At 40.0% G+C, this 71,246-nt stretch overlaps 6 protein-coding genes across 10 annotated transcripts in view; 2 read left to right on the forward strand and 4 right to left on the reverse strand.

Annotated features, from left to right (window-relative positions):
- Positions 1 to 7,362: 7,362 nt before the first annotated feature.
- On the forward strand, positions 7,363 to 12,489 carry LOC115750341 (auxin-induced protein 22D-like). Its single transcript, XM_030687629.2, has 4 exons — positions 7,363 to 7,367; positions 11,146 to 11,534; positions 11,640 to 11,848; positions 11,971 to 12,489. The coding sequence occupies exons 2-4, from the start codon at positions 11,308 to 11,310 to the stop codon at positions 12,144 to 12,146; spliced, it is 612 nt and encodes a 203-aa protein (XP_030543489.1). The 5' UTR covers positions 7,363 to 7,367; positions 11,146 to 11,307; the 3' UTR covers positions 12,147 to 12,489.
- Positions 12,490 to 22,544: 10,055 nt separating this feature from the next.
- Positions 22,545 to 28,421, reverse strand: LOC115750339 (rRNA-processing protein EFG1). Of its 3 annotated transcripts, XR_007199733.1 has the most exons (9): positions 28,200 to 28,420; positions 26,535 to 26,664; positions 26,301 to 26,428; positions 25,961 to 26,099; positions 25,384 to 25,498; positions 24,930 to 24,993; positions 24,559 to 24,843; positions 23,349 to 23,415; positions 22,545 to 23,186 (listed from the first exon to the last, which is right to left on the reverse strand). XR_007199733.1 is itself a non-coding variant. In XM_030687625.2 (8 exons), the coding sequence occupies exons 1-8, from the start codon at positions 28,335 to 28,337 to the stop codon at positions 23,410 to 23,412; spliced, it is 999 nt and encodes a 332-aa protein (XP_030543485.1). In that variant the 5' UTR covers positions 28,338 to 28,421; the 3' UTR covers positions 23,021 to 23,409. The 3 variants fall into 3 exon arrangements, 2 of the variants coding, with proteins under 2 accessions (XP_030543485.1, XP_030543484.1); XM_030687625.2 differs by having other exon boundaries at positions 23,021 to 23,415; positions 24,559 to 24,837; positions 28,200 to 28,421; XM_030687624.2 differs by having other exon boundaries at positions 23,021 to 23,415.
- A 2,269-nt stretch (positions 28,422 to 30,690) lies between these two features.
- On the reverse strand, positions 30,691 to 35,489 carry LOC115750337 (serine/threonine receptor-like kinase NFP). Its single transcript, XM_030687621.2, has 2 exons — positions 34,304 to 35,489; positions 30,691 to 31,617 (listed from the first exon to the last, which is right to left on the reverse strand). Exons 1-2 carry the CDS (start codon positions 35,435 to 35,437, stop codon positions 30,865 to 30,867), a joined length of 1,887 nt encoding a protein of 628 aa, XP_030543481.1. The 5' UTR covers positions 35,438 to 35,489; the 3' UTR covers positions 30,691 to 30,864.
- Positions 35,490 to 42,628: 7,139 nt separating this feature from the next.
- Positions 42,629 to 57,754, reverse strand: LOC115750338 (CBL-interacting serine/threonine-protein kinase 4-like). The gene is given in 5 exon segments (XM_030687623.2): positions 42,629 to 43,089; positions 54,851 to 55,548; positions 56,272 to 56,803; positions 56,805 to 56,905; positions 57,626 to 57,754. Coding segments are annotated over 5 exon segments (1,479 nt in total). The 3' UTR covers positions 42,629 to 43,070.
- Positions 57,755 to 66,080: 8,326 nt separating this feature from the next.
- LOC115750343 lies at positions 66,081 to 68,376 on the reverse strand. The gene is made up of 2 exons (XM_030687630.2): positions 68,173 to 68,376; positions 66,081 to 66,316 (listed from the first exon to the last, which is right to left on the reverse strand). The coding sequence occupies exons 1-2, from the start codon at positions 68,299 to 68,301 to the stop codon at positions 66,215 to 66,217; spliced, it is 231 nt and encodes a 76-aa protein (XP_030543490.1). The 5' UTR covers positions 68,302 to 68,376; the 3' UTR covers positions 66,081 to 66,214.
- A 2,119-nt stretch (positions 68,377 to 70,495) lies between these two features.
- Positions 70,496 to 71,246, forward strand: part of LOC115750336 (U-box domain-containing protein 43-like) — a 5,951-nt gene continuing 5,200 nt past the window's right edge. For 2 of the 3 annotated variants that reach the window (XR_007196714.1, XM_030687618.2), the window contains exon 1: positions 70,496 to 70,895. The gene's annotated coding sequence lies outside the window, so the exon portion shown is untranslated. The remainder of the gene's footprint in view (positions 70,896 to 71,246) is intronic. The other variant, XM_030687619.2, reaches the window with a different exon arrangement.

Genomic DNA, 71,246 nt, shown 5'->3' on the forward strand with positions numbered 1-71,246 from the left:
TGTCCAATGTATATTTTCGTTGAGAAAGGTCGATACCTGCTTTGGCACGAGCCACTTCGATGCCAAGGAAGTATTTTAAGCATCCCAAATCCTTCATCTGAAATTGTGAGTTAAGGTACCGCTTCAAAAGATGTATAGCAGTTGGGTTATCTCCAGTGATGACAATGTCGTCGACATAAACAAGTACGGTCGTGAAAGATGAGGGCCAACGAGATATAAATAAGGAGTAATCAGCTTTAGGCTGAGAGAAACCAGCAGCTATGAGAGAAGTGGATAGCTTAGAAAACCAATTTCGTGAAGCCTATTTCAACCCATAAAGTGATTTGCGAAGACTACAAACCCGATGCTCCCCTTGTTTAGCAAATCCAGGTGGAATTTTCATTTAAACCTCTTCGGCCAATTCCCTATGAAGAAAAGCATTGTTAACATCCATTTAATGTAAGGGCCACCCATATACAGCAACAATAGCAAGAAGGCATCGTACGGTTACCGGTTTGGCCACAGGAGCAAATGTTTCATTGCAATCAATGCCTTCGGTTTGGGTGTAACCTTTGGCGACGAGGTGAGCTTTGTACCGATCAATTGGACCATCGGACCTGCGCTTGATCTTATAAACCCATTTGCAGCCAATGGTTACCTTCCCTGGAGGAAGATCAGTAATGGAGTAGGTTTTATTGAATTCTAAAGCCTTTATCCGAGCAGCCATTGCTTCTTTCCATTTTGGATCCTTGTTTGCTATTGTGAAAGTGGTGGGCTCCTGATCATGGGTTAGAGTAGATAAAAAAATACGATGGGCGGGGTTAAAACAAGAATATGAAATAGAAGAGCTTAAGAGATAAGGCGAACACGGAGAAACACGCATACGCGGCTCGGGAGTTGGACGGAAGACATGCCCACAATAGTAATCTTGCAATTTAAGTGGTGGACGCCGATCCCTAGTGCGATGTCGTGGCTGGTTGGATGTGTCACCAATGTTGGTTGGGGTTGGAGAAGGGATATGTGAAGCCGTAGTTGTAGGAATGGATGGATCCGAGATGGATGGAGTGGCAGAAGAAATTGACAGTTCCATATTTGGTGAAGGTGAAGTCCCAATGGACGGTGAAGTAGGATCTTCATTGATTGTGTGATCCGGAATGGGAATAAGGAGAACCACATTTGAAGGGTCAAGAGAAATGGAGGAAGGGGTGGTGGCATACGGAATACGGTTTCATGAAAAACGACATCACGACTCGTAAAATATTTACGATTGTCGAGATAAAAAAGGCGATAACCCTTTTGTCCTCTTGGATAGCCAAGAAAAATACAACGGATGGCACGAGCACCAAACTTGTCATGATGTAAATGACCACAAGAAGCATAACAAAGACAACCAAAAACTTTAATATTATCATATGTTGGTGCGGTGTTCAATAGCCTTTGAAAAGGGGTGGTACCGTCTAATAAAGCGGTGAGTAATTTGTTAATTAAATAAGTGGCTGTGAGAATACAATCACCTCAAAAATGAAGAGGAAGGGAAGCTTGAAAACGCAAAGCACGAACCACGGTAAGAAGATGGCCATGTTTGTGTTCAACGACGCCATTTTGTTGGGGGGGTGGCAACCATGCTATGATGGTGGACAACACCATTAGCGGCCAAAACAAATTGCATGGGTCATGAAAAAAAATTCGGAACCATTATCGGTGCGTAAAATTTTAATAGAACGAGTGTATTGAGTAGCAACATACGCCCATAAAAAACAAAGAATGTTATATGTCTCACTTTTAAATTTCATAAGAAATGTCCAGGTACAATGAGAAAAATCGTCAATAATTGTGAGAAAATAACGAACACTAGATAAGGTTGGAGAATAAGTCCCCAAATATCGCAATGAATTAATTCAAAAGGTTCAATGCTAGTAATAGAACTACGAGGAAAAGACAACCGATGATGTTTAGCACGTGAGCAAATCTCACAAAGCGGGGCGGGGGTATGGGACGAGAAAGACAACGTATCCCGTAATGCCGCGATAGTGGTAGAGGATGGGTGGCCAAGCCGTTTGTGCCATAACTCACAAGTGGGGACGACGATGCAAAAGATTGTGGATGGGATGTTGTTTGTAGATAGTAAAGACCACCACTAGCATGGCCCCGTCCAATCTCCGTCCCCGTCGAGCGGTCCTAGAGGATACAATAAGAAGAATAAAATGTTACAGTCACATTTAGTTCACGGGTAAGTTGTTGAACCAAAAGTAAATTATGCTTAAAAGATGGGGCACATAACACATTAGCGAGGGTAAGACAAGGATAAAGAAGGACAGAACTCGCCATGGTAATGGGAACCGTGCGACCATTTGGGACGCTAATGGATGTAGAAGGTGGGGCATGAACATGGGTAAGCAAATGAGGGAGATAAGTGACATGATCGGTCGCTCTCGTGTCAAGGATCTAAATAGAGGAATCGAGTGCTGCAAAGGAAAGGCAGAGAGAAATACTTGTGAGGTTAGTTGTTGTTTGTACAGTTACCTCATTGATCAAGCGAAGAAGTTGCTGATATTATTCGACAGTGAATGAGTTCACCGCAGGAGTGGCCGAAGACGTGGTGGATATAGGCGCGGCCACAATGTCCCGACGTGGTTGAGAACGTTGAGCAGCTCAATAATGAGGAGGATATCCATTGAGTTGATAATACGCATCCCGAGTGTAACCAACAATATACTTTAGAACGTTGACACTGCTCGGCAGACCGTGGTTTGGTGATTGCATTAATAGATCTAGCAGAAGTATCACATAAGGTAGGCATGGTGAGTAAAACAGATCCTTCAACCATGGCATTGGATGATTGAAGAAGACGTTGTGATTCATCTTAAAGGATGAGGGAATAGGCATGACCTAAAGAGGGAAGAGGATCCTGGCGCAGAATCTAACTTCGTATTGATGCATAGACATCATTCAAACCCATTAAGAATTGCATCGGTTGGCGATTTTGGTAATGAGTGGAAAAAAGTGTTATAAGCGCCACAAGTACAAGAGGGTATGGGTACCAAGGTACCTAGTTCATCCCAATAAGCATTCAAGGTATTAAAATATTTGGCGACTGAATTGTTGTTTTGTTCCAAAGTGGCCATGGCACGCTCAAGTGCAAAAATGCGTGGGCCGTTTGAAGGAGAGAAATGGTCATAAAGGTCCTTCCAAACAGCAGCAACATAATCAGCATAGAGAACAGAAGCGGTGAGATCACGATGGATGGAGTTGAGGAGCCAAGATAGGACCATGTTGTTAACACGGTTCCAAGCTTCGTAACTCAAATCAATGGTGGCCGGTCTGGAAATGGTGCCATCGACAAATCCCATTTTGTTCTTGGCAGAGAGAGCCATGATCATGGTGCGACGCCAAGTGGTGTAATTGTCACCGATAAGGGGATGGCTAGCAAGATTCGTCTCTGGATTATCCGAGGGATGTAGGCAAAAAAGGGTTGGCAAGGTTGTCGGTAGAGACGACAGAGCTTGAAGAATCGGACGTAAGAATAGAAGAGCTAGAACTCATGTTGAACAAATTAATGGAGATGAGAAAAAAAATGCAGATTTAAAATTTATGCTCTGATACCATGTGAAGAAGTGTAATCGGAAAATTATTATTAAACTTCGGAATGGGTATATATATACAAGAGCTATAGAGATTTTCTTCTAATTGATGGAGAGATTTTCCCCAGTGATACATCTAATCAATCTACTAAGGCTAATTGATATCCTAATTGATGGAGAGATTTTCTCCACTAATCGATCTATTCCTATAATAAAAGATATACAAAGATGTGAAACAATCAATAATCTAGGTCTCCAGCTCGACGCGGCGCTGGAGATAGAGCCCGTCGAGCTTGACGGCCATGCTGGACGGATAGAAAGGGGGCTCGCAGGGGTTGGGTGGGTGAGCCTGGTGACGTTTACTCTGCTCTTTATTCGACGACCGTCAAGCAATTAGGGAGAGAGATTAATTTTCGTGAAAAGCCCACGTTACATTAGCTCCGATCCGGCCCAATTCAAGCCCATTATAGGAACCCATCACCACCAAGTCAAGCCATCATGAACGGCGAGAGATGAGGGGACGTGGCTCGATCGCACCGGTCGAGAGTCCCGGTCCGAGGTTTGGTGGTAAAATAATGAATCTCCGCAGTGCAATTTTGCAATGGAAAGCCTGGCCGACAACCAGGCGAAGGGGATTGATGAGTTTCTATGTCCCCCAGGGTTCGGTTCGGGGGCCCACCCGTGTCCTGTCCACATCATCACACTGATCATACGTGTTCACTGCCTTGTCGGACCCACGAGATTGATTGTCATCAGCTCGCTGGCACAGAATTTGACGAGGGTTTCTTTCGGTGGGCCCCAGCCCCAGAGGGAAACGTTTTTTATTTTTATTTTTATTTTTTTTTTATATTTCCCCCCCTGAAATTGGAAATGATCCCTGTTACGAAAATGAAAAGGTTGTTACTAAGTTAAAACGACGTGGACGGTAATCGTATTATGTGCACGACCAAATGCAACGGGTGCCCGTGCTTGTCATGCTTCGGATTTGCGGTGAAATTCACAACTTAGGCATTACATGTTGTGATTCACCGGTGTGTTCGATTATCTCGTAGCAAACCAAAGTAGATTATGCGTCTTTGTTAAAAGGTCAAATTTAAAAGCTTAAATCGTTAAGTGAAGATATCGATGTGAGATATTTTAACACCCGCTCTCACCTGCGAATCGGATGAGGAGTTACACTTGAAATTTTTACTAATGGGATGGACATGCAGGCGAAAGAAACGACACCCGATTCTAATATCATTTTTTAAAGTCTCATCTAATCACATAGAGGATTACCTTGATATTGTGAGTATTAACTCATTATAACATGTTGGTCATGCAAAACAATGGATAAAAATCTCTTTTATTTTCTTTTTTGCACATATATGACACTTTTTTTTTTTTTTGAGGTGTTGTTGGAACCAGTTATAATGTAAGGCCGGATGTGTGTTCCAATAATGCTCCACTACGTCTCTCTATCGTCCTTTCGTTCGTATGATACATACTCATTCTTTGCTTGTTTTCGACAACTTTAAAGGATCAAATTGCATAATTGAACAACCTTACACATATCAAAAACCAATATAAATTAATTTAATTTACAAAATTACAAATAGAAAATCATAAATCTTATTGTTCGGTAGCCAATTCAACCATTTTGCCAATGCAGTTCTTCCGATCAATTTCGACCGAAAATCGCCGACGTTGATGCCAGTCATTCCTCTAAATAGTCCACGTCGGCGCACGGCAGTACCACATAAGACAATCGACGTTGATCGAACCGCCATGTCAGCAATTTTTCGGCCAATTACGTCCGCAATTTTCGATCAAAATTATTTGGAAGAACTATATTAACAAATCGTCAAAAGATTCAAGGCTAAACTGGTAATATCGAAAGGTTCAAGACTAACTTGGCTGCCGTATAATAAGATTTATAACTACTTATTTTTTTGGGGGAGGGCGGGTGATTTTCCCCCGAATACGACTCGGGGACTGAAATTCTAGTACTAATGAATTCCCAAAATCACTTGGCGGATCAAACTTTGCACATTAACATCAGTATCCGGGACATGACTCGTGTGGGTCGGACTTTAATTAGAAACGCATGAGTCGGTCCAATATCTTTTATAGGGGTGGACCCTCGAATGTCGTAGTGGTCCGAACAATGATAACAGTCGTTCGGATCAGTGAATTACAAATTAGAGAAATACCCACGGATTTTAATGCCGGAAATCAAGATATATATGTTTTTTTGTCCACAAGTCCTTTTTCTGATTTTTCCTTGTGCCTCTTCGATTTCTCCTTGCGTGAACATGTCTTGGGTTTCATGGGGACCACTCGCAATCCCCTTATTAAACTCTGTGTTCCCTTGTATTTTTTTTCAATCTTGTGCATGGTGCGTGGGGCCAAACCCTAGCTACCGGCTGAGAATGATGTCGTGTGTATAGGGCCAGTCTTTGTATTTTTCTTTCCCGAGGTGGATATGTGTTCTTCACAAATTTTGGAAATTATCTGTTTAAGTTGATTAATTAGGAGAGCTCCGACCCCTTAATTATCGCCCGTCAAATCTTACAGCTATTCCGTTGTTGCCTTGTCTAGTCTTTGAAACTACCACTTTGCGTTCTATGACAAAACTACGTCGACGGACAAACCCTAACTCTATCCGATCAACATTGAAGCTAGAAATCACTTCGATGTCGCGGACGACGGCCTCGGTGAGTTCATTCAGAAATGGAGAGAGAGAGAGATCAACGATAAAAGGGTGGCCCGACCGAGGTTGCAGCGGTTACAACTTACTAAAGAATTAGCTCGTTTCGGATGCAAATTGGTGTCTATGTCTACATGGAAAACTTACGTGCATAACTCGTCATTCTAAATAGTGGCAAAGGAGGCAGAGCGGAAATTGAAGTGACGAGCGAAATGTGAAAAGGGTTCTTGGTACTTTCTCCATTTAACACGTTCAAGGGAGACAAGTCAGAAGTAGGGTTCAATCACGATCATTTGGGGCTGATTTTAGTTTTTTTTTTTTTTACCTAACTCTGATGCGTGGATGTGCTTTCACCACGCGTACAATTGGATGAATCGATGGGAATAATTAGCCGATAAAAGATAGCGACAAACAATTTGTGCTAAAATTTTCGTGAATAATAAAAATATTTTTTATTAATTTATTTTTAATTTATAATATAAGTGATCATTTTAAAAAAATATTTTTAAAATTAATATTTCATCCGTAACAAATGTATTCGAAATTTCTTTAAAAGAAAAGAACTAGTGTGACTGTTTCATTTCTAAAAAAAAAAAAAAATCATTTCGAAATGAGCAGATAATTCGTCGCGGATCCTTGCACCTGCACGTGTGTTCTAGCTAACTCGACTTTTTTTTGTCCTTTTGATTGAATTAGGTAGGCCGAAGAATATACATGTGTGGATGTAATCATTCCATTAAGCCCATAGTGATAATACCGTGTGGACTACAGTAGTTTATGAATGCAATTAAGTCCTAAATTTTATTAAAAAATGTAATTAAGTCTTAAAATTTTCAAAAAATGTAATTAAGTACTAAAATTTATCGAATCGGTGAAATCAAAATCTTTCCATTGATTGCATGTTTTGAAATTGCGCTTTCGTGACAAATAGTAGTACTTTCGATGTACTGCTGTCAAATATCTTTGACTAGTCTTCCAATACCCGACTCTTTGATCCTTGCAAGGCTCAGTAGTCAAGTCAAAGCGCCAGATTTGCCGACTTGAACGTTCCCAGCAACATGTGCATGTGCATCATCAAACCCTAAAGTCACGTCGCTATTCAAGCATGCAGAGTTCCAGTGCATCAAATAGCTTCGAAACAGATTGCACATTCACAGACCTAATCGGAGACATTCAGATCAGATGCATCGCTACCTTCTTGAGCTGTTTCTGTGGCCCGAGCCGATGCCGAACCCCGATGATATTAAACTCACCGATCGCGCCCCCACAAGATGAAGCACATGACCTCGAAGAAAAATCGACCCGAGAAATCGCGTGCGCCACACAGGCTTAAGTGGGAGATCGCGTGCATAATTGCTGGTTTTGATTTCGTGTCATCGATGTTGCTTTCACGACATTCATTGGGTGCTTGCTCATCCTTTCATACAGCTAGCTAGCGAAAACATCCGCACCAAGAAGTGGTTGCACGCCTTAAAGTTCGACTTAGCCATTTACATGAGCTTCTCTGGCCACAGCAAGGGCAGGTGTGGGCCTCGATGCCGTCATTGTGTTCCACGAGAAACCAATAACAAAAATTAAAAAATAGTCCAAGTCAGCACCGATTGCGCCACTAAGGACGGTCAGCGTTGATTGAACCTTCAATAAAGGATTTCTAGTCAAAATTAGTCGGAAGGACTACATTGACCACTTATTAAAAATTTAGGACTCAATTGGCAAATGGTCGGAAGGTTTATAGCTATATTGACACAATTAAAATGTTTTAAAACAGCATTGACCGCCGTAGAACAGGAGTTATGCAGGCAAGTTAACTACAAATGCACATTTACCCCGATATAACACCGATACTCGCTCCGATAATTATCGTGTTATTCTTTACACTGGCGATCGATCCACCTAATAATACTTCTTTTAGGAATAAAAGAACCCTGTGAAAGAAAATCAATTCAAAGGACAGGTAATCAATGGCCCAACTTTCCGATGCACACGGGCGTCTGGATGAGATGGAGCCCAAGAACCATCAATGGAACCGTGGGGGGTCGTTGCTGGGAATGGTGCTGGGATGGAGACGGCTCAGACCAGCGGGACAGGGGAGTGAACCCCGTATGGACAACCTTTGCTTTTGTCTTTGATTCTCCGCCATGGGAATTTGCCCACCGTTCATCGGCTATCCATCTTTTTCTTTCTCTTCTCCCTTGACTTGGTTTCTCCCCATTGCGGATTCAAGGAATACCTAATATTTAGCTAAAATCGATTTCTCGTTTTCATCAGGCTCGACACTCACATGCTTTCCAAGAGAAAAACTTCCATCTTTTTGTGAATCTAATGATGTTGTGTAAGCATATCTAGCGGATGCATCACTGTTGGCAGAAGTAATGATCGGGAAGAATGGAATCGGACTTTCGGACGTCAATTAACTGTCTTTAAGGAATTATTTGCCTCGCAATGTTGCTAATGGTTACTAGCGAAAATCCTCGAGGACACAACACAGTCTCAAACGAGACTACAGGATATCAATTCTGGTACTTCTTCGAGAACTCTCAAAAGGGAACGATTGAAAGCAGTGGCTGTATTTTTTAGAGAAAGGAAAGTCGAGAGCAAAAAAGGAAAAAAAATAGTATTGGAAGGGAAACGATGAATTTATAACAGTACTTTTTGAATGGATACAATACAACCTTTCCTCGGAAAACGTTGCATGTGCAATAGCACTGTTTCAAAAGATAATGCACTTCTTATTTGCGTTACAAATAAACTATCAACAGATATTTCAATTTAGGTCAAGGTATGTAACCGACAAAAGTTGGTTGCACCGAGCATCTAGTGACCAGTTCATTACAAGAACCGCATTTTCTTGAGGTATATCAAGCCAAGAGACTAGATTTGGGCATAAGTACAAATAAGACTATGCTTAGGCCATGCCCTACCGGCTCAAGTGTCTATAAATTAGAGAGGCATGTGATATGCCAAGGCCTATCCTATAATTTAGTTTGGGTTTCCATACCCTAAATTACGAATTAATTTTCTAATTCAGGACGTTAAGTTTGCATGTAGTTGACGTCCATAAATTACACCTTACCAATCACAAGTATGGTCGAAGGAAATTATCCCCGACAAGGGATGCCGGAAAATAGAATCCATAAGTCAAATAGAGAACATGCCCTTAAGAAGTCTTGTATTAGGTAATCGGGTTAACATATATTCAGTGAGTTGGTCATGTGACTTTTTATGAGCGAGTCTCGATAATAGAAGTTGCTTATGTTAGATTAAATTGAGATTGCCTTGCTTGTAACCCTAGTATAAATAGGGCTTCAAAGCTCTTTGTCATTACATTGTGATCTTCTACCTTTTTATTATTTCGTAGTTTTAGCTATACACACACATAATGTAATATCTATCACAAGTTGCAAATGTGATTGAGAAGAAAGTTTTTTAAGCTCTTACGCTTCTATTTAGGAGAACTTACACAAATGGTCCATAAATTTTGGCTCAATATGCAATATGATTCCCGAACTTTTAATTTGATCAATATAGTGCCCGAACTTTAGCCACTATGCAAGGTGGTCCCTAAACTTTCAATTTGTTCAATGTAGCCCCCAAACTTTTGAAACATATTAAATTTAGTCCCCGATCTATAAGAAAATATTCAATAGTGTCCCTGAAGTTGAATTAATGGAAGGACTACATTGAACATCTTCCTATGGTTCAAGAACTAAGTTGAACATGTCTTAAAAGTTCATGGACCATATTGATCATGAAAATTCAGGAGCTGCGTTACATATTGAGCTAAAATTCAAAGATCAAATTGATCAAATTAAAAATTCAAAGATTGCATTGCACATTTGGTCAAAGTTTAAGGACCATTTGTGTCATTATCCCTTTCACTTATTTATAGAAGATGAAAATGTAGCTCACATGGAGGTATCTTATTAGTAGTCCTTGATATCTACAAATTCTCAAGAAGCAGTGAGTTATAAGTTTCTAATAATCCATATTCTTGACGAAATGCAATAATTAGATTCCTTATTATCGAGGTAATTCATAATTCTCAACAATTTCTTCAATTACACCTCATAAATTAATCATTAGCACAATGAAAAATGTGCTCATACTATTAGGGATTGGAGGGTAAGTTTTGAAATTGCACCAAACCTAACCAAAAGCACTCCAGCTAATTTAACCCCACCTGCCCAAATAATAATGGTATTCACAATAATCAATTTCCAATTAACACCACTTATATTAAACTTGAAGGAAAGTCCTTTTTTTTGTTTTTTACCAAATATCAAATGAATCATAAGTGCCCCACCCGCTCATGCACCACCCGGGTACCGAACACCCATGTGGACCCGATTCACATGGGTGATCATCTTTGATTCCTTCTTCCCTCCTTTATGATTAGTTTCTTTTTTTTTTTTTTTTTTTTTTTTTGGTGATGGAAACAAGAGGGAAACAGGGAAATGAATGGACGGTCCTGATCTGACCTACCGCACGCGCCAAGGAAGGATCTGGGCCGTCGGATGGAGTCCGCAAAAGTAATCCATATGGGCGGCTGAAGATTGTCCCACCCTTGTCCCCTATATGACAGCACTTGCCCCGATGTTGCTCCCACTGCTACCGACACCCCCTCCCTTTCCTTTGTCCCTAATTCATGCATTCCATTCCATGGCTAGAGAGAGAGAGAGAGAGAGAGAGAGAGAGAGGATAATAGAACACTTAGGAATTGTTAAGAAACAAAGAAAGATATTCATCTCTCTGTCTTTCTCTGCTCTCCCTCTCTGACCCCTTGTTTGTCATCTTCTCTCCTATAAAAGACACAAACTTGCCAACATCCACCTCCCCTCTCAACTCGACATCTTTCTGCCTTCAAAAAAAGACTCATCTTTTCTGGTGTTGCAAGAGACTTCAGCCAAGGGATTCCCAGAAAACCAAAGAGGAAGACAAAAAGAATTCTGGGATTTGTTGTGTGAACTCAGAACTGTGAAGGCGATCCAATTTGGGGGAAGACATTTCGAGGAAAGCTTTGATCTTGAAGGGGGTTGAGGTCGTAAGACAGAGCGTAAGATGGGAAGTGGTGGTGGTGGTTATGAGAAGGATCTGAACTTGGAGGCCACTGAGCTCAGATTGGGCTTGCCAGGCACAACTTCATCGACAGCAGCAACAGATCAAGAGCCCGAGGCGAGGCACGCGAGGAACAACAAGAGGTCTTTGGTCGACAGGTGCGAGGAGGAGGCCTCGAAGGATGCTTCTCGGGCTCTTCAAAAGGACCATGACTCTGCTCCTTCTTCGAAGTACGAGTTTTTCTCACCCTTTTGTCCGTGATTCATGTTACTACCGCTTTTTGTTTTGAGTGTGAGCTAATTTTCTTGAGTCTTTATGCACGTGAATGTTTGCAGAGCACAAATAGTTGGGTGGCCACCAATCAGATCTTACAGGAAGAACAGCCTCCAGGCGACGAAGACAGAGACTGAAACATCATTAACTGGGATTTATGTGAAGGTGAGCATGGATGGAGCACCATACCTCAGGAAGATTGACCTCAATGTCTACAAGGGTTACTCAGATCTCCTCAAGGCCTTGGAGAACATGTTCAAGTTTACCATTGGTAAATTCTTTTTGAACCCTTCCTCTATTTTCATTGGATGTGGGTCGCTTGTTATGTTGAGATCATTGATGCTACAGAATCATGAAATGTTAATGTTGCGTTCTTGTGATCTTGCGTTTCAGGGGACTATTCAGAGAGAGAAGGCTACAAAGGGTCAGAGTTTGCACCCACTTATGAGGACAAGGATGGTGACTGGATGCTTGTGGGAGATGTTCCATGGGAGATGTTCATGACATCTTGCAAGAGGCTGAGAATCATGAGAGGATCTGAGGCTAGAGGACTGGGATGTGCTGTATGAGGTTAAGCCCATAAAAGCCAGAGCTAGAGATTTTCAGCTTGGGTTGTTCATGCAGGGTTTTGTGATCTTTAGACATTGGTGATCTCCCTGTGGGTGGAAACTTGGAGTGATGGGTCTTCAAGAGATATAAGATTTAACCAAGAAAAGAGAAAGAGAGAGAGAGAAGCATAGTGAGTTAGCTGTTCATTTCTGTGAAATTTGAAGCAGTATTGTATGGTGGCTTGAGCATATGTTATGCCAAATATACCATTTTCTAGCTATCCATGTCGGAGATGAGAAAAAAAAAAGTGCATACAGAGATATTTTTTGCTTGATTTGTCTGTATAGAGAGGAAGTTCTCAGATTTTGTGAGTTCATGTACTTTTCAGTACGGTTCAGAGTAGAAGCATAAATTTTGTTTTGGCGTTTCTCATTTTCCAATTTCAACATGAGATATAGGTGATCTGATTCAATCCATGTCAATTTCCATCGTCTCTATTCTTACACATTGAACTCAAAGCTTCAGCAGCTCCAGATCTAACAGTGATGGGCCTAGATCTGCAGCAGGATTGTGAAAATTTGACCCTTTGGCTTAAAGCTTTCTAATTTACCTGGATCTGAGTTTCAAGAGGGGCTTGAGCAGATCTGCCATGAAACGGATTCATAAGAATCATCTCCCTATGTTATTAGCTTTGCCTTCATCCGAACGAGTTTGCAGATTCTTCTTGCATCTTTACTGTCAATTCCATTTCAAACTCTTCCCCATTAACAGCTGATCTTGATATCAGCAAAAAGTCTGTCTCATTGACAATTTCTTGGTCAAAGATTGCGAATCCATCTGAATGCCTTGTGTTTGCACTTTTACTTTTAGCCAAGAAATGGCACTTTTCGAAGGGATCAAGCGGGGCTGAAACATGATGAACCCTAACCGACGCCATGAATGGATGAATTGACACGCCACGTATCCACGGGAGTTTCCATCTGAATTGTAATTTTGCTTGGACCACACCTTCAGTTGATCAAAAGGGAGGACAGCTGGGATGAAGCAACAGTTGAGATGACCTCATTTGAACATTGACCGCCACTTTTCTTCGTCTGTTTTTCATTCTCCTGGGAAAAAGGAAAAGTGCAAATTTTGTTAAGGGGGCAGACCACCACTTTAAAGCATGATTGCACAAAAATCTTTAGGTAAATTCTTCAAGCAAGACAAACTTCTTATACGAGGTTATTGCTAGGATGAAATGAAAATATTTCGACGAGTCACTCGTTAAGTAATCAAAGTGAAGTAATTGAAAATTAAGTAATCTCTTACTAAATAAAATTGCATAATCTCTTTTTTTTTTCTCTTCAAACGAGACAAACTTCTGATATGAGGTTATTTCCAGGATGAAGATGAAAATATTTCGACGAAAGAGCGCATCTGAAGCATTTGTTAAGTAATAAAATTGAAGTTTTTGATATACTAACTTTCTTTCTTCTTTTCACAATATGTGCAAGGGAAAATTGTCAAACAAGTCCTAAACTTTTGCACTTTTACAAAAAAAAATTTGTCTATCCTATGTCTGATTATCTTGAATCGAACCTCGCACCTATGATACTAGCGTCTCCATCCCCCAATCCCTTTATCAATAAGGCCGCATGCCTCTTGACCACTTTTGCCAATTTAACGTTAAACATTTTTACCTTTTGCCAATTCGGTTCCATTGGCCGAAAATCACTCAAGTGAATGCTAACCATCCTACGTGGCACCGTCGACGCCGACTTTGATAATTTTTAATAATATTTTAATAAGTTTTCAAATATTATTATTTTTAAATTTTTTCCTTTTCTTTGTTTTCCCTCCATCGGCCTCAACCTCCACCGGCCTCGGGTGAGGGATGCCCTCGCCTGGGCTGGCAAAGACCTCTCCCACCAACCCTTGGCAAGGGTCACCCTCACCGGCCGTCGCTCACCCGGGCGAGGGCAACGCTCGCCAAATCTAGCAAGGGCCGGCCCACCCGAGGCTAGCGAAGAGGGAAAAAAGCAAAGGAAAAAGAGAAAAAAGGAATAAATAAAAAAATAATTATAGTAATTGAAAAAAATATCATATCACAATATTATTAAAAATTATTCACATTAGTACAGCCAGTGCCATATAGGACAGCCGACATTCACGTCGGCGATTTCCGGCGAATGGGACCGAATCAACAAAAGATGAAAATATTTAGGATTGAATTGGCAAAAGTGTAAAAGGTTTATGACTTGTTTTTGGCAATTTTTTCAACGTGGAATAAGGGTTTTTGAAAATTAAGTTATTTCTTAACAAGTAAAATTGCGTAACCTGTTTTCTATACTTGATTCCATTCAAATGGAAAGCACATGCACTCGATGCTACTTGTCTGGTGAATGCGCATCCGAGGGAGGCAATGTCTCCAAACCTTTTTCTCACAATACCTTTCGGCATGCCATTCTTGATTTGGCTGCCTCCTCATAACAAAATCATTTGTTCCAAGATTTAGATGTCCTCGGTATCTTTCTCCACCATGCATCAACCCCATACAATGCCGCCTAAAAATCATTACCAAATTAATTAAACAATAAATAAACATGGTTAAGAGACAAAATATTTATCGAGCAGACCAAAGATTTTTAGGGTTTCGCGTACCCTGTTTCATGCATGACTGATAATCATTTTTTTCCTTCCATGGAATTTGATCAGTTGGGTGTGTCCCAAAACATAAAAGAGGGAGTGGAAAACGGATATAATATAAGGCGGAAGTTCATGTAACATGTACTGGAAAGAGACCTCGCCAAAGCATAAAGTAAGATTTAAAAAATTTCTTGGCGTTCCCTGAAAGATTATGGTTTTAAATATGTACGTTCACATTGTGATCGTTGCTTTTGAGAGAAAGGTTCATTGAGTTGGAGTTCCATCCGGGGACCGGGCCTATGTCTCCATTAGGTGACACAATGACGCATGAACTCTGTCTACAGCGCCATCTGCCTAAGGATACTTATAAAAATATAAGCATAGACCGTACATCAAATTTGATTTAAGCTAGACCTGCTAAACAGGTGGGTTGGATCGAGCTTGTGTGGGCTCGAAAATGGTCCGATCCAAATAAATCTATTTAACTCGTTTTGACCCATTTTCTATGATGCAAACTTTAATGACTCATATCCGACCCGACCCGACCCGACCCAACCCCTACCCATATTGCTAAAACACTTTCATATTTAATCAAATCTAGGAAAATTTGTACCCAAACCGAGGTGAGAGTACATAGTGAGTGAGCCCGAGATTGTGTAAAAGTGAGAGAAAATAAAAAGATGGCTATATAGGTGGATTGGGTTTAAGTATGTTGTAAAACCGTCTACGACCTATTTAATACACATATTATGTTTAAACCCATTGATGGCCCATTTATTGAATATAAATAATCCATATAAAAACCCAGCCCTTCATATACAGATTAAAAAATAGATCTATGACCCATTTTGACAAGTCTAATTTATGCGAACCTTATTTTAGGTACGAATGACATGTACTTGTTTCGATTTGGAAGAGTCGATTTTACCCCTTAGAGATCACTACACCTTACAACTATCGAAATTGTGTGTGCATCGCATCTGTATCCGGGCCATGTACGATGCATGCGTCGGTTTCGTTCTTCCATTTAGGGGAGGTATCTAGCAAGATCCGACAGGTTCCGAATCTTTCCCCTAGAGAAGTCAGATCAATGTTGGCCTTTCATCGATGGACCGTCTAGGGTTTTGGCAGCAGATCATGTGACTTAATCCGAACATGTCTAGGAATCAATCAATCAGCGTCAATTAATCATTAATCTTGGTCGAGTCCACTCTTGGTCTTTTAGGATCCTTTAAAGGAGGGGAAACAAGAGTCAGGTAGGCAGAAGCATAAGTCGGATCATGTTAAGTCCATAGTCGGTGAGCATGATTATTGCCATAAGCTTCGTTCGACAGATCAAACCATGTTCCTAAATAATGCGATTGGCGACAGCAACAGAAGTTTTTCTTGTCCTAGATTGAACTACGGTCTGGCTGAACCGGTGGATCTAACAAGAGTAGAAAAAAGAACAGAACTAAAAATTGGGACGACTTTCCTAGCATATCGTCTTGAATTCAGGAAAGAAAAAAGAAGGCGTATCTTGTATTTGGAACTACGATCATTGAGATGTTCTTTTAACCCTATCATGCTTCGTGACATTGTATCAGAACTGCGTTTCAATGCTTGGTTGCCCCGTTAGAATATTCAGTTCGTATTTGGATTCTTGTTCTTCTTATTCCATTCGTTTTCAACTCCACGGTACGTTGTTCTGACAATTTTGACTTGGCTTTTTACATGTGAGAAGACGTGTTAATGTGTCTCACGTCGCTTGAATATGAGATATATTGCCCGCGATATATTTGCATACGTGTCGTCTCTATTTACCGAATTGAGAAAGATTTTTAGGTTGAACTTTCTAATCGATGCTATAAAAACCGAAGGAAGAGGCGCAAGTCATATACATGTGAGAAACTTACAAAGCTGTTTGAGATTTATCATCTCATTACCTTACACATATACCGAGCACAAAGCCCAGAATTTTGATAGCCGGTTTGCGAACTGGTCAAATGGTCCAAAAAGTCCTGCACTTTTTGTCAATTTCAATTCTAAACATTTTAATTGTGCTAATTGAGTCTTAAATCTTTTTCCGTTTTACCAATTAATTCATTCGGACCAATTTTGATTGGAAATCTTTTATGCGGACACCGATCGTCCTACGTGACACGACCGATATTGACATGGATAATTTTTTTAATAATTTTCTTAATTTTTCTTTTGAACTTTCATTTTATTTTTTCGTTTTTCGTTTCTTTTCTTTATTCTTTTTTGTTTCCTTAATGTGGCCAACGAGGATCACCGGCCCTCGCCGACGACTAGGCAAGGGTAACGAAGCCCTCATCGGCGACCCTCCATAGTGGCCGGTGAGGGCTCGACGACCCTCACCAACCACATTAATTTAAAAAAAGAAGAAGAAAGAACAATGACAAGAAATGAAAAAAAAAAAGGAAAAATAAAATTAAAGTTCAAAAGAAAAACTAAGAACATAAAAAAAAAATCACTAAAGATTTGTCCAAGTTAGTGCCGTCCATTTCAAGTAGCATGGCCAGTCTCTACGTTAGAGATTTTTAGTCAAAATTCAATGACACATGAACTCTTTCTGCAATACCATTTGCCCAAGGATACTTATAATAAACATAGATTGAATGTAAAGTTTGATTTAAGTTAGACCTGTCAAAAGGATGGGTTAGGTTGGGCTTATGTTAGGTCAAAAATAGTCCGATCCAAATAGAATTATTTAATCCGTTTCGACCTATTTTCTCAATGACTCGTACCTAACCCAAACCATATTGCTAAAACACTTCCTTATTTAACCCGATATATAAAAATTCATACCAAAACAGAGGTGAGAGTGTAGAGTGAGTGAGCGAGAGATCGAGTAAAGGCAAGAGTAAAAAGAGCGCTATAGAAGTGGGTTTAGTCCAAATAAATTGTAAATTCATTTATGACCTCTTTAACATTCATACTATGTTTAAACCTATTTATGATCCATTTATTGCGTACAACTAATCCATTATCAATTCACCCTATCATATATGGGTTAACAAGTGATTTTATGACTCATTTCGACAGATCTTATTTACACACATTTTATTTTAGGTGTGCATGACATGTACTTGTTTCGATGTGAAAGAATGTATTTTACCTCTTAGGGATCACCACACATTACAAGTATTTTTCCCTCCACCTCGGGCTGTCTTGCAATACCTTCTATAACTTGTGGGTGCATCGAATCTCTACTCGGGCCATGTACAATGCATGCTTTGATTTCCTTCTTCCATTTAAAGGAGATATCTAGCAAGATCTGATTGGTTCCGAATCTTTCCCCTGGAAAAGTGAGATTAATATTGGCCTTTCATCAATGGACCGTCTAGGGTTTTTTTGGTAGCACATCATGTGACTTAATCCGAACATGTTTAAGAATCAATCTGCCTCAATTAATCATGAATCTTGTTCAATTTCATTCTTGGTCTTTTAGGATTCTTTAAAGGGGGGAAACAAGAGTCGGGTAGGCAGAAGAATAAGTCGGATCATGTTAAGTCCATAGTCGGTGAACATGATTATTGCCGTAAGCTTCGTTCGGCAGATCAAACCATACTCCTAAATAATGTGATTGGCGACAACAATAGCAGTATTTTTTGTCTTAGATTGAACCACGGTCTGGCTGAACCGGTCGATCTAACAAGAATAGAAAAAAGAATAGAACAAAAATTGGGACAACGTTCCTAGCACATTGTCTTGAATTCGAAATACATATATCTCAAATGGTATTATTTGAACTAGAATCATTGAGACATTCTTTTAACCCTATCGTGCTTCGTAACATTGTATCAGAACTGTGTTTCAATGCTTGGTTGCCCCGTTAGAATATTGAGTTCGCATGTGGATTCTTGTTCTTTTAATTCCATTCGTTTTCAACTCTCCACAATACGTTCTTTGGACAATTTTTACTTGGCTTTTGACATGTGAGAAGACTTGCTAATGTGTCGGAGAGGCGAGGGGTGTTTAACGCCACCAAAAATCTCAAACCGATTCATCTGTTAAAAATTTACCCTAAACTAATTTTTCGATCAGAAAAAATCCTAAACTGATATATTTGTGACAAATTGACCTCAAGCTACTTTTTTTACCACAAAATATCCTAAACTGGTACATTTGTAATAAATTTATCCCAAACTAATTTGTTGGCTGCAAAAATCCCCAACTTGGTATACCAGTGATAAATTTACCCCAAACTATTTTTTTGACCACCAAAATTCCAAATCGATACACTTGTGACAAGTTTATCATCAATTAGTTTTTGTAAAATTGGGTTACCGCCATGAAAAATACAAAATTGGTACACCTATGAGAAATGGTAAAAACTCCAAACGGGTGCACCCGTCAACAGCCACGTATCATCTAACTCAGCAATTTAACGATAAAATTTAACGAAAACTAATGGATGACAAATTTTTCAAAAGCGAACCAGTTTGGGGTTTTATGTGGTTAAAAAATAATTTTATGGCAAATTTGCCACAAATATACCAGTTTGAATTTTTTTATGGCCAAAAAATTAATTTGGAGTAAATTTATCATATGTATGCCACGTTAGAATTTTTTGTGGCATAAACCCTTTAAAAAAATATTTGTTTCTTTTTACAATTTAGGAAATCATTTTCCTCAGTTTTAAGTATGGTTGTTTTCCTTCACCAGAAAGTATTTTCCATCTATTAACCAAACATAGGATTAGAAAATCATTTCATAGTGATCATTTTCATGGAAACCGACACGCGCGTAGTTTTGATGCTTGGTTGGCCATTTATTCAATTCGTATGTAAATTCGTGTTCCTTATTCTGCTCACTCTTAACTCCACACACGTTTTTCGTGCGGTTTTTACATGTGGTTCCATGTGAAAACAGGCACTAATATGTCTCGCGTCGCTTAAATATGCGTTTAGGATTCAAAATTTCCATTTGCCCATACATCATATGAGATTAATCCTGAGTCTGAGGGATCATTCCTTTTTCTTAGATACGAAATGTGAATTTTCACTAAGCCACTGTTCACCTAATTGAGCAAGTTTTAGGTTAGAACTCTCTAATCCGACCGAAGAAGCTCAAGCCATCTGCATGTTAGCAACTTAAGAAGCTGTTTGAAATTGTCATCTCATTACCTTACACTTAGCATAATACTAAGCAAAGTGAGGGGGCGAATTGTTCAACATACTACATTTAATTGTTATTACACGTAGGTGGGAAACTGAGAACATCCCACAATAGAATAAGTGAATAACTATTGAAAAGTGAAATAGCAAAACGCGCGAGAGAGAAACACTGAAGAGTAGTATTGAAATAATTTCACATATTAGTGACGTCTTTCAAGTTTATTTTATGAAGGTTCGTATTTTTTAAAGACGCCAAAAGTCAATATTTAGATTTTAACTGTAATAAAAAAAAACTACCTTTATCTAAGGCGTAAATAATAAATTATCAAATTGAGAAATTAGTATTTTCTATCTTAAGTAAATTATTATATTTATATTTCACCGAAATTAAAAAACATTAATTATCAAAAGGCATAAAAAAATTTTAAAAAATAAAAACTAATCTTTAATCAGATAAATTGTTTACAAATATAAGAAGGGAAAGTAGGTGCTAAAATTAGGATAAACAAGCCAAAAAAAAAAAAGAAATTAAGAGACACGAAAAATTCAGAACGTGGAGGCAAAATACACAGAGTTGCTCTGAAGAAGCTTAGATAATTCGATTTTCTTTGAGGAAGGCTGAGTATATTGCACTATAAGCATGCAACTTTAATTTGAATTAATTTTATTCTAACTTCATACCCTAGCTTTTAACACAGTACTGCAGAATGCTAGGGCTCAACAAAAAATTCAGTGAGTCAATGTGGAACTTTATAAACCCAAGATGAGCGACAAGCATATCTTTCTCGATCATGAAGGAATTGGTCAAAACCTGGCCAAAAGGAGGAGCTCGAAACATCAATCAGAGCTCCAGCGAATCGATCAAACTAGTATAGTCGAGGAGGACTCCTTGTAGGCCCGTTTGGTTCCCACTTCAACAGACATGCGAAGCAATTTGCAATCGATAACGGCTATGAAAACTTGATCCCAATGCGCAAATTGACCTCGTCACAACACACGACATCAACGTGATAAACAGCGAGCACCGAAATGTCAAACCAAATTTGAAAGACAGAAAATGATTGACGATTCAAGAAAGTCCTTTCCGAATTTTACAGAACCCTAAATAAGGCGTGCCGTTTGAAGGTGCTCATCCTTAAATTACATCAAAGTTGTGTCGACGGAGGACGTGAGCGCGAGTAGATCTGCCGGTTCAGAGATTTTTACAAGATTTGCCATTCTAGTCGAGGACTCCTTGTAGGCCCCGTTTTGTTCCCACTTCGATAGACATAAAAAAGCAATTTGCAATCAATAACAACTTTGAAAACTTGAATCCAACGCGCAAATTCACCCAGTAATGACACTTAACATCAAACGTGAAACGAAATGTCAAACTAAATTAAAGGTAGAAAATGATTGATGATTTAAGAAAATCCTTTCCGTAATTGATGAACCCTAAATAAGGCGTGCCATTCAAAGGTATTCATCCTTAAACTATATCAAAGTTGTGTCGACGAAGGATGTGAGTGCGAGTAGATCTATCGGTTCGGAGATTTTGCAAGATTCGCCATTCTAGTCGAGGACTCCACGTAGACCCGTTTTGTTCCCACTTCAACAAACATAAAAAGCAATTTACAATCAATAGCGACTTTGAAAACTTGAATCCCATGCGCAATTCACCTAGTGATGACACTTAACATCAACTGTGATAGATAACGTGAAGCGAAATGTCAAACTAAATTAAAGGTAGAAAATGATTGATGGTTTAAGAAAATCCTTTTCGAAATTGACGAACCCTAAATGAAGTGTGCCATTTGAAGGTATTCATCCTTAAACTATATCAAAGTTGCGTCGACTAACAACATGAGTGTTAGTAGATCTATCGGTTCATAGATTTTCAAGATTCGCCATTCTAGTCGAGGACTCCTTGTAGGCTCGTTTTGTTCCCACTTCAATAGACAAAAAAAGCAATTTGCAATCAATAACGACTTTGAAAACTTGAATCCCATGCGCAAATTCACCCAGTGATGACACTTAACATCAACTGTGATAGACAACATGAAGCGAAATGTCAAACTAAATTAAAGGTAGAAAATGATCGATGATTTACGAAAATCCTTTCTGAAATTGACGAACTCTAAACAAAGTGTGCCATTCTAAAGTATTCATCCTTAAAACTATATCAAAGTTGCGTCAACTATCGACATGAGTGCTAGTAGATCTACCGGTTCAAAGATTTTGCAAGATTCATCATTCTAGTTGAGGACTCCTTGTAGGCCCGTTTTGTTCCCACTTCAATAGACATATAAACCAATTTGCAATCAAGACCGACTTTGAAGACTTTGAAGACTTTGAATCCAATCCGCAAATTGACCTAGTAATAACACAACATCAAATGTGATAAATAACTTGAAGCGAAATGTCAAACTAAATTAAAGGTAGAAAATAGTTGATGCTTTAAGAAAATCCTTTCGGAAGTTTTCAAACCCTAAATTAAGCATGCCGTTTGGAAGGTACTCATCCTTAATAACATCAAAGTTGCGTAGACAAACGGCGTGAATTCGAGCGGATCAACTGGTTCAGAGATTTTACAAAATTTGCCATCTACCGCCACCCCACCCCACCCCACCCACCCACCCCACCACACACACACAACCACCCAAACCAAACCTTTTCCCCCTTTTTTTACTTTCACAAACCCTAATTGCAACATATGCATAAATCTAAAACATTTCAGCTCCAAAAGGACTGTGAGACTGCTCGATTTGAGAATGAGAACACGATAGGCAGAGAAGAGACCCCTAAATGTTTCGTTTTGTTTAGGAAACAGAAAAAAGAACAGCAAGTTCGATGGGCGGACCGGCCCAAACTAGTGGGAGGTACTTGTGTTGAAGCCTGAGAAAAGAGGTAAGAACCAAGCATGTAGCAATTGCACAACAGCATTCTCATTCCTGCAAATCCCACTTCTAAGCGAGAAGTTCTTTACTAGAAATAGATGCACCTTGGTTTCTACTTCGTCGGTCGGCCACGTGATTGCCCAATGTGCAAAGATTGGTGGATCAATTGGAGCTTCGAAGTGCAAAGAAATTCCTCATCTCAGTCCAGCTAAGTTTCGGTTTCGAAAAAGTCAACTTCAGAAGGTGACCATAGATAACATGCCACGGTTGAACTACAGAAGCAGGATGTCACCATAAAAAAGGCTCGCACGCGCACGAACCAAGCTTTCCAGAAATCCAATTGCCTCTGAACTGCTATTCACCAATTACCGTAAGGAAACATTTCCGCCAAAATAGCAATTGGAGCATCGGACAGAGTAAACTCCACCGTGACATCTATGCGGGAACAAAAAGTTACAAAAGGGGGATAAAGCAGCTCCATGATTCGAGGAGTTAAAGATAGCCATAATAGACAAAGGTGAGTACAGGCCCCATGATCATCTATGCAAAAAAAGAGATTGAAATACTGACAATCAAGGAGAATGAAAAACAAAGCTAGCGTACAACACCCTAAATCACCCGGCTGCCGAGCCTATATTCCAGTTAGTCCACCTACATCATGCCTGCAAGAGAAATAACAAGTAAAGAAAGTCACCTCTTTGCAGAAGCCAACCGGAAAAATGGGTCTTTCATTTCTATTTCAGGAGACATATTTTGATCATCTCTCATAGGCAAACACTACAAATAGGCATCCTAATTTTCAGAGATCACATAAATCATTCTGAACAGAGAGTCCAGGGCTGCCACATTATACATTGCTCGGTTCAACAGCAGTGACCTCTCTGAAAATTACAAACCTTAAACACCCCTCCTTGGACATTTCCCCAGCTCGGTTCAACAGCAGCTAGACTCAAAAAGAACGCAAACCTTTCATAATCTTGATAATTATAGTCAAAAGTAATAGGAAGGCCGTGAACTTATAGTCAAAAGTGTTTGGACAGTTGTGAGCCTTGGTCAACTTCCATAGTGCAACACAAAATTGTCTGTCGATCTATGAGTTTTGGTCAACATTCATACAGCAACCCAAATGTTACGGTTGCTTAAAGTCAATCGACTATGAGTAATCATTATACTAAGAATTTATTATGTTATCATAAAATCATGTGATTTACGAGTAAGAACATGGTTGTCTAATTAAAGATGCTGTGGCCACTTAAAACTCACTTTGTCATAATGATTTACACTGCCAAGTATAATATGGTCGTAGTGGTCCAGTATAGCAAACTGACAATGCTGACAAAAAATTGATGCAGTCATGATCCTACTATGCAGTGATGAATAAAAAATCTCATTTTCCTTGCATTTTGAATTAGACTTACGATCTCTAGCTACATCTCACTATGAATGGCAAAAAGATCAAATATCATAACTATACGACAGCCATAATCAACATCAACATCACCTTTATCCCAAACTAGTTGGGGTCGGTGGTCGATGAACCCAAAAATAAATAAAATAAAAGCAAGACCGATTGAGGAAAAAGAAAATTCATCCGGACGTCATTACTATCTATTCTTGTATTAGAATTGTAACAGTGACTAGTGAGATTACAGGACTAATAAGAGAAAATTTTCCATCCATGCAATGCCATAGACTGCTAATGACACAACACGTTCAAACATCAAAGGCTCTAGAATTAAAAGTTTGACAAGGCATATGTGGTGCGATGGCAATCTGCACAGTAGTCATTGTCAATGGTAACATACCTGTTGTTTTTTCTTCTTTGGCCTTCTTTTTCTTCGAGGTTTACGAGCATCAGAATTTGAACTCAAGTTACTACTAAGACCAGTCCTTGAGTTTGAGGATCCCCTTGCATGGAAAGATCTGCTTCTGCTGTTTGATGTGTTGCTTGATGTAGACACTTCGGCTCTTTGAACAGACAGATTTGTGTTTGATGTAGAGCCAAACCTTGACTTACCATGAACGGATGCTGAAAATGACTTGTTTGATGGCCTAGGAGGAGGCATTAAAGCTCGAGCAGACACCTGACTCTATAGTAAGTAACATTAAGAGTGAAGAAAAATAAGAGCTTATGGGCATTAGAAGCATTTTTTGGTCAATTACTCAGACATAATACCTGATTTTTTTCATCGCTCGACATACCAGATGCTGCTTTTCCTGAAGCACTAGAAGCCTGCTCCCTAAATAGGAAACGTCAAGAGCGAGGTTATTTTCTTTGGACATTGTCAACAGGCAACTTAAAAAAGGTCATTACGCAACTAGAAAGCTAATGGAAACACAAATTCGTAGTAAAACTCACATTTTGCACAACAAAGATATCGCAGCTTCGAAGGAAAGGCCCAAACCATTAAAAAATAGACATTGCTTCTTAGCTACAGATTTTCCTATTCATCAATCTATTACTTGGGAGTAACTTGTCCATTTCAAAACAGCACTTCCTACATCTTAATATTACCCAAGAAATGGCAACCAGATCTCATCAAAAGAAAATAAAGAACATAGATTGATGACAAACTTGAAGCTCTAACATCCCCAAAAATAGCATGCAAGTTCATAACTTCAGTTAGTACCTCAAACTTTTATCTGTCCATTCATCATCTGCATTAGCTTCATCACTTGAACTTCCAGCAAGGAAGAAATCATCTTCACTTAGATCCAAAAGTCCATCGTCCTCACTTCCAGTCTCTGCAAAAATTGTGGCACATATGTGCCAAAGACCAGGACAAGTTTCCCAACATTAGATCATCAGTCAGGACATAAAAGGATATTCTATCGGCCTACTGACAGAAAGGACAAGCTTTTAGAGGTTAGAAAGTTAAGATATATAGACCACTTCTACAGAAAATCATTACTTGGGACATCATATTGCTTGAGTTCTTAGCAGAACAAACATTGGTTCATTGAATTAGTAAACAAATCCATGTCTAATATATAGAACAACAGGGTGAAACTGGGAAAGACTAAGATATTTATAGTAATTACTCTATACGAGAATAAGAGATTCAACGGCTTCCAGATACAGGAAAAGTCTTCAGCTCAATGAATGGAGACGTACCTATTATGGACCTTATATGAAACTCAGCATCTAGTAGATGATGACCAATCTAAAAGTTTATTAAGCAAAAGAAATGACCAAAATAACTATACCTTCCAAATCTTTCCCACTGGCTGCAGCAGCAATTAAGTTAGCTTTTATCTGCTTACGCAATCCATTTCTCCTATCAACCATGTCTGAACCATCACCTCCAGAGAATAAAGATACATACTTCTCTGTCTTGGGAAAGAACTGCATATAAAATAAGAAAAGTGAAAAGCATGGAGTTTTGTCTTTGGCTCTATATTTGAAATTGTACAGAATACTGCAATATGCTAACAACTCGTGTGCATAAGAAAGATCAACCCAAAAAAACAAAAACAAAAACAAATGTCACTCAACATCAAACTCAAGAAAAGAAATGTACACTTCCACAGCATCATCACAACTCACCCTGACATATTCAAGATCTTCTTTCAATTTAGATAGCTGTTCAGCAATTGCAGCATCTTGCTCCGGACCCGATGAAGTGCGCTGCATTTTCTCTAACCGTCGTAGTCTTCTTTCTATCTTTCTTCTCTCTGTTCAATGAAATATTAAACTAGATGAGCAACTAAAAAAGATCAGAATATTCAGAAGAAACGTTGTGTGAGCATGTGAACTAGGACATATGAAGTGCAGACTAACCAAAAAATTTAATCTTTCTATCTCGTAGGAATATCTTTTTCTCAACAGCGAGACGAGAATGAATCTCCTGCTGTTTCTTGAGTCCTTCTAACTTCTTTTCCTGAGCCTCTCTCACTTCAGGAGGAAGATCCTTTGTAGATAAGAACAATAACGTCAATATCATCATGCAATTCCAATACATTTGATAAAGCATCAAAACATAAAAAGGAATAACAGAAAATAGGTCATCGAACAGTTCTGATACAAGAATACAGAATGACTAGGTTTGACCAGCATAGGTAGAATAGCACAAATCATCCCTAGAGCTTGGTCGTTGAAACTCAAGCATGTAGATCCCAAAGTTCCTAATTTAGCTTTATTTGAAGCCCATGAGCTCAATTTCAGTCAAGCATGCTCTGTGTCTTCCACAAAAAAAGAAAGGCCTTCATAAAGGCACTCCAAGCACTAACTGAAAAGCAACATTACTCAGAGTTGGCATCTCGGTGTTGTCAAGATCTTCCCCAATTGAAAAACCTCAAAATTCTCATCAATCAGTGTCTTCATCTTCCACAATAAAGCTAACTTAGCAATGTCGGTTGCCTATTTCTATCAAACAACTAGAATCAAAGCGATGACCCCTCTTTGGTCAAACTGGCAGCTTGATTGTCTTTTGACAGAACAGGCAATCTTCTTTAGCAATTGTGTCGATTTCTAGCAATGTAGTAATGGAGTGAAAAGAATACAGGGAAGGAATTTCTAAGGACTCTTGAAGGGACTAAGTAGACGAGATGTCGTTTTTTACCTTAATCACTAGAGCGCTCTTACAAATGGCCTAGTGCAAGACACATTGGTTTTCCAAGTAGATAATCAACCATGAGTGAACACTTCTACTTTATGGAATCCTAGTCCTTCAGTTTCTCCTAAAATGAAAATGACACTAACACTGCAAGTAACAGCACAAAACATAGAACTCAAAAGACAGTCATTAAAACAGAAAATGCATACGTAAACCAAACAGATGTGAATGAATTACGTCTCTTCAAACATTTCAAATGCACATCCTTGCCGAATCATAAGTTCCTAACTCAATTTTCAGGGACAAACATTCATCCAATTTCTAAGGAGTAGACTTTTGCCAATTGCCATAGAGCTCAGAGTGAATCTTCCCTACGTTATGCTACCTAAGTTTTCATCAGATGAACTATCATTCTCACGGTTGTGCCATTTGAAATCGACTATGTACTCAAACTAAAAAATGTTTTGGCTGGTTAAGGCGACCTAATTTCTCCAGATTTTCTGAAGCATTGCTTCTCGCGGGCTTCATGCCTAAAGGAGATGGGTTTTAGCTGGACACTCGAGTGAAACCAGAAGCGGCAATGGCATCATCCATTCGAATCCGCACATTCACTCCACAGAGTATAGTCAAATTTAAACATCAACATTGAAATATTGCTGAATAGCCAGACAACAGACTGTTCCATCTAAAGGCACCGCAATCCATGGTTCGCCAAACCAATCTGATGATACGAAAAAAAAAATACCCCCCACAACTAGCAGAGTTCTACATCAATTCAACCAACACGAACAAGAACCCTAGCTGGAAAGGCCAAATACCATTGAACAAGTGCGCGACAGACTCGAAGGAAAGAGTATCCAATCGGTTAAGCAGAGATAGAACACGAGTACCTTGCGAAGCATCCGCTCAATGCTTCGAATCTGGTTCTTGAGAGAGACGGCCTTCGGCTTCTTCTCAACTCCCGGCGCCTTCGATCGGCGGCCGGCGGCCGGCTTCACTCTCCGCTTGCCGTACCCGCCGTGCGCCATGATTATCCGATCGCACGGAGAGGAAGAGAGAGAGACTCACGCTTATGTACGGCGCTAAGTTAAACGTGTCTGAAGAAGACGCGGCCTTCAATCTCGGCTCAGCCTGTGCAGCCCGAAAATCCGGACCGGCCCCGGGTCATGTCGGTTCGGGTTTTCGGGTGCGATCCAAGACCCATTCTCCTTCGGGCCTACTCCTCAAATATTTTCAACGGGTCGAGGCCCAAAAACATGAAAAGCTCGGAACGGAAGTGAGAGTTAAGGATGTCTTCAGAAGCAAGAAAGAATATACCCATAAAACATGAAAACAAAAAAAAAAAAGGGCAGTTTCGTAATATAGAATAGAGATCGAAACTAAGTAAGTCCTTAAACTATTTCATCTGAGGTCTAGTCCGCACCTTTAGGGCAAACACTCAGAAAAATGTAAATGAAATCCGAACTCTTTCTTGAGAGATGCTTTAGCAAATAGAGGGTATTCCCCCTTCTAGGGAAGAAAAATATATGAAAGGCAATTGGAAATGCAAGGTGTGCGGCACAGGACTTAAAAATAAATCTCGAGGCAATCGGGCGATCCTAGACCTAGTCTCCTTCGGGCCTAATCTTCTTATCTTTTCAGCGGGTCGAGCTCGATTTCGGGCTCAAGGCCAAAAAACATGAAAAGTCCGGAATGAAAGTGAGAGTTAACGAAGTCTTTAGTAGCGAAAAAATATATATTATTAATAAGTAAACCTTGCAAAAGGGGACGTTTCTTAATATAGAATAGAGAGATCTTTAATGTAATTCTTTTTTTAGTGGCATTATGGCTAGTTTAATCTTACCAAGTTCCTATTCCACATATTTTCCTCAAATTGTTTGGTCAGGCGTCATTTTCCAATTTATTATTATTATTGGAATACATGATTGTTTTTTTTTTTTTAACGATAGAGACGAGGTAAAACTTCCATAAAAAAATCTGTTGCGAATCAAATCACATGGATAATAAAGGAATATGCTTATGTGATAATTTTTCATCTAATGTGAGATTGACATATTATCAGCCGCAAAAAATGAATAATAAACAATAAATAATTATTGTGGGATCCACTGTTTTAAGAATTTGTGACCCACAATATGCTGATATTCTCAAAGTCACCAAAAAATTATTATGCTAGCAATGTCCAATAATAAATAAGGGTCTAGCTAGACTAACCTCACGGTACACTGAATTTGTAATAGTGCATTTATAGCCACAAAGTCCTACATTATGCTAGTTGGACTCACTTGGGCAATCGGCGTACAAAATTTTCGAAAATCAATTATCAAAAATGGCCGTGCAAAATCACGAAAACCCTTTAAAAGAATAACAAAAATCAGAACCTTATCATTTAGCACATATATTAAACACCCATAAGGAACGAAAGTTAACGTAGGTTCCCACATTTCATATTTATTTTAAGTTTCGTGCTTTGTACCGAGATTTATTTTTAAAATGGCACTCACAATTTCCAAAAGAGAAATGAAAATTCCAATTAAATTCAAGAACTAAAAGTTAATGATTGGGTTGCTAGCTATGTGACAGATTAGAGCGAGACAAGATATAAAATGACGGTGCCCTTCACAATGAGATAAACCTTGGGTAATCTATTATAATAATTATTAAGCAATATCATATTTCTTTAACTTGCTCGAGGATTGCCTCTAATCTAGTAAGTTTCTTTTTTCTTTTGGTTTAATTATGCGTAACATTGGGTAATTAATCCTCCCTATGTTATTTTAAAAAAGCCACTTTAACGTAAGAGTAATCAGTTCTAAGGTTGGCAGAATCGAGAACCGTCCTCTAAGGACCGGTTTCACAATATGAGAATCGGTAACTGGTCACCGGTTCGACGATGTTCTTGCAATTTGTCGGCTGCTGATTAAAAAAGCTTTTCAAGCTTTCTTCCTCCATCGAAGTGAGGGCGGAAGGCGAGGCTGTGATTGTAATGCTATTGTAGAGGGTTGGATGTGAGAGCTCAGCCGAGAGGCGACCGAGAGCAAGATGAGGTGAGAGAATTAGAAAAGAAATTAGGATTTTGTGAAAACATAAAAATTAATATATATGTACACATATATATTAATTTTTATGTTTTCACAAAATCCTAATTCGTGTGTATATAACCGCCCAGAATCGGACCGAACCGGATCCGAAAATGCTTTTGTGGCCAAGAGTTGACCGTCATTCTCCATAAAATTGACAGCACCATTAGCTAATCATCTTCCAATAAATAAAGGGTATTCGTTCGACTCGAGTTGCAATTATCAATTTGCTTTGAGTTTGGATGATAACTTTTTTGTGGACCGAAATTATTGATTTGTGTTTGAACTGAACCGCGAACCAAATTAAATCAAACCGTGCTAATTTATTTCCAGAATTCTGCATATACATATTATCCAACCTCCACTCAAAAAAAAAAAAAAAAACATTCTTGACTGCTCATTTACTCGAATTTTATTTATCCACTTGGTAATGTAAGCAAGTAGATCCCGACCATGACCCCTCTCTCTCTCTCTCTCATCTCGCCGAAACTTGAGCCTCAGCTGAAAAACCATCCTCGGAGAAATCGAAGACGTCGTCGCTCTTGCACAAGGCGTACACTATGTCCACCATGCTCGGCCTCTTCGCCGGGTCCCGGTTCAGGCAGGAGATCGCGACGCTCACCACGCTCGCGACGCTCTCCACCGAGCACGACGAGTCCGCCACCAGGGCCTCGTCCATCCACCCCCTCAGCCTCTCGGCCTTCCCGATCTCCTCGCTGCTGCGCCCACCGAAGGCCTCGACCGCGGCGGCCCACATCACCCTCCCCTCCTCGTCCATCGCCTCCCTCCCCGAGACCAGCTCGAGCAGGACGACCCCGAACGAGAACACGTCCATCCTCGTGGACACGACCCCGTCGGACAGGTACTCCGGGGCGATGTAGCCCTGGGTGCCCACGATGTGCATGGTGATGGCGTTGCAGCCCGACTTGGCGAGGCCGAAGTTGGCGATCTTGGCCCGCATGTTGGAGTCCAGCAGGATGTTGCTGCTCTTGATGTCCTTGTGGACGACCCGCGGGCGGGTGTGCTCGTGGATGTACTGGAGGCCGTTGGCCACGTCGAACGCGATGCGCAGCCGGGTCTTCCAGCTCAGCCTCCCCTGGTGGCCGCCGGCATCGTGGAGCCACGAGTGGAGCGACCCGTTGGGCAGGAACTCGTAGATGAGGTAGCAGTTCGCGTCCTCCGGGTCGATGCAGAAGCCCTCTAGCCTCACTAGATTGCCATGGTTCACCTTCAAAGCCAAAACAGAGGAGGGTCTTGTTACAAATCAATCCCATCAATGGTTGAAAACTTGAAAACAGATGAAAAAATGTCAATCGAGCTATCATGTCATTATGTCAACTAAAATTTCTTAGAATCATTATGTCAATCGAGGGGCGGCGATTAACATATTTGCTAGATTTCGTCGTTGGAGCTAGACAAATAACTATATCTTTAATTTCAAGTTTTCATTTTCGACCCAAAAAAAGAAAAATTCAAGTTTTCTTTTTGAGGATTAAAATGCATTATTGATATGTTAATTTCACGAAAAATTTATAACGTTTTCTGGTATTTTAATTTTTTTTAACAAAATACGATAGGAATCCGAAGCAAAGACCTAGGACCGCCCAGACGTGCTGGTCAAGGGCTCTGAGGACCTGGGACCAACCATCGGGGTCACAAGCCCAGCATCGAGGTCCCGGGCACAAGAATTGGGTACTTGGGCATGGCCACTAGAAGTCTAGGCCCGATCTGGGGAGACACGGGTGCAAGCACCTAGGAGCAACGGAGCACGAGAACCCGCTCCTGGACCCGAGACCTCGGCGCCCAGGCATTCGAACCCGAGACCCGGATTTTTGTTTTTGTTTTTTGGATCAGGCAGGACCCGGAATTAGACTCACAAGACTTTCTTACTCAAACAACGTGTTTCCAGTTCATCTATTCCCCACAAAGCCGAACTTAATTAAAACGGGAATATTATACAGCTCAAGTCCAGACAATAAAACAAAACAAAAACTATAAATTAAATATCATAACCATACTACACACATCGCGATAATAGGACCATTAACATAATTAAGTGCAAAAAAACTAAGTAGATTCGTGCCCAAGGAATCAGCCAAGCACCACATGCATAAGGGACATTTACAAGATAAAATTCATGGCTAAAGCACAAAATAATATGTGTGGGGGGCATAACCGGAATGGATGGAGACAACCCATCTTGACTTCTTCTTCTTCTTTTCGAAATTTCGTTTTCGGGCAAACCTAGATTTGCTTAAATAAGTAGGCAAAGAAGGTAAATTATAATCAAAATCGGGACAAAATAATTATAAAACCTCGAAAAAGAACCATTGAGTTTCTTTTCTCCCCCATGTAAGGAAAATTGGAAAAAACACACCCAACATCGCAAATGATCAAATCCTTATAAAGGACTCATCATAGATAAAAAAGACGCGATAAAAATGCTTACTTTCGGTCTCATACTCGAGATCGATATCCCTTTTAATCCCGGTGCTTCGACTTTTTTTTTTTCCCTTATAACTTAGTCATGAAATATGAAATTTCGACATCCTTAATCCGCCGTTTAGGTCTATGTAATCGAATTTGCATTTAAAGATTTGACAGGTCACACACCTAAACTCCCCTAAACCATAAATAAGCAGCTGAAAATCTGTATTAATTCATTTTAAAAACAATTAGGCAAATACGCCTGCTGTTCATAATATGATATCACCATCCAAGACTAATGTTCACTCCATTATTACACATAATAATATAAAATTTATAAGAAATTATCAAACTTTATTCAGATTCAAAACGCATGATTATCGCCGCCATCATAATTGACCCCTTCGCAAATTCCACAGGCTCGTGAGAATAGTCAAAACCATTAACAAAAAAAAAATTTCAAGACCTCCATCATTTTGACCACTTAATTACAATTAGTGCGCGATAAGGAGAGCCATTAACGCTCTCACATGTCAAGAAAGTCACGCCCACTCACGTGAAGGCTTGCCTCTGGGTTACGCCGTTTAAAGAGTCAACGACTGTCGTTTTCTCCACGTGATTTCTGCAATTCTTTGGATCTTTTAGAATGGCTCCTATGAGAAAACCTAGATTGTTTTAAATAGCTTTTAAAAAAAATAATTCCAAAATAATGGATACCCAGGTAAACCCTAGATGATATTGGAAAAATTATAAAAGAAGTTACCCAATCAATTTTCGTTGTCTAACTTACAGAAAAAGAAAAAAAGATTTAGATTGTCCAAAAAAGTAATTGAATAGAAATAATGTGTTGCATCGTAAAATTAAATCAGAACCGTGATCAACAATAATACTTACTAAATTCCGTTTATTTCGCGAAAAATAAATATTTTTAAAAAAATATTTTATAAAATATAACCACTTATATCGCATGAAACAATTAGCAAATGAAAAGTATTTTCATTGTCGACTATAATTATGCTATACATTTTCGTGGACAATAAAAATATTTTTTGTTTTTTTTGTATTTTTATAAACGATACAAACGATGTTTCTACAAAATAAAAAATATTTTTCAAATTATTCTTTTTTCGCGAATCAAATAGAGTCATAGTGATCTAATCACTAATCTAGGCAAAAAAGAATTGAGGTATTCCATTAAATGGGTCAATATAAGTCATGGTCACAGCTAATTAAACCCCAAACTAATCTATTTATTATACATGTGAATTAAACCCTAACATCATCATCCATTTTATTAACCCATGTCATGTAATTTAGCTCAATTTTACCATAAATGTACCGTTACCACCATTCCAACTTATCCCAAGCGCAGCAACAAAGATAACATGTGAAAATAAATAAAAAAAATTGGAACCCTAGGCAAACCAGAGAATCAATCAAGTTGAAGAGATAATAACCGAGACATTAGCGACGGGAAAACCCCTTACCTTCTGCAGAATCTTGAGCTCCTCGTAGGCGTTCCACTTCATCTTCTTGATCGCGAACACCTCGCCGTCCAGAAAACCCTTGTACACCGACCCCTGGATCAGACACCTCGAGCTGAACCCGTCGGTCGCTTCCTTGAGCTCGTCGATCCCGAACACCCTGTACTTGTCCAAGCAGCCCGACACGTCCGCCATCAGATTCACCTCCATCTCCCTCGGCCCTTTCTCGCCGCGCGCCATCCTCTTCTCTCCATCTCCCTCCAGATTGGCCGGCCCCGGACCCGGAACCCTCTTCTTGTTCGATCTTTCTCTGTGGAGCCAGAGCGCGATCCCCAGAATCAAGAATACCCCGAGGACTCCGACCCCGATTGCCAGCCCCACGATGAGCCCTGTTCTTTCTTCTCTCGCGGATGGCGCGGAGGTGTTGGCGGAGACGATGGGTTGGGTCAGACTTGGGAGCTTAGAGAAGGGCAGGAAGAGTGTCTCGGTAGATTTGGTGTTGTTGCTCACTATGCTCTGTTCTTGGATCCCGAATCTCGACGCCACGCTTGAGAGGTTGTCGCTGGGCTGAAGCACGTACGAGACCAGGAAATTGACCCCACCCGTCGACTGGGTCTCGTTGGGGCACTTGCAGAAGATCGGGAACACCGCGTCGACCCCGATGGTCAGGTTCGTGGCGACCAGGTCGGGGTTCACGAGCTCGACCGACTGGTAGGAGGTGAGGTTCTCGAAGGGCCCGGTGGAGAGGCGCAAGAAGGTGTCGCCGGCGCGGATGGTGTAGGTGATGTTGGCGTAGGAGATGTTGGTGCCGTTGTGGGGGTTGCACGAGCAGGTCAGAGGGACGAACAGGGGTTGGTCGGCGGCGAGGGTTGCGGAGAGGGCGGAGGACGAGATGTTGCTGGGGTCGGCGATCATGAGGCGGCTGACGCCGAAGAGGTCGCCGATGGAGGCGAGGTCGGTGTAGTTCTGGGAGAGGCTGGCCCGGTAGAAGGCGTAGGTCTGGCACGGGGAGTGGGTCTGGTTCGCCGTGCAGGTGTAGCCGGTGATGTTGGGCTGGGCGTGCGAACGGTGAAGGAAGAGGACGACGACGAAGAAGAGGAGGAGGAGAGGGGACCGGTGGAGTTGGCTTCCCATCATTTCCTTTGTCTTAAGGTTTGATGTATTTTTGGGTTTTGGGATGTTTTATGTCATGTTTGAGAGGAGGGGTTTATAACTTTATATGCAGTATATTGTTTTTCGAGTTTTAAGGTTTGTTTTCCAATTTTTTAGCGAATTTGTATCCCCGACTTGTCCGTCACGAATTGAGTGGTCCTCGGCCGAAAATTATTAGATGAATGGATCTCCTCTGCTTAATTAATACGAAAAGATCAGTTATTTAAATTCGAGTCCACTCAATTCAGCAAGACTCGGGGCTCGGATCTTTAATTGTTAAATTCGAAATCGTTTTCGCAAAATATTTCATGAGCATGATGAGATGGAATTGAGAATCCGATTTATTTACGTGGGTAGATACGATTGGAGTGAAATTTCTCCAATGGAGAAAAAATGTGGGAAGTGGGGTTTGGATTTGTCAAGACATTGGGTCAAAATTGGGCAAATTGGTGGAGAATGGAGATGGGGGGCAGTAGCGTTGGGTCAAGATAAGGTTTCTGGAACGGCGGATGTGGCCACGGAAGTCCCTAGTCCTTTCACATCGGTGACTGACTTTGACTTCTCGTAGGCACGTGGCTCCAACGGCATTGACGGACTTAGTCGAGTTTCTATTCTCATTTTCGAAAGTACTTAATAACTATTAAAAAAAAATGGCGAATAAGTGCTGGAAAAATATTCCTAACTTATTAAACTAGAGGTCAATTGAGGTGCTCGATTTTTTTTTTAACTCGAAAAGGCACTTTCGTTTATTCATTCATAAAAAAAAACGAGCCCCGGTAGGGCTAGACAATTCGAGTTTCTGAACGCAAAATATTCCAAAGAAATTGAGGATGGGTAAAGGCAACCTGTTGATGGGAAGAGTCTTATTTCGGTGGGCTTTAACAACACAGTCCGCAGCTTGGTTGGTCTCTCGAGGGGGGCAATAGACAACTTTCGCCAAATCTAAATGAGCTAACGGAGTCCGACGGTCTTCAATGACATTTGGGCAGCCGCGGATGTGTCTCAATTGTCGTGCCTAACACATTGCCCTAGCAAACAAGCTCTCATGAGATACAATTTGCATAGACAGGTTAAAATTTGGACGGGGCCGGGTTTTCTCGTGTGAGGACGTCGCCCAAATCTATTCATTCGTTTCTCGCGTCTCTCGGGCCTGGATAGGGCAAGGAGGCTGCCTACCTATTTATCACCTCTAGAGCTCGAGCTCGAGTTGATATATAAAGTCGAGCTTGAATATCCTTTTTTTTTTCTTGGAACAAAGTTCGAAACAAGGGATTTAATACTTGATTGAGATCGGAGTCGAGTTTAGGGTACATAGCATGCAACGCTGGTTGAACACTATGTCGACTCAACTAGATTACACCCCTGTTCTTGGGCACAGTTATCACTATAAAGAGTATCTTTAGGACAAATTTCAAGTTACTAAGAAGAGCCATTGTTGTTCTCAAGTACTGGGAAATGAAAATGTTTCGGTTGCAAACAATTTTACATGTAGGAACAAATATAAGATATATCAGTCTCCGTGTTAGGCTTGTTGGACTTTGAAAATGGCTAAATTTCATGTATTTATTATCTCTACCCACTTTTCTAAATCAAGTCAATTACTAAGATTACCCAATTAGCTCTAAATTAATTTAGGACTAAATTGGACAGTAAGGGCAAGCATGGATATTCTGATTCCTTGGCGGGGGGAATCAACAGAGGAAGCTGCTCCAATAGCTTTAGTACGGGATAATGGCATAAATGATCCATGAACTTTCATTTAATATGCAATGTGGTTCCTGAATTTTTAATTTTATTAATATAGTCAATGACTTTTAGCCCAATATGCAATGTAGTCCCCGAACTTTTAATTTGACCGATATAGTCCATGAACTTGAAGAACATGTTCAACTTAGTCCATGAATTATAGAAATATGTTCGATGTAGTCCTTTCGTTAATTCAAGTTCAAGGACGACCTTGAATATTTTCTTATAATTAAGAAACTAAGTTGAATATGTTTGAAAATTTCGAGAAACATATTGAACAAATTGAAGGTTTATGGACCACATTATATATTGAGCTAAAGTTCGGGAATCATATTGGTCAAATTAAAAATTCAGGAATCACATTGCACATCGGACCAAAGTTTGTGGACTATTTGTGTTATTTTCCTCTTAGTTAAGGCCCCAACCCTTATCCAAGAAAAGCCAAGTATCTACAACTACAGCTCTGATCACTTATGATCTTTCTAGAGATGTGTTTGGTAATACTTCTACAGCAATAATGTCACCAATATGAGCATATCGGCGATTACTTGCTCCCATGATTGTAATACATATGCATTCTCGGGCCCTGCCATTATTCACTACATTGAAAAAATTGAAGAATTGTCATGGTACTTTTGATCGAAAAATAAATCTCTCGTACCCTTTGCTCAAAGAAAAATGGCCTAGATTCTATGGTATCAAACCTATGGGACTTAAGAAATGATGGAAGGGAATGGGTTGATACCCATTGATACTGAATTTCAATGATTAGTACATTGTTAATGGTAATATAAGAACATTCTTTTGACTCTAAAACGAATTATGGAATGTACTTTATCTGCTATATTACATTACGGGCAGATAGTTCACCAGAAGTATACATTGTATTAATCTAATCTTGTGTTATTCCTTCTAAAGCATATACCAAGAGGGTGGGTGTAGGGCGGACGATTTCAAAAAAGATTCCCCTTATGTATTTACAAAATACTATCAAAATTCATCATATTTTATCATATCTAGGATGTGATATGATTCCTAAGGATTAAGTGGATAGATTAGCATTTGTTCCGATTTTGGATGGCTTATATTTTTCATCATGGAGTACTTGAAATTAATCTTTGCCTACCTGATGGAAAGCAAATTGAAGTTGGTCAAGCGAGAAATATAGCGCATAGGTTTAGAGGACTAAATTGGCAAATTGAAAAGTTTTGGGAGTAAATTGTCTTTCATATTGTGGGCATGTTTGATAACCACGTCGAAGTGATGAAATAAAATTTTTAACACTTAGGGTGCGTTTGTTTGGGGGGAAAACTTCATGTTAATGAAAATAACTTTCAGGAAAATAGTTAGTTTTCCTTTAATTGGTGATATGTGACCAAAAATATTTTATAGAGTTTGGATCTCATTTAGAAAATGATTTCAATATCATAATTTTATCTTAGCAAAAAAATTCTTTCTTTTTTCTTTTCTCTTTTTCTTTCTTTTTCTTTTCCTTTCCTCCTCCTCTGTGATCGGTCGTGACAGCCACGAGCGAGCTCAAGCATCACCGGGTCTCGACCGGCTCGAGCTCGCCCATGGCCACCATCGGCCAATCTCGGTGGAGGAGGAAGGAAAAAGAAAAAGAAAGAGAAATAAAATAGACATAACATAAAATGTAACATTAAGACATAACATTTAAATATTAAAATATTTTAAAAAAATTGAGAGGACCAATTCCGGAAAGTGTTTTTACCTCTTTAAATTTGTGAATTCACTTTTCTAATTTTATGCATGAATTTTTCGTTGACCAAAAAGCGTTTTTTGATGACTAAGTCATTTTCAGCAATCAAATGGGTGAAAGTTCAAAAAACTAATTCCCAGAAAATATTTTCACTCAAATGTTGCACACTTAGGCTTCATTCGTTTAGGGAAAAATGTTTATTTCTCACAAATATTTTTTGGGAAGTCATTTTTCTAGAAAATGACAATATTCTTCGGTGTTTGACTGAAAATGAACTGAAAAATATTTTTCGCCGTTTGGTATAAAAATTGGATTTAATTTTTCTCTGTGAACTCATTTTAATAATTTTTTAATCAAATTTTAATTATTTTTCATTTTTCTCTTTTTTTTTTAAATTTTCCCTTCATCACTGCGACTGCCCAAAAAATAAAAGAACCAAATGCCAGAAAATCCGAAAAGTATATTTTTCTTTTCCCTTCTTCTTCCTTGACTCATTTTTCCGTGAATCAAACGCGGAAAAATTCGGAAAATATTTTAATGTAGATTATTTTTTGCAAGACGAACGAAGCCTTAATAGCATTGAATGTGTGTGATAATCTTCAACTCACACAACATAAAGATTTTTTTTTAAGCCAATCCCACTTGATGTCGTCAAGTGAGGAAGTACTTACTTAATTGGTTGAGTAACAAAATATCCAAGGGAAATTACTCTTATCAATTATTTTATCAAAACCTTCAAATAATATAATCGGTAAGTAAGGAAGGGTTTACTTAATTGGTTAAGGGCCTACATAGCAACGATTTTAATCCGAAAAAGTGATTATAATTACAATTGACTTTTTTTTAATTCTATTTACCAGATGAGTTTTAGAGAATTAGAACATGTTTGGTAATCGCACAAAATTTCTATTCCTGGAATAGAAACGGGTTTGGTAATGCACAAAAAAGGAGAGATCATATTAGGTTAGTGTGTGATTTTAGATTAGGTCGAAATATCCTAAACCTATATCAAATCGCAACAAGGGAATATCGGATTCGATTTTAGTGTGATCGGCAGCATGTGTACGTGTACATATAAATGGAGTCGCCACTAGTCTTTGAGGAAGGTAGTTATCAAATCTTCCAATAATATTCGCTCTTCCATAAAATTTTTCATTTTCATTTTTAGTATTCTATTTAGTCTACCTTTATCATCAACAGATTAATTCTGTACAGAATTTTTTTTTTTTTGGCACAGCCCATCCCAAATATTAGTTGGTTAGACTTGTCCACTCTCAAATGCACCAGACATTCCTACGGTCAAACAACCTACGACTTCTCAACCTAAAAAACCACAACAGTAGTCTTATTTGTCTGGACTAGAATAGTTTCGGGCTGGATGACAGAGATTGATTCTCCCACTCCGCAGGAAGAAACCTTCTTGTTTGCGTCTCGTGCACGGTATGGCGAATTTGCCGGAGGATTCTTGATTAAGCGTGCGTTCGGGAGCGTTTTCACTTTGTGACTGTTGCACCTATGACAAAAGAATTTGATTCCAAGGATTTTCACCTAATGCAAATATTGATTGGTGACCAATATGAAACATACTTCAGGAAACAACTTGTAAAATGAGAAAAATGAAATAAATGATTTGAAAAAAAAAATAACGAGAGAGCAACTATAGACACGATCCTCGCAAGGGCCGTGCAACCTTAGGTGATGCAACATTGATGCCGCGAGGCCACAAGCATAGCGCCGCCGCTGCACAACGCGCCGGTTTCCAAGCAATAAGCTAGATCTCGCCAAGATGAGACCACTTTGGCTAGATCCTGAAGGCGCGGCTCTCATAGGTGTTAGTCGAATCTCGGAATCTAACTCGCGCAACCCTCGGCGAACCCTTGTCGGCGGCCTCCGTCGCGAAGCTTCCTTGCCACAATTGTCCACCTCTCTGTCTCTCGAGCAGATCTGGCGCGAGAAAAGTTTAGAAGTGGGGTGAAAACAAGAATACTAATATAACAGGGAGGGCAGATACCCCATAAGTTGCATTCCAAAAATACTAAATGCCAAAGCAAGGGGGCTTGCCTTGAGTTTTGATCAGAAATCGCCGGCGTGAACGTTAGTCATCCTACGTAACACTGTTGGCACTGATGTGAATAATTTTTCTAATTTTTCTAAATTTTCTTTCTTTTCTTTGCTTTCCTTTTTTTCTTTTTTTTCTATTTCCCTATGTTGGTCGTTGAAGCCTCGACGATGCCCAGAGACCTTTGCTAGCCATCACCGAGGCCCCAACCGAGGGAAATAGGAAAAAAAAAAAGATGAAAGGTAAATGAAAGAAAAGAGAAGGAAAATTTTCAAAAATTCAAAAGTGATTGCAAAAATTGTAACGTCAATGTCTGCCGCTAGCGCAAATCATGGGATAGGCAAGTATGGCCGATGGACGCTGACTGGATTGCTACGTCACGATATCCGGACGAAATTGACCAAAAGGACTACAATAGAAAGTTGTCAAAAGATTAAAACTAAATTGGTCAAATCAAAAAGTTTACGATTGAATTGGTCGGCGCACAATAGATTTAGGACATTTGGACATTCCCAAAACTGTGTTATCGAACACCCAAACTTTAGATCAAGAGCCTTTAGAGAAGCAAAGCTTCTTATAAATGTTATCCCAAACGCACCCAAAGAGTGGCTATATAGAACCAGCTGCATATTCAAGTTTACTCGTGAGGGCACCGTAAGGGTAAATATATCCACCAGCAACCCATGTTAATCGAAAGGGAAAACTCTATAAGGGGTATGTTAGCCTCAGCCTCAATTGTACTTATTTACTGTACTTATCAGCTATGTAGTATTGACACGACACGACACGCCGACACGTAGTTTTTTAAAAAAACATGATAAATTATCATGTATACATAAAAATATTGGTGAGTTCCTTCTTCTTCTATTAAGGACTCATGATTATTTTTTTTGGTTGGATATATTAATTTTTGGGGTAGGTGGGTATATAATTTAAGTACTTATATTTTTGATAAATTTATATTTTGACCCCTAATATGTTGAAAATGCTCAAAATTGACCGTGTGCGTGTCGAAATAGTGTGTCAAAATGCCAGAATCGCCTATCGTTGGCGTGTCTAGAGCGCTAACCACACGTCGATTGCATGTCGGAGAGTTCCGAGAGTGTCTGAGAGTGTTGGAGTATCAAAAAGTGTCGGACAAGATACAAAGGCCTCCGAAGAGTGCTGGTGCTACATACCTTATCAGGAGCAGAAAGCAACATGTCAATCTACAATATTTTCTTGCCATATTTGGGCTCCATGAAAATGAAGAAGAGTCGAAGTTAGCGATTGCTTGAAAGCTCCCAAAAAAAACAAAAAATGCTTGGCAATCTTCTCCTACTCCACCCATCCACACCATAAAACTCAAAAGGAAGAATAAAAATATGGCTTCGGTTGGGTAAATATTGGACACGGGGTCATTGAATTTACATTGCATAAAAATGTGCCGGTACAAAAAATAAACGGGTCGGTTTGAGACTCATCTCCGACTCGTTCAACTCCGACCTGACCTACTCATTTGACAGGCCTGCCTATCAGCTTAACTCCAAATGAAGGGGCTTGTTAAGCTCAGGCATATTATCCAGGGCCCAAAGAGGGTAGAAGGGAAGATGGTCCGCATCTGTGGTAAAAGAAATACTTGAAGATCGTTCGTGGAAGAACGAAGTGGAAAGATGGTAAATTGAAGATGTCAATTTGTTTTCTAAAATAGAGATAAGGTGGGAGCTCGATCGAGGTTAGCATTATGGAAAGGCATTTTATCTCTATTTGTCTAGACCAAATAGCCACAAAATATACAAAAAGTCATCGACAACACCATACTGGCATCTCTAATCGGAACGAGAACCGTACAAGAAATTTTGTCCAAGGGTTATGTACACGACCAATACATGTTCCTCTCTAGCATTAGTTCAAACCCATCCCCTTTCCTTTCTCTTGCACTACGAGGGTTTCACGTCGATACGAACAGCAACGCACTCTTGCATCGTTCTGCTTGAATCCTTCGATCCGAACTCTCCCGCCTGTTTTGGAACAAATTGTCATGCCGGTGTTGTTCGTCGTGGTCGTTGGGCGATGCCCTCGTCCGTCTCATATCTCGTCCTTAAAATTTCGGATCAAGAAACTTCCTCGTGCTGTCGCGACCTAAAAATTAATTTAGGTTAATGGATTATTAGGTTAATTAGATGAATTAACTAACCTAATACGGACTCTCCCAAGCCCTACCAATTCGCAACTTAGGTTTGATTTTTTTTTTGTAGGAGCCGCCACTAATCTTTTTTGGTAGGTAGATTAGATACCTAAATAAAATACGGGAGAATACTTTATTTTCTGCTAACCAGAGATTTAGGGTTCGGGGACTTGATTATGTTAATTTTTAATTAACACCCTTTCGGTACCGGATTTCATGAAAATGCCTTTTCTTGATTGACGATGCGAATTGAATGTTTTTCTTTTTCATTTTCCCTTTCATTATTTTTTTGTTTTTTCAAATTTCTTTTAAGCTTGAATTTGAACAAAGTTAAACAAAAATGCCCATAATATACCTTAATTTCCGAATTTTCTGATAAATCTTCTCATTCCCGAAGATCCGAGCTAGAGCGAGATTTTATCCGCTATATTCTCGAGGATTCGAGCTAATATGCAGATAATGGTATAAGATGTCATCATCCCCTATCGCCAAAGGGCAGAATACGAAATCTTATACTAAATTGCCGTCCCATCCCATAAGATCATGGTTAAGGCTTGCAATTTAATATTCTGACGGGACTAGGCACCGGGGAGCATACATTATAGGCAGTTTTGTTTAAAGATGTGCAAATATTTATTGAAATTTCGAAAATCCTTAGGGGATTCCGGAATTTTCAAGGGCATATGGCCCTATCCGCAAAGGATATTTATATCTTTTAAAATTGGAAAATTATCTCTTGAGATTTGAAAAGAATTTTCAGATAACTATCCAAATTTTAAAAGATATGATCAAAATTTTAGAAGATTTTAATCCAGACCATAAAATAATCTTGAATATTTCAAAAGATATACACAAAGATATGATCGGGATTTTGATTATCTTAGATTCAAATCAAATATTCAAAAATATGCTCACGGAATCAAGTATAATGTTTCAGATATGCATGACATCCCCAAGATATGATTAGATAAGAATAATTCGAAATAGGCAACAATATATCTAAAATATATTCAGATTACGATTGTTACCTAATTCGTGGATAACTTTCCGAATTCGAACTTCAAAACAATCTCGTGATTCAAGCTTGAAAACTGAACCGATGGGCTAAGGGGATTTGTGCACGAATCAAATGTGGTGTATTTGCAGCTTGTCCAGGCTCAATTTGCAGCAGTAATTTTGACAATGAATCCACCTAAAAATCAGCACAAAACAGTGAAGAAACCATGCATAAACAGCAGTGAAATTGATCACGGACAACGAGGCAAAATCTGCACTGAATAGTTAGTGAAATTGTCCAAAAACAGTGCTGTTTTTGGTCACAAACGGCAGCAAATTGAACTCTCCACAGCAGCGAACTAATCCCGCAACTTGTAGCAAAAATTCTGTACCGAAAAGGTAGGTAATCGCCCAAAACAGAGCTGTTTCGGGTATATGTCAGCAGCAAAACAGTGAGTATTTGAGCGCCGAAACAGCAGAAATTTCAGTATCAAAACAGCAGCCAAATAAGCCCAGAATAGCAGCAAACTCCAGCAACAAAGCAGTGACAAATCGGTCCCTGAACAGCGCCCAAACAGCAGAGAAAAAGACACAAAACAGCAGCTAGATAAACTACCCTGACAGTGGTGAAAATCAGCACGAACAGCGGTCGATTTGGTCTTCGAACAGCACTGAACAACTAAATTGTAGAGCTGAACAGAGGCGCGAAGGTTCTGCAGCGGCGGTGGTCGACTTCGGGCACGGTAGGAGATGCGAACGCACAAACGAGCGAAGCTTGGACTGCTTTTGTCCTTTTCCTCCACCGTAAAAACACCAAACAGCCACTCTCTTGCTCTCCCCTTTTTCACCTGAATTCCCTCAAATTTTCTGAATAAGATTGCCCCTCCCCCATTAACCCTAGGCATAATTGTGTACTTATAGAACAAAGGGTCGCACGCAAGCGTAGGGTTTACCGACGACCGTTCGATTCAGAAGCTCTTATTAGATATCGATCGTCGGATTGAAAATTCTGACTTTTGAGGAATCTTATTTATTAAAAAGAGCTAGAATTTTCGTCCAAATGAGGACTCCCACAACTTGGACCAAAATCCTAGGCTTTTGTGGGCTCATTTTGTCATTCCGGACCCAATTGGACCTTAACTAATCAAATGGATAATTAATTTAGCCCTTTTTGCAATTTTAAGGGTTCAAACGGGCTGTTTTAAGTCCAAAATTATGATGAAAAATTCGGCATCCCCTCTGGGCCTCATTCGAAATTTTCAAATTAGTCCGGTCCAGCCGCCTATCAAATTAAGCTCAATTGACTCGACATCCGATCCTAAATGCCATAACATGCTTTTGAGTGACAGAAAATAAATGTGCTATGCATGATAAAATTATTTTTGTGAGAACCATTACTAATTCTCATTTTTATGAAATGATAAATTAAAATTAAAATTTAGGTGTCAACAACTGCCCCTCTTTGAGTGGAGACTCGTAGAGGTTTCGCTCAAAGACCAAAATTGAAACCTAAATTTTGAAAATGCAAATCACAGTAATTTTTGGTGGGACTGAATCCCATTTTCTGATGCAAGTGAAATGATACATAAAATGCAATGCTGTAAATAACATGTGTCAATGATTTCCCTTTTTTTCGTGTTAGAGAAACTTGCACATGGATCGCATACGAAAATACATGTTTTAGCAAATACCTCATACGCCGATGATTCCCTTAATTTCCAGACCTCCGGTGGATGCGAGAATACTAAGGTACTAAGCCCATCTGTTACCAGAAATTTCCTTCTGACGGGAGACAGCGCAAGATATGTGTTGTGAAGAAATATGCTTGAGTTATGGTTCAAGCTGACCATTTTTGTCTCTCGGGAAGTGGCCCTCGTGCACTATCAACCGTGAGTCGGTAGGTTGTCTCTTGGAAAGTCACCCTCGTGGACTTCGACCATGAGTCGGTAAATTGTCTCTTAGGAAGTCGCCCTCGTGGACTTCAACTATGAGTCGGTAAGTTGTCTCTTGGGAAGTCACCCTCGTGGACTTCGACCATGAGTCGGTAAATTGTTATCGTGGGAAGTCACCCTCGTGGACTATCACCATGATTCAATAAATTGTCTCTCAGGAGATCACCCTCGTGGATCTCAACATGAGACGATAAATTAGGAAGTCACCCTCATGGACTTCAACCATGAAATTATCTCTCAAGAGATCACCATCGTGGATCTCAACGTGAGACAATAAACTAGGAGTCACCCTCGTGGACTTCAACTAGGGACAAACAAGTTGGTTATTGGGAAATCACCCTCGTGGACTTCAACCAAGCATTGTGCCACCATGCCCAATTCAATTATCTGAGAATTTGAAGGATTATCTTGTGGGTAGCTGCTAGCATGGCTTTGTTCATTGAATAATCCTTGGATGAACTTTGAGACTCGAAAAAGAAATTCGAACATAAAAAATGTGTTACCCGTCAGATAGTGTCAGAGGTAACACATGCAAGCATACACGACAAAATTCAACAATAAGATCATGCATAACTCTCTGTCGATCATCAATTCCTTTAGTTCTTGTTAAGCATGATTAAAAACAAAAATATGCATTTTGCTCATATGCTAGAATTGTTCACAATATGGTTTATGCATAACTATTCTGTCAAGTTTACATTACCAAATATGTTCGGGAAGGTTATCACATCATGAATACCTCGAATGTAATATGAATAGGAAGTTTAGTCCGAAAGGGCATTCTCTCACTCTCGAGAAAAGATATTTATCCCGATTGCAGGATTTAAGAGAAATCACTCAATCTTACCATCACCACATTCAACAAGGATCCGAGTGATCTCGCAATTGATACGATAAAACCGATCTTGAGGTCTTGATTAGGATCGTAATGAGGGCTAGGTCAAAGGTTTAATCAAAGGGGACTCCGGTCGAGTCAAAGCTTATGAAATGAAATTCTTCATTATCTACTCCGGGTTTACAAGCCAAGAACCCTGCGAAATAAGATAAAAATGATCTTGCTCGCACTTCTTCGAGCGATATTCATGAGCATTTGAAATCCTACGTTAACCCTAGTGCCCTAATCCGAAGAGACTTTTGGTAAGGGTTGTAATGTAGGTTCAAGGTAGGCTTGAAAATGAAAGGCCTATTCGGAACAAATGGGTGTATGATGATAAGATTGGTGATCATCCATCCTCGATACTTCAGCAAGAGTGCCATCGGTAATCTTCATTAATGTACTTCAGAAATTGTCTTTCTTTGAGGAACATTTTATGGACCAATTCAGGTGGGACCTCCCTTCCTTCCGGAGATTTTTTTTTTAGAGAGCTCTTTTTCTTATTCCCGATGGGAGTGGGCCCTTTCACTCTTTAGACATCATATACATTTTTTTTTGAATGCTTGAATTTCGGAATTTTTTTCTTTTTTTTTTTTCTCTCTCTTGCTTGCCTTTTTTTTGCATGGCAAGCTTTGCCTTTTTTTTTACTCCCTACTCCCATCTTTCTTGTTGAGCTCTTTTGTTAAGAGAAAAGAAAAGAGTCTCATCTAAATCTTTTGCATATTATCTTGTCGGATCTTCCAAGTTTCAGCTTGCCCCAAGGCACTTGGCGCGTCTATCAAATGGTCTAAAATGATTTCCTTTTAGGATGATCACCAATTGGGCTTCAAGAAACGAATTCGCCGCTCAAATTGGGTTAAGCAAGGGATAAATGTATATGATGTAGAAATGAAATGCTCTTCGTCATGTCTAAGGCCCTTGAGCTAACATAGAATTCGCATGCAACAAATACACTCAATAGATTGATGCAAGTGAAAGCAAGAAAATTTCACTCATTCTTTGCATTTCTGAAATTGCCCCAATGTGGGGATATTCCTGGCAGGGGGTTTGAAACGAAACCACCGTTCGAAGGGGTTAAGCAAAGGGCAACATATAGTATTTGGATAGAGGAACTGAATGCCTCTGTCATTTCGGCTGTCGTACCTTTCGCGAGAAAACCCTTTACCTTGTGAATGCGGAACCTAACTCTCGCTCAACTCACTGGGGGTTAAAATGTGGGACATATATGGAAATGGATTGCCTTTCATCATTCTGTCATGCCCCATTACGTACATTCGACGCATCATATATGTTTATACTTCCTAATCAGAGTTGGTAAATTAAACATGAAGAACAATCACGCGTAAACCATGCAAGACATGAATACGGCAATTTCAAGCATTAGCCACATTTCATGAAAATCTCACGCCTTTTGCTAAAAAAAAATGACTATGCAAGAATGCGAGAAAATTATCGGGAACGAGAAAATCTACGTTGCCCCGTAACATGTGAGTAGATCAACTAAGTCAGGAAGTCTACTCCTCGTGTTGAGGATTGGCTCATTCCTATCTTTGCCCCAGAGCAAGAAAAGCATGCATGAGCGAGTCGAGAGATGCTCCGACTTGTGCCACGATAGTTACCATCAAGTTGGTCATATGCTCCTGTAAGAAAGTAAGTGTTACCTTGAAAATAATGTGAGACAGAGAAACATACTCCCTCTTTCAAGTCGAGGTCCGCTCGCTCCATTTTCAATCAGAATAGGTATAGCTTTTACCAAAATGCGAGATTGCCCCAAACATGGCCAGCACCGGGGACCGAATTATGAGCTTTGGCAAGCTACTTTTTCCATACTTGATCCCTTGAAAGTTGTAGTGCCCCAGCTCGCATTAGATGTATCTTGCCCCCGAACCGGTTCCCAAACATGTAGCCGATGGATCAATAGAATAAGCAGGGTTAAACATCATGTAAGCCATTTTAAGAAGATTTTTCTTGAAAAACCTTTTGCTTTCGAAAACCTCGGGACAATAATTCTTGAGAAGCCCAACCCTCAGTACTTACCATTGATAATAGATTGTTCGATCGTTGGTTATCGTCATTGGGTTAGTTTGGTATGCCTCAACAAGATTCCAAAATAATGAAAACTTCTGTAATTTTATTGATCATGAATCAATTAAATTACATCTTATTGAATTCAAAATGCAAACAATTCCTCAATGGTGAGGAATTTTGACTCTAATCAACCTAGGAAATGAAAATGCAACCTCGACACTTAGAATGCAGGAAATACCCACGCAGGGGATTGCATAAAAATAAAAATGATACTAATTTGGGTCTACGCCCACTTCCTCAAAGATCCTTCAATTGCTTGCATGATTTGGCAACGGGTTACTCTGCACATTAGGTTGGCCGACTGACCGGAATGTAAATGCCCCTATTTCGAGCAAATCTTGAATTCGATTCTTAAGCACCATACAATCATCGGTTGAATGACCCGGTTCACCCGAATGATAATCACACTTCTTAGTCGGATCATATTTAGGGAATGAGGCATAATTGGGTCGTTGAAGATCCGAAGTAAGCAAGTTCTTCTTTCGCAAGATAGCCAAGACCCGCGAAGGAGTTCCCGGAAGAGGTGTAAATTGACGCTTGGGGCGGAATTGCCGACGTTGATTCTGATGGCCATAGTTAACTGTTTGTTGGGTTGCCATTGTTGCTTTAGGGGCTTGAACGGGAACCTTTTGGGCATAGGCCACATTCACCTCAGCGGCCGCTTCCTTGTCTTTTTTTCCGAAGAATCGCTTCCCCGAAGAACCGAAATCGCCATACCAACCTTTCTTTAATCTGCTCTCTACTTCTTCAGCCATCGAGATCAATCGGCTAAACGACTGAGCAGATGCACCTAGTATATGAGAGCGCATGTTTTGTGGAAGCGTAGACACAAATAACTTCATCAATTCCCGTTCTGATGGCTCCGGCATAAGCTGGGCTGCCAAATTCCTCCACCTAGTCGCATCTTGTTTGACGGTCTCTCCTTTCTTCATCTCAGCTTGTTCCGGATCGTCCCTAGAGATGGTGATGTCTAGGTTAAATCCGAAATGTTTGATGAACGCTGCAGCCGTTCTTTCCCAAGTCTCAATGCGGTTGATATGATGGTTAGTGTACCATCTCATGGCTGGCCCTTTCGGACTTGCCTGGAAAGTTTGGACCATAAGAAGATCATTGGTGACATACTTAGTCATCCGGGCCTGGTACATTTGGACATGTTCTACCGGGTTAGACGTGCCGTCATACTTTTCAAATTCCGGCAACTTGAATTTATCTGGGACTTGAACCTTGGCATACATAGATAGGTCGATTGGGGAAACATGATGCGTCCCTTCTATTTCACGCAATCGTTGATCGAATTTTGCCAAAAGTTTGGCACTCTCATCATTTAACATACCGGTTGCAACATCGGGTACAATTGGTGTGGCGATCTGAAGCGCGGGTAAAACGACATTTCCGGGAGGCTGAGTAACACCTTGAATGCCAAATGGAGGAACATTTGCAAGAGGCGGATTGTCACCTTGAGCTCCAAGTAAAACATCTTCAAGAGGTGGCATGTCATTCAACGCTCCATCACTTTGTGCGCTCGCTTGAGGATCGACAATTGCTGGGGGTTGAATCATGGATGCCACTGGGGTTTGTCTCTGAGTCATCATGAAATTAGTCATCATCTGAGTCAACATAGCCATCTGGTCTTTCATATCCTTCATCTCTTCTTTGATCTGCATTTTTACTTGCGCTTCGACACGAGCTGCGATTTCAGCATCATCAGCCATCTTTCTTGCTCTGGATCGAGTAACAATTGGTGCACGTGGGGTATCCGTAGTAAATTATCTGGAAGAGATGATCATATGGTGAGTATAGCATGTGAGAAACGTTGAGTCGATCCATGGCTAGACTAGACTCATGAATACCACTCAAACTTGATTCGTGACACTGACCAGGAAATTCCTGCTTCGTCGGATTTCGGAAAACAATTCGTCAAAAATCACCGGAGGGTCAAAATGGTGTGAAAAATTACAAGCTCATAGTTGAGAGGATGAGGAACAACTTTCATGTTTGGTGGTTTAGCTGAAAATGAACGGATTAGCTCAGTTTAGTGCATTTTCTCAAAAAATCACATCCGGAAAACTGTCTCGTCCGCCTTCTGTTAAATGAACGAAGGACCCCCTAAAAATGTGAATTAAAATCTGAAATTTTGTAGGCTATCAGTTGAAACATCAACCTACAACTTTTATGTTTGGAAATTTAGCAATACAGCACGTTTACTAGTGGTAAATCGCAAAATGAATCTGTAGTCTGAGAAGTGCGAGATCCCAGCCTGCTTGACCCCGGCCATTAATTCCATAATAAATAGAAAACAGACTGAATTACCACGAAATTTTTCGATATGATGGTTCAAGATCTTATGAACATTTTTCATTTGAAGTGAGGAAATTGAATCCAACGTAAAAGGGTTGTAAAAATTCGTACAAGACTGCAAGGTCAGAATGAAAACAGAGCTGTTTTGTTAATCTAAAAGTGTAATCAAAGTATGACCACCATAAAATCCGAAAAAAAAAAATCCTAAACAAGAGACTTAGCAATGTAAAGATACAAGTAAAAAGACGGGACTCGACGAGACCACAAAGACAAACCTAATTTGCCATGGACCGACTCATGAAATGAAGGGAGAAAATACATGTGCGATCATGATTTCAGAGACAAGCGGAATGACATATGCATGCTTTATTAGCCAGATTTTTACAGCTTTCAAAAGCGAGCCCGACTTAAAGATGTAAGTCGTGTTTTCGCCCTTTTAAGCTTAGGGAATGTTAAGAAAAACCCCTCGTGCCCGCAGATTCAGGCCTGAACGGGGAATCTTAACATAATCGGAGTCGAAGGTAAGGTCGTCCATTCCTCCATCCCGAGGCCGGGCAAATTCTTACCCGGACACCATCCTAGGTTCATCTAGCATTTTAGGTCCAATGCAATGTAATGAATCATGCATAACAAGTTTAATCCACTCAATTATGGAATTTGCAAAATAATTAAACTAATGACCCTGCAAAACAAAGGTTAGAAAATAACATTTACATAACCTGCAAAAACATTTAACACCTAAGGGAAGTTAAGAATAAACACAATCCGTGAATTCAAGAATCAAGAGAAAATTCACGTTTAATCAATCAAGGCATAGATCATGAAAATTAACGGCTTAAGTCCACAAAAATTTTAATTTTTTGAAAATTACGGGTGACTTAAAAAAAATCCGAAAATTAATGTTAATTTTCAAAAATTCATGAGAAGTTCAGTTCACCTTTTAATTTTCAAAAAGAATTAAAATTTTAATCCCCAAATGAGTCGCCAAGCTGTCGCGACCTAAAAATTAATTTAGGTTAATGGATTATTAGGTTAATTAGATGAATTAACTAACCTAATACGGACTCTCCCAAGCCCTACCAATTCGCAACTTAGGTTTGATTTTTTTTTTGTAGGAGCCGCCACTAATCTTTTTTGGTAGGTAGATTAGATACCTAAATAAAATACGGGAGAATACTTTATTTTCGCTAACCGGAGATTTAGGGTTCGGGGACTTGATTATGTTAATTTTTAATTAACACCCTTTCGGTACCGGATTTCATGAAAATGCCTTTTCTTGATTGACGATGCGAATTGAATGTTTTTCTTTTTCATTTTCCCTTTCATTATTTTTTTGTTTTTTCAAATTTCTTTTAAGCTTGAATTTGAACAAAGTTAAACAAAAATGCCCATAATATACCTTAATTTCCGAATTTTCTGATAAATCTTCTCATTCCCGAAGATCCGAGCTAGAGCGAGATTTTATCCGCTATATTCTCGAGGATTCGAGCTAATATGCAGATAATGGTATAAGATGTCATCATCCCCTATCGCCAAAGGGCAGAATACGAAATCTTATACTAAATTGCCGTCCCATCCCATAAGATCATGGTTAAGGCTTGCAATTTAATATTCTGACGGGACTAGGCACCGGGGAGCATACATTATAGGCAGTTTTGTTTAAAGATGTGCAAATATTTATTGAAATTTCGAAAATCCTTAGGGGATTCCGGAATTTTCAAGGGCATATGGCCCTATCCGCAAAGGATATTTATATCTTTTAAAATTGGAAAATTATCTCTTGAGATTTGAAAAGAATTTTCAGATAACTATCCAAATTTTAAAAGATATGATCAAAATTTTAGAAGATTTTAATCCGGACCATAAAATAATCTTGAATATTTCAAAAGATATACACAAAGATATGATCGGGATTTTGATTATCTTAGATTCAAATCAAATATTCAAAAATATGCTCACGGAATCAAGTATAATGTTTGAGATATGCATGACATCCCCAAGATATGATTAGATAAGAATAATTCGAAATAGGCAACAATATATCTAAAATATATTCAGATTACGATTGTTACCTAATTCGTGGATAACTTTCCGAATTCGAACTTCAAAACAATCTCGTGATTCAAGCTTGAAAACTGAACCGATGGGCTAAGGGGATTTGTGCACGAATCAAATGTGGTGTATTTGCAGCTTGTCCAGGCTCAATTTGCAGCAGTAATTTTGACAATGAATCCACCTAAAAATCAGCACAAAACAGTGAAGAAACCATGCATAAACAGCAGTGAAATTGATCACGGACAACGAGGCAAAATCTGCACTGAATAGTTAGTGAAATTGTCCAAAAACAGTGCTGTTTTTGGTCACAAACGGCAGCAAATTGAACTCTCCACAGCAGCGAACTAATCCCGCAACTTGTAGCAAAAATTCTGTACCGAAAAGGTAGGTAATCGCCCAAAACAGAGCTGTTTCGGGTATATGTCAGCAGCAAAACAGTGAGTATTTGAGCGCCGAAACAGCAGAAATTTCAGTATCAAAACAGCAGCCAAATAAGCCCAGAATAGCAGCAAACTCCAGCAACAAAGCAGTGACAAATCGGTCCCTGAACAGCGCCCAAACAGCAGAGAAAAAGACACAAAACAGCAGCTAGATAAACTACCCTGACAGTGGTGAAAATCAGCACGAACAGCGGTCGATTTGGTCTTCGAACAGCACTGAACAACTAAATTGTAGAGCTGAACAGAGGCGCGAAGGTTCTGCAGCGGCGGTGGTCGACTTCGGGCACGGTAGGAGATGCGAACGCACAAACGAGCGAAGCTTGGACTGCTTTTGTCCTTTTCCTCCACCGTAAAAACACCAAACAGCCACTCTCTTGCTCTCCCCTTTTTCACCTGAATTCCCTCAAATTTTCTGAATAAGATTGCCCCTCCCCCATTAACCCTAGGCATAATTGTGTACTTATAGAACAAAGGGTCGCACGCAAGCGTAGGGTTTACCGACGACCGTTCGATTCAGAAGCTCTTATTAGATATCGATCGTCGGATTGAAAATTCTGACTTTTGAGGAATCTTATTTATTAAAAAGAGCTAGAATTTTCGTCCAAATGAGGACTCCCACAACTTGGACCAAAATCCTAGGCTTTTGTGGGCTCATTTTGTCATTCCGGACCCAATTGGACCTTAACTAATCAAATGGATAATTAATTTAGCCCTTTTTGCAATTTTAAGGGTTCAAACGGGCTGTTTTAAGTCCAAAATTATGATGAAAAATTCGGCATCCCCTCTGGGCCTCATTCGAAATTTTCAAATTAGTCCGGTCCAGCCGCCTATCAAATTAAGCTCAATTGACTCGACATCCGATCCTAAATGCCATAACATGCTTTTGACTGACAGAAAATAAATGTGCTATGCATGATAAAATTATTTTTGTGAGAACCATTACTAATTCTCATTTTTATGAAATGATAAATTAAAATTAAAATTTAGGTGTCAACACTCGTGCCATGAGACGACGATGTCCTCGAGCCCGACCTTCCAGTCCCCCCAATGAGCCTCCTCAAACTCGCCGCCACCGTCGACCACCACCTTTGCCTCCACCAACACCGCCTTCTCCACAACCTCCACCACTTCCACCGCCAAAACCAACCTCCCTTTCCCCAAGATAACGCTCCTTCCCTTCCCTCTCTCCACACTGTACCCTAATCTCCCACCAACCTCCTTCAACTTCCCCATTATCACCTCCATGGAAGCATTGGACACGAACCTCCTCTCGTTCCTAGTATCAATCTCGAAAAGCCCGGACAAATCGAGACCCGACGACATGGAAATAAGGTCGAACGCATTTAGGCTCGGACCGACATCGAAGTCACTACAATCCTTTTCACCGGCTAACAAGTGTTCGATGTCTGCGAAGCTATTGTGGGACTTCAAAGGGAGCGATTTCTTGAACCAAGAAGTGGCCGCCAAAGCTTGCAAGCTCATTCTCGTCTTGGGATTGGGATCGAGAAGCTGGTGGATGATGTGTTTCGCCGGCTTGGCAATCCAATCGGGGAACCGGTAGTCCCTCTTGTGGATTCTCTTGTACATGGTGATGAGGTTGTTGTCGTCGAAGGGCATGTAGCCGCACAGCAGCATGTACAAGATAACGCCGCAAGACCAAGCGTCCGCCTTGGGACCGTCGTAGCCATGCCGGCAAATAACCTGAACCAGGATGGAAAACTTGGAGAGATGTAAAACCATTTGACCGCTAAGCTCATAACACAGCAAGCTGTGGATATCGATATAGTACTCGGCGTTGTAGTGCCTTCTTGCATCCCATGTAAGATGATAAGGAAAGTGTTTCACGCTTCATAAATTAGAAGACTATTGTATTCCGAGTTAAAGAGAGTGGACAATTTCGGACATAGGAAGCGAAAAGGTGCGTTCTTTTCTCATTGTAAATTCAATTAGTCCGTAACTATTTTCTTCAATTTTCAGATTTTCACTTCTTTGTCGGTAACCATTTTCTTTAATTTCTAGATTTTCATTTTTTTGTTGGTAACCATTAAGAATGTTATGCCGCAAATAATTCCTTAAAGAGAGTACTATCACGATTCGTAGTCCGATTCCGTCGTTCATTTCAGCACTAAATTTCCAACACTTAGTTCATAATAGAGCCAAGGTGACTATAATATATGCTAAGATAAATTCATCCGTTCTGATGGACTAAGTTGAAAGATTTTAAGTTAAATCGAAGAATTTTATGGATATCGACCTTACGCAATTACGTCCCCGTGATGCCCGTCGGCGTCATGAAACACTGGTCAAATTATTCGAAGCATATTCACGGCCTCATCTTGGACATTCAACAACGTGACAACCTTAACTACCGTAAGGTTGACTCGACGTCGTACTTAACAAATTAGTCAGAGCCGACAAACAAACCTCGGGAGCCGCGAAAGCCGGGGTCCCGCGGGCGGTGTGTAGCAAGCCGTCCCGTAGCCGCTCCGGCAGTGCAGACGAGCCGAAGTCCGACACCTTCGTATTCCCCTTGTGGTCCAGCAGCGGGTTCTGCGGCTTGACGTCCCGGTGCGCGACGCCGTTCTCGTGGCGATAGTTGAGGGCCGACACGAGCTGCTGGAAGTAGCGGCGGGCGGCCGGCTCGGCGAACCGGCCGCGGCGGACGATCCGGGAGAAGAGCTCGCCGCCGGCGGCGAGCTCCATGACGAGGTAGATGCGGGACCGGGTCGCCATCACCTCGTGGATCCGGAAGATGTTGGGGTGGGACCGGAGCCGCCGCATGGCGGCAACCTCGCGGAGGATCCGGGGCTCGAAGGCGGGGGACTTGAGAGCGTACTTGTCCTTGTTGATGACTTTTATCGCGACGTGGGTGTTGTCGGCGAGGGACGGGGCTTGGTAGACCTTCGCGAAGCTGCCCCGGCCGAGGAGGCGGCCCGGTTGATACTTGTTTTGGAGCGTGGTGGTGGACCGGGAGGCGGGGGCGGCTGGTGGAAGCGGTGGCGGAAGCGGTGGTGGCGGTTCCATGGACTGCTGGTGGTGGTGGTGGTGGTGGTTGGGACTCGGGGGAGGAGCGATTCGGTGCAAGGAACAAGTTTTTCGTGCGGGGAGGATTGTGGGGTTAATTATAAGAGGACCGGTCCGGTTTGGCGGTTGGGTTTGTACCGTCAGTCAAATCTAGGAGTCGCGTTTTTTTTTTCTGGGTTTCCGGAATTGCCCTCGTTCATGTTGTTTTTTCATCAATGAAAAATGCCCTTTTCCTAATTTTCACTTTTTTTGTGAATAAGTCGGATCTCGAAGTGGATCTCGGGTCTCGACAGCGATGTGGACAGATCTCTCGAGATCTTGATGCGCGATACGGCCCTCGCCTTCACGCACGCACCAAAACTTGCCTTATAACATAAAGCTATTTTCAATAAGTAATTAAATTGTTACAAAAATTGTCTCTTGCCCCAAACCTAAGGCTTTTCAATAAGTAATCAAATGTTTATAACCCTTAGGGTGGGTTTAGTTCAGCATTTTCAAAATCCATTGAAACCCTAAAGCCCCTTGAAAAAATACGGGGCTTTTGCCAACCAATCTCAAAGAGCTTTGAGATGAAAGTCGATCTTGAGAATGCTGAAAGCTCAATGCTGGTAGGGATCAGCATTGGGCTTTTAGCATTTAGCTAAATATTGAGCTATGATTTTTTCTTTGAAACTTACCCCTACTTATTTTCTCGAATTCCAATTTTGCCCCTAATTTTTTTGTTATATCATTTTTAAATAAAAAAAATTCAAACCAAGGTTATAGTCGCCAGCCAACTAGATCTGCGGCCATCGGCCAAGGCTGCCATGGGTGGGGCGACCCCCGGCGACTCGTGAGCCCAAGCGAGAGTTACCCGGGTCGTGTGAATCCAAGTCACGGCCATCGACGTCGCACGACCCCAAGCGACGGCAGCCGGGCGTTGCACTACCCCAAGCCGACCCTCGGCCGTGAGCCCAAGCGAGGGTCGTGCGACCCCCGGCGACCCTAGTCTAGGCTAGCGTGGCCCAAGCGACGACCACCGGTGGTTGCGCAACCCGTGGTGGCCCTCGTCGGGATTCGTTCGACCCTTGGTGGCCTCGGCCCACAGTCGCCGGCGAGCTCGCCCACCGTTTTAACCCTAGGGTTTTGATTTTCTTTTATTTGTGATAGAAAGCCCTTTGCAAATTTGTTTTGCCAAACACTAGTTAGCCCAAAGCTATTTTCCAAATGAGTTTTTTTATCAAATGCAATTTGAATTTTCCCAAAGTCCCTTAAGATATATTGTATTTGCATTTCCCCAAAGCTCATTTCTAAAGTTAAACCAAACCCACCCTAAGTCCATACATTTAGTGGCTGACTTCTCTAAATTTCAGCACCCAATATTGTCTTGGCTTATTACTTAGGGATAATTATCTAAATAGTCCCTAAATTTTGACCCAATATATGATATGATCCATAAAATCTAAATTTATTCAATGTGGTCCTGAATTTAGCCCAATGTGTAATATCGTCCCGAACTTTTAATTTGTTCAATGTAATTTATGAATTTTTGGTATATGTTCAAATTAGTTCTTGGACCGCATGGAAATATTTAATATGGTTTTTTTATTAATTCAAGTTCGGAGACAACATTGAACAATTTTATACAGTCTATGGACTAAATCAAATATATACCAAAATTTTAGAGATCACAATGAATAAAATTAAAAGTCTAGGAACGAAATTGTAGATTGAGATAAAATTCAGGCACTATTTATGTCATTTATTCTATTGCTTACTTGAAGTATCTTAGTAAATGATGCATTAAGTCGTTCCTCGAGCACAATTTGAAGAGAGCAAGAGGATTCATCCAATGTCGGCTGAAACCACAAAAGGATGTGAAATCAAATTAATAATGACAGGACAGCTTAGTGAAAAGTACTCCCACTAAGAAATAAAGACGAAAATTTCGACCCAAAAAAAAAAAAGAAATAAAGACGAAAATGACAACGTTGTTAGTCACAAAAATCAAACCCAAGCCGAAACATGACAATTCAAGACTGTGACGCCAAATATTTAAGTAATGTCAAATGGGAAATAAACAAAGATATATCGGGCTCTCTGCAAAATCTAGAGCAACAAATCGCATGCGAGGAAGCAAAGACTTCATCGCATTCTCAGCTTCTTCTAAGTCCACTCGATCGAAGCAACCTGTCCAAACCCCGCCGAAAACATCACCTCATTCATCAATTGGACACAGCTAATCAGCCGGTTGTGTTCTCATCTCTCCATATTTTAATTTATCCGCTTTTACGATTACATCGACATGTAAATTTGTCTTGTTACGGCGGTTGAAAAAGTATTATCTTGTATCACTTGACGACGGATCTCGGATGCTCTATTTAGTCATGTACTCTTCGTCCAATCTATCGGTTTAAGGTTTAAGTTTTTAGGTTGCACTTTCTATCATGATATTAGAGCCGGTGTTATTTCTCTCATGACATGTGTCCATCTTTCATTAGTCAAATTTCGTGCCCCTTGTAATTCGGCTTAGAGGAGGTATTAAAGTATTCTCTTACATCGCTTGATAATAAGTCCCAAATGCTCTATATACTCGTGTGCTCTCACTTCATGTATCGACTTAAAATTTTTTAAGTTGAATTTTCTATCCAAAACTCGTTGACGTATGCACTTACAAGCAACCTTAACTTGTCCTTTCTTTGTTCAACATTTCTCCGATTCCGCGAAAGGTGAATGAACTCAAACACGCTCGACCTAATTTGATATCGCCAGGATTTGATTTGCCCTTACTTTATTTTAGGGGTGTCAAAACTGAACCGCGAATCGAACCAAAATCTGAACCGAACCGAACTGAATTGGAATTTCGTTCATTTTCGGTTCAGTTCGGTTTTCGGTTCGGATAATCAAAAGAATCACAATTTATTTTTTAGTTCAATTTTTTTCGGTTCGGTTCAGTTAACTAAACCGAACCATAAAAATAAAAAGTTAAAAACTTAAGCTCACGGTTGCCATGGAAGATGACATCGTGGACTTGCCTCCGGGCTTCAAATTCCACCCGACGGATGAGGATATCATCACTCACTACCTCGCGAAGAAATTCCTCAACCCTAATTTCGCCGCCCGCGCCATTGTAAGTCCTCGTCATTTCCAATCTCTCTTCTCCAACTGCAGATTCACAAGCTAAGAGACACAGAAATGACTACACCTCCTCGTTTCGCCTCCTCAAGAGCGCATTTTCCACCTCCCCGCAAGCCAGCGACTTGGTCACCACCCTCAAATCGGCACACGATTTCCTCTACAAGGAGCGCGGCTTGAAGCGCGTGGTCGCGCAGTTCAAGAAGTCATCGGCTTTCGACCATTTCCGCACCCAAATCGGCACGTGTCGGCACGCCGTCCGGCGCCTCGCCTCCGCTAGGCGCTTCGACTTGATCGGAAGGCAAGGGCGCGGGCTTCTTGGCATGTGTGAGCTGAAAGATGAGGATGAAGCGAAACAGGGAAGAAGAAGGAGAAAGTGGGGACTAGGGCTCAATTGGGATTGGCGACGAACATGGCGGCAGATTCGATTCAGTGGAATGGGAAAATTTATGATCCGGTTCGGATGGCTTGCAAATTAGGATTTTTCTCAAGAAGAAGGAGGTGGAGGTGGGTTTTGGGCTGGGGGAGAGAGAAACAGTGGGCGGCTTGCGATACAGCTGGGAAGAGGAAATAATCCGAGTTGCACTGATTCGTCAAAAACCATGAACCAAACTGAACCGAACCGAACTAAATTGAATTTTTCAGCTCGGTTCGATTCAGTTCAAGATGAGTTTTGGTTCGGTTCAAGCGCATTCCCTAATAGTTCGGTTCGGTTCGGTTTTTTGAAAAACCGAATCGAACTGAACCATTGACACCCCTACTTTATTTTGTCAATAGGATATTCCTTATCACCTTATCTTTTGTTTTTGCTTGATTGTTTCGCAGTTGAAAGATTGGCCATCTTGGCTTTTTATGACCTTTCTCGGGGTCATCTTGATCTTACATTATATAGTGGCCCACAGTAATTACTTTACACTAAATTAAGATATTTTAGTTAATTTCCGCGAGAATTCTAGTTGCAATATTCATTTATCCATACGCATAACCCATCATCGTTATCATCTCGAATTACCACAAAGTAGCTCTAAGTCCAAACATCATATCACCCTTCTTCACCTTTTGCAAGTTTATAAGAGCCAATCAATCATCCAAAGCATATGAATGTCCGTCCTTCTAGAGCATGGCATTATTATACGAAGTCATCTTCAGAAGGAATCAAAAAAGCAAAAACTCAGCTATTTTGCGGTCGCCGCCATATCCATGACCATAAGCCACCACGGGCATTGGCGGCAGATTGTGTGCCGACTATCGGTGCTAGCGTTATCATCTAGAGGGGGCGAAGAGTTAATTTTAAAATATTTTTTAAATCAATGCAAAAATTCAAACGGATAAGCTCAGAGCTTCGTTCGTAAGATGATCGCTAAACAAGATCTAAGGTGTCCTTAGATGCAGTAATGTGCATAATACTACTATCACCGAATAACAGAGAGTTTAAGGAATAGAAAATTTGCACAAAGAGTTTATAGTGGTTCGGCTTTGTTTAAGCCTACGTCCACTTCTTCATGCCGATAGCCAAACGACCGGATTCCACTAGCAAATAACTTGGATGTTACAACTTAGTGATAGCCCTTTAGTCGAAAGACTTTATGCATAACACTCACATACTCGAATGTTCTCCTTTAAGTCTTACATTGTTTGGATCAAAGGTATGTAAAGAATGTAAAGCTCTCTTGATCTTGAAATTTTGAATTTTGTTCTCTTGCAAGCTCTTTTTCTTCAACTATGAGATGTTTTCTTATACTCCTCCAACTTCAACTACAAATTGCAAGGCATCTAAGGATCACTCTCCAAACTTCCCCATTTGGACAACATTGTATCAAAAAGATCTCATAGCCATTGAGGCTGACAAAGGAAAGAATCCCTCGTTGGATCAAATACAATCATGATCCTAGGTTTCCATAGATAGAGTTCTTCGTTAGGTGAGTCATCCTCGTTTCCTTTAATTCACTTCTTTTATTGATCTTTAAGAATGAGAATCTCCAAGAACGATCTAGCTTGATTTATTAGCCATTGTGATGATACTCTAGTCATTGCACATGAAATACTCTCTCGGATCTTGAGCTTCATTCCAACATTTAAGCTCCCCGCTCCACATCCGAGCTCCATACAGCATCTGAGCCCCTCAAAACATCATCCGAACCTTTTCAACTGATTCAATCCTGTGTAATTTACACCCTTGGTCAATCTATAAAACAAAATTTCATTGCATTAATCGAGATATTAGAGATTATAGATTGTTTTCTCAACGCCGATCGCCAATTAGCCACATATGTTATTCGGGACATCGTCAAACCAATACAGGCTTGACCTTGGCCTGGCTCTACTCAACTTGCCTTTCTATTGCTTTTCTTTTGTTATATTACTATTGGTTTTCTAACATTACCATCTACATTAATTCCGAAAATCTCTTTATGTATTGTTAATAGGATTACCTATGGCAATAGTACAACGCAACGCAATATAAGAAAATTACAAAAACTTTGTCATTTTAGGAATATCCACAATATTACAAGAAGGATGCCAACAACAACAACAACAACAACAATAACGACAATAAAAATGAAAAATCACATACGTAACTACATACTAAATAATCACGAAAGAAAATCTCCAGCATACGGAATTTCAAGAGTGAAGTTTCTATTTTTTTTTTTTATCCATGATATGATGTTAAATGCACCCTTACCAATTGTGATTTTTCTACAACCATTTGGTTTTCTCTTTATTATCTACAAAATAACTTTTCGTTATAAGAGTAATGAATCATAAAGCACGCAAAGTGAGAGAAAAATGCTATCTAATAAACTAATTTTATCACAAGGTGGTGGAAGAAAATGTGGCATTTTTTACAATCCCACTTAAGACCATTTTCGTAATTTCCACAAGCGACCCCAAGCGTAAATTTTGCGACCATTGAACAGTAGGACCGATCCTGGCCCTCGGATCGGTCATACGGGAGTCAAAACAAAAGGGGCATGACCTCAGGTGGGCCCTGCTTTTGTCGTCGGCGTCCAGCCATTGGTGGTTCCGCCGTCGCGGTGGAACCGGTATCGACGGCCAATATCGTCACACGTGCAAGAGGCGTGGGTCCCACGTCATGATGCCGGGGCTCCACTGCAAAGCGAGAAAACGATCGCGCATGATGCTTTTTTTTTTTAAGAGGTACATTTTTCTCGGTTTAAAAAAAAGAAAAAAGAAAAGAAAAGAAAAGAGGTACCTCAAATAATTAAGGAGGTTGGGAGGAATATATTTGGAGGATCTACGATTAATTTAATACTTATAGTGCCTTTCAATATAAGTGCGAATAATTATTAATTACGTATTGGCACACTCATATTTGTGTCGGATGTCATGTCAAATGCACAGTAACATTCTCCAAGACTCTGCTTATTTTGCGAAAAATAGATGATTTAAACAATATTTTCCTAAATACGATCCTTTGTAGTTTGTGTCGCCCGAAATAAATTGTTAATGTAAAATGATTTTGCTATCGAAAAAAATTTATGTCTAAATATTTTCGTGGACGGTGAAATTTTTTTTTTCGTTAGTTTATTTTTATAAGCGATATAAGATATCACATTTAAGAAATGTTATCAAATCATTTATATTTCGCTAATGAAACACATCCTAAAAGAAGGATCCACTGTATTCGAGGAATGTTCGAGATAATATATGGACACTCATTATTAATCGTGGATTAGTAAAGCGGGACTCAATTTCGAATCTCTTAAAAAATGATAAGTCGTGATTTTAGCTCTTCCAAGGAAGGCTCGAAAATTTACATAAAACATGGCTTGTATCTTTGAACGTTTTCTTTTCCTAAACGACTTTCTTAAAGATGTAATTACCGAAAATCCTTGCCGGTCAATTAGGAGAGATCCATTAGAATTTTTAAAAAAATTATAGAATGAACCGGATCCACGTGTAATTGATGCACCATAGTTGTATTTCCCCGTTTCTCTATTTTTCTATTTCGAAGAACAGGTTTAGAATATAAATCTATTTGATAACGCAATTTCATTTTTTTATTTTGGGAAAAAAATTGCCTAGAAATAGGTTTGAAATAGAAATGAAAAAAAATTTATACTTTTCTTTTTCTGGAACAAAAAGAAATATAAGAATTTTTCGCATTACTCATTCCCTCTCTTTTGTGTACCCGTCGCTAGACACCATCCACTGGTTTCCAGTCCCCGGCTGCCATTTGTTGGCCATCAGTCTCCGTCCACTCATTGCCTTCCTCCGATCGCCGGCCATTAGTCCATCTGGTGGTCGCCTCTCTTGCATCTCTACTGCCAGTTGCCGTTCGTCCAACTGCCAACCACTAGTCCATTCACTAGTCGCCTCTCTCGCGTCTCTGTTGCCGGTCATCAGTTGTTGGTCTCAGGTCCCCCGCTGCCATTCGCAGGCCGCCAATCTTTGTTTCTTGCTATGTGTCGCCCTTTACGCTCTCTTCTCCACTTTTATTCTCTTTTATTTGCTAAAGATTTTGGATCTTTACAGCATATACTTTAAAAAATCAAATTTTAAATAAGAGAAAGCGTTCAGCTGCAACTTTGTTAAATAAAAAATGGTGCCGCTAGTAGAGCGTGGAGGAAGCATCATCCTTTTGCTATCATGTACTATTCTTAATTATTCCCTCAATGTTTGCTATGCATATTTTGGTGTACCTCAGCATGACTTCTATTGTATAAAGCACTCTTGTTTCATTAACGTATGTTTGTTCTGAATGAATGGTATGAGAACATTTCAATCGAAAACGAAAGATTCTACTTTCGCAAAGTATTCGTGAATGTTAGACAATATGCACAAAATAAAATTCCGTAATAGATATATAGGGAAACACTAGCATTTTTTATTCTTTTTGGCAGTAGGTATGAATTACATTATGACGAGAAAGATCACCTACGCATATAAATCTCGAACTCATAAGACGACCTGCTAATCTCATAGGTAACACGTACATTTTGACTGAAAAGGAAAGGATTCTACTGCACAATGCATATGATGGTATTCATAGGTCGTGCACGAAATTGTTTCTGTAACGTTCGGCTTGTCTAATGTCGAATCCTAAGATCGAGAAATAAAAAATCTTGATCACTACACCCCCCACGGTCGTGCTAATGATATGACCCCATGTAATAATTCAGGGCGAATTGTCTTTTTTTAGCTCCTCCTTGAGGAAGCGTGCGTGTTGGGTGGAGATTAAAAGAATTGAAAACCCTAATGAGGCCCCAAATCCCATGATTGCTATATGGTTGATTGGAGCCTGTGGGTCATTTATGATCGTTAATTAAGATTATTCTTTGTGGAAAAAACACTCTTTCTGGCATTTCGTGGAGGGTGGTGAGAAGAGGGGACTCTGTCCTCCCTCTCGTCGAAGGTTCTATTCCTACTGGTCTAGAGAAAAGTCAATGGTATGCAATGAATGTAGGTCAGGGACATAATCAATTTATATCAGCACAAGTCGAGATTATAAGTATAAAATAAATAAATAATAAGAGTGCGTTTATTTCAGAAATTTTTTTAATAATAAAGCAAAATACTTTACACGATCGGGATTTCATTTTATCAACTTAAAGCGTTCATATTTTCTTCCACCGTAAGTGATTTTATGTTGATTAATTATTTCAGCACGCTAAATGCGTGGAAGTCCAGAAAAGTAATTCGCAAAATATGCCCTTATTTAGTGCAATTATACTTAACGAATTAGTTTACAATTAAAAAAAAAAGGCTTCTCTTTATCTATTTTTTAACTTACAATTCCTATATTTGTCTTCTTTCTTAGTGAAATATAGATTTTCTGGAGACTATAAAGGGTTTAGACTGGAGGTGAGCAGGAGGGGCATTTTGGGCATCTGAATTTGTTTTCATCCTCCAATCTTCACCTAATTTTTGTCCAAGAGTAGAAGTTGAACCTAGCGTTCCTCGGTGTGCTTCTTCAGTCCTGTTCTCTGATGAACGCTTCTTTGAAATCAGAGATGGTCTACACAAAGAAACGATGAGTACAATCCATCACAAGTTCACAACCACAAGCATAAATCGTGCACATCCTCGACCCTTTTCTTTACATGTGTCTCTATTTACTTGATGGGATAGGAAGGAGAACGAGACAGCGACTTCACTAAGAAGTTAGAACACGTACAAGCCTTATTTGTGTACGCGTCTCGCATCATGATCTTACTAGTACAAGTTAGCCGAGAAAGTCCGACGCACATCGGAGAGCAGCTGTTTATTGACCGTTTCTCTTGCGAGCAATCTCTCTCGCCATCTCCCTCAACTCTTCAGGTGAAGGCGGCCTTGGTCCCTCCGGTGGATAGACCACGTAAGATTTCTGGACAGACAAAAAAGAAACTTCAGGATCGTATTCATAGCCAGATAGAAGTGCCAGCATTTAATCTCCCCCCAAAAAACGAATTTTGGAATCAAGACTCAATCCTGAGTGAACAAGTTTCAGAAGATGGAATATCGACGATCTTAAGAAGCATTGACGTGCGCATAAGCAGCAAAGTTCTGTCATCTCAGTACAAGATTTGGAGTTTTCACATTCATAAGACGATAAACAAAAGCTTCAACCATGCAGCATGGAATCACCAGATCTGGAGCAATTAGCGGGTCCTCATGCTCATCGTGAACTTCCAAATCAAAGTGGGCTAAGATGTCATCCCTAACATTAGTTCAATTTTTACTACTAAAAGAACCGTAACACATCCTTGGCCCACAAATTCACTTAGCAAGAAAAAGTCGATGGAAGCTTGTAATAGGTCCAATATGATTCATCACTGCCCTCGCCATTTATGAACTTGATCCATATGTGCCACAAAAGGAAGCGCGAATTCTAACTTTTAAGTTAATTCTAAGTCCATCTACAACGTAGCAGCAAGCATTCTTCTGTAATTCTGGTTAAAAGAATCCTTTAAGCAATGAAAAGACTAAATAAATCTGGACAATCAAATAAAAAGCAGTGTGCCCATCGCAAATAATTCTTTGTGCAGCTATTACTAGGGAAAAACTTAAGCAGGAAAATGTTATTAGGCTTCAAACCAAAATTGTTAGAAAAGTCTACAAAGCATGTACAGTAATAAGCATTCACAAAACTGAAAGTCCATCGTGAAGAACCCAGTGGATACTGAAGTTCATGGAAGATGCAAGATGCGGTAAAATAATTGGGCTCATTCTTTGAAGGCACCAAATTGATCCCATTAAACAGAGGACAAAGGGATTATGCAACCTTACTAGTTACTAAAGTGTGCAAAGCAATGTCTATGGATGAGCCCGTTTGCCAAACAATCGTCCAAGTACTATGAGTTCTGTCGCTGCATTAGATGGTCATCGTCCCAGCTTTGATATCATCATCCTCGACTACTTATTGATGTCACGAGGATGTATGTGGTATAGTATATCCTCCTAAATTTAATTTGGAACTGATGCTTCCTAGAAGGAAATGCAAATTACTGGAGTAATTGAGAAGTCTATCACCCTAAGAGATTGGATTCAAGCATAGGTTTAACACTGTCATCATGACCCATCAGATGCTCAAAGACAGGCCTCAGGGAACCATCGATGATGATACAAGTGAAGAGCTGTTCGCGAGAATGCGAACAGCTCAAAGTGCATCGTCTTTTTGCGATTCGATACTGAAGGCGGACAAGCTTGGCGACCAAACAACAAGGCAACCAAAACCGTTCTTTGAAATTCAAATGACAGACCCTTCATCGAGGTTCCATTCCCTTGAGGTTATATTCATCGAGGTTCACATTAAAACAGTTGTATTCATTGAGGTTCCATTCCCTCGCCATAGATCCCCAAAAGCATACAAGACAAGCAAATACAGGCAATTTGCAAAAACAACATCTTTCAAATCGCTGCAACCTTTAGGACACAAATAAATTCAGCAAACCGAACTATGTCCGACGCAGAAAAAAACTCCCGTGCTTCTCGCCAAGCACCATTTCCAATCCAAACAAGCTCAAACTCCAAAATTCTCCAACACAAACAGCTCAACGCACCGACAGTTTCAGCCGCCTAAAACCCTAAAGTCGCCTAGCAAATTTAGCCAACTAAAAAAAGAAAGAAACCAACATATATCATTCCAATCCGACACTCACCCGCATAGATAGGGCTATCGATTTTATAGGACGCAAACATGAATCCCGAGAGGGAGGGAGGGAGGGAGGGAGAGAAACTCACATTGCCCATGAATTTCTGGATATTCTTGGAGTTGTTGGCGAAGGCGTACATGAGAACGATCGGGACTGTCACATAGACGCCGAACTTGGCAATCTCTAAGATACCCTTCGAAGTTCCGATAGATGACATTTTCTCGCCGGAAACACCGCGAACTAGAAAATTCTCGGCGAACGAAGATCACTGCAACACCCGAGAGAACGAGAGAGAGAGAGAGAGAGGGGACACGCGAGCAATTTGAGAACACTGCAGCAAAATGGGCCGAGCCGGGCCTGGTAAGAAGTGAATTGGGCTGCCACGTTTAAAAGAGAGATAACTGATAGTACCGAGGGACCGTTGGTTTTACAAGAGTACGGAAGTAGGGTTTTTTTCCCAAATAATTTTTTTAAAAAAAATATTTACAAAATTATTTTTTTATAAATAATATTTACTGATTCGTCTCGAAAAATTACGTGAAATAAAAAAAATCGTCTTAAACGGACATCCGAGCAATGAGATATGCTTTTCCAAAGTTTTGCCCTTTCTTTTCTCGTTTCCACTCTTTTGTTGCGGTTTTTAACTCTTTTACTGTGGTTTCCCATCTACAAATATTTACATTAATTATTGCTAATAATGTTATAAATATAAGCTTCACAAGAAAAAAAATTTATAAATAAAATAAATATTCTAAGTATCAATAATTAAAAAAAATATGAAATTTACAAAAAAAAAAAGACACGCGGGCCCGGTGGCTGCCTTGTTTGGCGGTGGGCCTGTCGAACAAGAGCTTCTCGGCAGCCCAACCGCCGAGCAAGGGGCAGCCCGGCCCCTTGCTCGGCAACCCAACCGCCGAGCAAGGGGCAGCCCAGCCCCTTGTTGGGCAACCCAACCGCCGAGCGAGGCCCAAATCCGTAAATATTTATTTTTAAAATTTTTTTTTGTAAATATTTTTTTAAAAAAATTATTTTGGAAAAAGAACCCACGGAAGTACCGTGGTCCGCCCTTATATGCTATCCCAGCCTTTTACCAAAAAAGAATAAATGCCAATGGCAATTATAATCTTAAATGTGATTAAAAAAAAAGAATCAAGTTTCTTCGGTCATTAGTTTTTACGTTCCTTCAAGAGAAAACATAGAGAACAGCGTAAGAAAAAAGAAGAACGACGATGAACTCATGCTCCTTTCTCGAACGCGAGATCCAAGACGAAAGGGTGTGTCATTTACATGATATGCTTCTACAATCGGTGATTCAAATATGTTCTTGGGCATGTTTCGCATGTCATCCGCTGCGTATGTAATGATGATGCGTTTCCTTCGGAGACAAACCGAATAATGAGGATATGAGTTACTCCGAGGATAGCATAATGTTTGCATCCAGTGAAAAAAAACAACAACTCAAATGACACCCCGAAGGATCCAACGTGGGTACGAGTTAAATATCTCCGAGGAATTTTCACAAACATTTGGCATAAACAAAAGAGGGATAAATGGAAGAAACTAATGTAACTAAAGATTAATTAGAGGCAAAAGATATATATATATATATATATATATATATATTGATACCTAGAATAAATGTAAAGATTCTTTGTATTTATGTATAGCACGGTGACAAAATTAAATAAGGTATTTAAGAGAAAATAAGCGAAAAGGCAAAAGAAATAATTAATAAAAAGTTCCCTTGACAAAATCAACCATCCGTATCTATATATACATACGCACAAAAGTTTGTAAATATTTGACCGAGTTAAAAAATCGTGATGTTACAAAAATGCTCGATGCCGAGAATAAATAGATTTATGGGAAATTTCTCTTTTCAAAAAAGCTAAAATAGAGTGAGGTGTAACCTAAAAGAAAAAGAAAAAGAAAAAGAAAAAGAAAAAGAAGAAGAAGACATGGTACCTTAAATAAATAAAAAAAGGCAATACCCACTTAAAAAAAAAAAAACATGTAATAGGGGCTTAAAGTGTGGATTAACCTTATGCTTTTGGAATTGTCCACCCACGACAAATGAAAATTCAATTTTTTTTTGGTCTATAAATGAAAATTCAATTTCGTAAGAAGTAAAGACTTTCCAGAAAGTTTTCTAACCGGCTTTCGATTTTTCACAAACGACGTGACCAGAAAATTCAATTTCTTGTCCTCCACAAGTAATTTGGACTTTATGGACTTGTCGCTGCTACTGAGGGAGACCGACAATTGATGATGCTGTCCAGGAACTAACCACGCAGGTCGTACTAACGGAAGATGAACGACTAACCGTCACATCAACTGTCTCCCACCACAAAGACCGGGGAAACGGTGAGAAAAGAAGCAAACTTGCCCGGATAATTCCTGACCCAATGGAGAGGTTCAGAAGAAATGACGAAATTTCTGAGCAGACGCCCCGAGGACTTTCCCGGAAAGTTTCAACGACTTCGCCTCGGTTTTGCCAGAGTCGAGAAAGAACGAACGAACGAACTTCCTCCTGGACCACGTCGAAACGAAACGGGATTATCATATAAAATGTTTTTAGCATGCAAAGACGGGGACTTTCTCGCCCAAGGAAAGCATTGACTCGGGCAAGTCTTCGTTCTTCGTATGGAAACGGACAGTCAGCAATGTTTGTGCTTTGTGTCTGCCCACTTCTCACTGCATGCTCGAGAATTTCTGTTTCTCTTTTTGGGGATTTTCCAGGAATGAAGTTCGAGTAATTGCAGAGACACTGAACTTGTGGGGATTCTCGGGGGCTCACGCAGCCCTTTAGAGGTAATTGATGAAATGCGTGAGAGGTGAAATTTTCCATTTTTGGATGTTTGTGTTTGGTTACTAGTGGGAGAGAGATTCATGGTTTTTCTGCATGTGGAATTCACTCAGCTGAGCGCAATGAAAAGATGGGCTTCGTTGGAATTTTTTTTTCCTTTTGTATAATTTGCTAGTTTGTTGTAGTCACTTGAATCTCTCTCTCTCTCTCGGATCTCCCAGTTTTTATGCTTTCAAGGAAAAATTCGCTGAAAGAAAATCAATCTTCTTGGTCCTGTTCTGGGAATTTGGGAAGTTGGATGATTAACGAAGCTATCATTCTGGATATAAGAGTTGCTTATGGCTGTCACATTTCAG

This window comes from Rhodamnia argentea, chromosome 1 (assembly GCF_020921035.1).
Source record: "Rhodamnia argentea isolate NSW1041297 chromosome 1, ASM2092103v1, whole genome shotgun sequence".
Classification (NCBI taxonomy): domain Eukaryota; kingdom Viridiplantae; phylum Streptophyta; class Magnoliopsida; order Myrtales; family Myrtaceae; genus Rhodamnia; species Rhodamnia argentea.

What these genes read in the sequence shown, in the direction of transcription:
- LOC115750341 (XM_030687629.2), top strand. Translation starts at nt 11,308, where the DNA reads ATGGGAAGTGGTGGTGGTGGTTATGAGAAGGATCTGAACTTGGAGGCC. An exon ending in GACTCTGCTCCTTCTTCGAA is followed by an intron (nt 11,535 to 11,639) that starts GTACGAGTTTTT and finishes GAATGTTTGCAG; the next exon opens with AGCACAAATAGTTGGGTGGC. An exon ending in CATGTTCAAGTTTACCATTG is followed by an intron (nt 11,849 to 11,970) that starts GTAAATTCTTTT and finishes CTTGCGTTTCAG; the next exon opens with GGGACTATTCAGAGAGAGAA.
- LOC115750343 (XM_030687630.2), bottom strand. Translation starts at nt 68,301, where the DNA reads ATGTCATCTATCGGAACTTCGAAGGGTATCTTAGAGATTGCCAAGTTC. An exon ending in TCCAGAAATTCATGGGCAAT is followed by an intron (nt 66,317 to 68,172) that starts GTGAGTTTCTCT and finishes TTGTCTGTCCAG; the next exon opens with AAATCTTACGTGGTCTATCC.
- LOC115750339 (XM_030687624.2), bottom strand. Translation starts at nt 28,337, where the DNA reads ATGGCGCACGGCGGGTACGGCAAGCGGAGAGTGAAGCCGGCCGCCGGC. An exon ending in AAGATCTTGAATATGTCAGG is followed by an intron (nt 26,100 to 26,300) that starts GTGAGTTGTGAT and finishes TTTTATATGCAG; the next exon opens with TTCTTTCCCAAGACAGAGAA. An exon ending in CGAGCGATGAAAAAAATCAG is followed by an intron (nt 24,844 to 24,929) that starts GTATTATGTCTG and finishes TACTTACTATAG; the next exon opens with AGTCAGGTGTCTGCTCGAGC.
- LOC115750337 (XM_030687621.2), bottom strand. Translation starts at nt 35,437, where the DNA reads ATGATGGGAAGCCAACTCCACCGGTCCCCTCTCCTCCTCCTCTTCTTC. An exon ending in AGCTCAAGATTCTGCAGAAG is followed by an intron (nt 31,618 to 34,303) that starts GTAAGGGGTTTT and finishes TTGGCTTTGAAG; the next exon opens with GTGAACCATGGCAATCTAGT.